The 72,089-nt window shown below is 41.5% G+C and overlaps 1 protein-coding gene and 2 pseudogenes across 2 annotated transcripts; 1 reads left to right on the top strand and 2 right to left on the bottom strand.

Annotated features, from left to right (window-relative positions):
* Nucleotides 1-13,884: 13,884 nt before the first annotated feature.
* Nucleotides 13,885-15,722, bottom strand: LOC147625948 (AAA-ATPase At4g30250-like; annotated as a pseudogene).
* Nucleotides 15,723-18,507: 2,785 nt separating this feature from the next.
* Nucleotides 18,508-20,536, top strand: LOC147625947 (uncharacterized). The gene is made up of 2 exons (XM_086817766.1): nt 18,508-19,756; nt 20,355-20,536. Exons 1-2 carry the CDS (start codon nt 18,508-18,510, stop codon nt 20,534-20,536), a joined length of 1,431 nt encoding a protein of 476 aa, XP_086673892.1.
* Nucleotides 20,537-38,203: 17,667 nt separating this feature from the next.
* Nucleotides 38,204-40,269, bottom strand: LOC147625946 (AAA-ATPase At3g50940 pseudogene; annotated as a pseudogene). The gene has a single exon (XR_015268741.1). The product of XR_015268741.1 is annotated as an AAA-ATPase At3g50940 pseudogene (transcript).
* Nucleotides 40,270-72,089: the final 31,820 nt, after the last annotated feature.

Below are 72,089 nucleotides of genomic sequence, written 5' to 3'. Positions count from 1 at the left end.
AGACATCTTTGCTGAGTCGAGGCCAATAATACCCTGTGTTAAGGATCCTCCGAGTTGTGCTGGCTGAGGCAAAGTGACCTGAACATTCATGACATAATTCCATAATCCTTTTAGATTCTTCCAGGCTCACTACCCTCCTAAGAATATTATCCTTACCTTCCTTGTAAAGAACATCCCCTAGAATTGTGTAAGGATGAGCTTTCCTGGTAAGCCTTTGCTTCTTGAGGATTTAATCCAGGAGGGAAGTATTCTGTATCTAAATAGTGTTGAACATCTTGGAGCTCAGGCCAACCTGTATCTATTAATGCAAGAGTAGCTACTTTGAAGGAAGCCAAGGTTTTAGTAGCCAATTCATGAGCCTTTTGATTATCCTTCCTGTTAACATGCACAAATTTACAAAACTCAAAAGCTTCTTTCAACTCCATTGCCCTTTTATACAATACTTGGAGATTAGGACTCCTTGCCTTATATTCTCCTTTCATTTGTCGGATGACCAATTGTGAATCCCCTTTAACCTCTACCTCTTTGATTTCATCTTTTATGTAATCTTCTAATCCCCAAATTAATGCATTGTACTCAGCCACATTATTTGATATAGCCTTTGGAAATTCCTTACCCTTGGCCCATACCTCTTTTCCTTCTAGATCAAATAAAACTATCCCCCGAGCCCCACATTGCCTGGAAGGGCTAAAGACTCTATCAAAATGCATAGTGAAAGTAGTTGGTGGTGTCTCCAAATCTTCATATACTTCTTCCTTTACTCCTGTTCCTTCTTTCTCTTCCTTCCTTGTAAGCAAATCTGCAAGAGAGGCCCTAGTGGTGTTTTCTGTAATAAAAGTGAAAGAGAATTCTTGAAGCTCACAAATCCACTTTGCAAACTTCCCTTCTGTAGGATTGGGTTTGCGGACCAAGAATTGTAAAGAAGGTTGAGATGTGAGGAAGAAAAAAGGGCGAGGTAACAAGTATGATCTGAACTTCTTTACTGCAAAAACAAGAGACAAACCATCTTTCTCCATTTCACCATACCTCTCCTCGGCATCAGTTAGTTGACGGCTTGCATAATACACTAGTTGCATACGCCCTTGCTCTCCCTTTTGCAAGAGTATAGCACCCACTGAATGTGATGAGACACGGGTTCACATAAAAGTCCTCCCCCCACCTAGGAGGCTGCACAATTGGACTTTGACTCATGCATTCCTTGAGCAAACAAAAAGATTGAATTTGATCGGGCCTCCATTGGAAAGAAACATTCTTCTTTATAGGATACATCTTCTCAGAGAACATGTTAACAAAGCGTTGGTAATACTTTGTTTTACCCAAAATCCTCCTTACCTCCCGTACATTGGTAGGTGGTGGGAGGGCTACAATTGCCTGCACCTTCTCAGGATCCATCTCTATGCCTTCTTCTGAGATAACATGTCCCAAGAGAACCACCTTCCTTCGTGCCAAGCAACATTTTCCAGGATTAAGACACCCTTTTGCATCATCAATACTTTTTGCAAGGCCAACCTCAACTTTTCCAAGTGATCCATGCGGCTTGAATAAATGCAAAAATCATCCAGAAAGACCCTTATAAACTTCCCCAAGTAAGGAGCAAATACTTGACTCATGAAGCGTTGAAAAGTTGCTAGTGCATTGGTCAAGCCAAATGGCATCACCCTATAGGCATACACTCCCCAAGGGGTGATAAATGAGGTTTTCCTTTGATCTTCTTCACAAATTCAGATTTGAAAGTATCCAGAGTATCCATCACACACTGAATACAATTCATGACCTGCAACTTGATCCAAAATCTCATCCTGAAAGGGTAGAGGATAATAATCCCTCTTTGTGCATGCATTCAAAGGACGAAAGTCCACACACACACACGCCATTTTCCACCCTTTTTGGGAGTGACTACAACTAGGGAAATCCACTCTGAATTCTCTACTGGAAAAATAAATCCAGCTTCAAGCAAATTAGTTACCTCCTTCTTAAGCACCTTCACTTGCACTACTCCCAAACGCCTTAGCCGCTGTACCACTGGCTTACTTTGGGGCTTGAGATCAATCTTGTACTCTACTAGGGTAACTTGGCGTACTTGTGAGTAGCTGTTTGCAAAAAGGTTAGGAAATCCATCCAACATTTTTACGTAATTCTCCCTTTCAGTACCTGCTACTATGGACTCATCAAGAAGAAGTTCATTCTGTTGGTGAAGACTAGTGAGGTCCACATCTCCTTTCTTGCACATGGTTGAAGAAGCTTCCCCTTCCAAGGCTCCATTGTCTTCATCATCCCCTCGATCCCATCATCCCCAGGGAAAGACCAAATGCAACTCCCTCCACCTCCCCTTCTGAGATGGAATCCTCGAAGCTACCACTTGTCTCTTCTTCATTGGATGACTCTTACTCTGAACTTTCGGAAGTTGAAGGTTCACCTCTTACCACTTTCTTGCGATGACTCTTGATGTTGTAGTGGACCTTCTTATTCTCACCTTGTAGAATAAGATCACCTGTCTCCCACTTTTGAATTGCCTTCACTTGGCGAAGCCATGGCCTACCCAATATCAATGGGTAAGCCCTAGCATCAGGCTTTATAGGAATGACATGAAAAGTTGTAGGCATAGAAATACCACATACATCCACTCCCAAATTCCTGACAATTCCTAAGGTTGTCACCCTAGTATTATCAGCAAGTTTGATGCGATAGGGAGAGTTAGTAGAAGACAACTTTAAATCAGCATCTTTCATTGTTTTTTCACTCATGACATTAATTGATGCACCTCCATCAATGTATGCATTAGAAACTGTTTGCCCCTCAATGATGACATCAATCACAAGCACATCATCTCCTACATCAATGTCCACCTTTTGAACCATAGGAGTCCCATTATCCCTCTTCTTCTTTTTCTTAGATTCCCTTGTGCTAGCCAGCTTACCCCATTCCTTTCTAAGCTTTGGAGAGAGTGCCAAAAGCTGCCTAAATGTGATTTGTGCTGTTTTCTCCCTAAGATCTGTTAAGAGGTCATAACTAAGAGATCCTTGTCCAAGAGGAAAATCAGATTGTCCAATTTTTCTCCTAGATGACTTCTTCTTCTTCTTATTTTTCTCCTCTTCTTCAGATTTATCTTCTTGTTCTTCTTCTTCCTGACTCCTAGTTTCACGACCCCTTTTTGCCATTAATGGCATCAATGTTTTCTCTTCTTCTTCTGAGCATGTTTTCTCTAAAAGTGCTAAACTTTTATCCTCACTTTTCCTCAACTTTGGACACTCAGTGCGATAGTGCCCCTTCTCTTGACATTCATAGCATGTGACACTACTTCTATCCCTAGGTTTATCCTCAGCTTGTAGAACCCTAGGTGGCCTTGCATTGACTAAGTGTAACTTCAAATCAGTAAATTCTACCATAAGTTGTTCAATGTTATGATCCAAGGATGGAGCTTATACCTGAGATGTTGAGGCTATCTCTACTCGTGGTGGGGTTGGCACATTCGGAGAAGATTGGAATGTGGACTCAATATGAAGAGTGGCCTCCTTCTTCAAAGCAATACGAAGAGCCTCTTTAAAATAAGTGGGATCTTTGCTAAGAACTTTTCCATGCAAGCGGGGATCCAAAGCCCTGATAAACTTGCTCATCTTAAGGTGCTCCATTGCTAAAGAACTCTTTGAATCTTCCATAGAAGGTGAAGAAGAAGAAGAAGTAACAACATGTAAAGCAGCTTGTTGATATTTGATGAATAAGGCTTCATACCTTACTGAAAAGGCAGAAACTGACTCTCTATCCTTTTGGAAAGTTTGATTCAATTGCAATAGGAAAGCATTTGGTGACTCCACTGTCCCAAATCTCTCCTTCATTGCTTTGGTCAACCTTTCCCAATCATTCTTGGACTCCTCTGGCAAAGCCTCATGCCAAGTTAAGGCCACACCCTCTAAGAAATCTGGAAGTATTTCTGCCCTCTCCTTCATAGACCAACCCGTCAAGCGGCATGCTCGATTAAACTCCCGGAGATAACTCCCTGGGTCTTCTCCTTCCGATCCTTGGAACACCGGAATGTTGAACATCTTGCACCAAAAGATGAGCAACAACAAGGAAAATTTACTTGTTTCAAAATAACTTTCCTTTAATCATGCGGGACCTTGAGGTTAAAATATAATAATTCTAAGTAAAACCTGCCCGCCGTCTCCACCAAAAGATGTGACACGAAGTTGGGGTTTGGACTTCGGTCACTTCTTAGAATCAAAACACTTGTATGAAACCTCACAGCCTCCTCTCCTCCCTTTCTCTCCCTAGGTTAAGATAAAGATATACACATCAAAGGTGAGATCATAATTCATGGAAGGAAATATAAAAGGCTCTGGAGAAGCAAGAATTTCTGCTAGTCTTGCATGTCCAAACAAGAGGGCGATTCTTTGTTGGAAGAAAATCTTCCGACTCAGGATTATGTGAACGGAAACATACGGGGAATATTGGTAAGGTCCATCCGTTCGAATTGGGCGATTTGGATGGAACATATTAAAGAAAATGAATATAGCAATCACGTACAAGAGGATAAGACACATGGGGTTTGCCTTTTGATAAGAGATTAGGAGGAATTAATCATGATTAAGAAGAAATAAGGGCCAAAATCTATAAAAACAGTGATACACAGAGCATTACAGTTTTAAATCCAAATAGGCTATGCAAGAGAGGATTATATAGATGCATAGAGCTTGAAGAGAGTTTCGCGTCTATATAAAGACTTTAAAAAACGAGCAACCGAGCGAAAAGTTATGAGCATTTTATTACAAGACTATAAAACTGCCAAAATTCTATAAAAATAGAGATACACAGAGAATTGCAGTTTTAAATCCATATAGGCTATGTAAGAGAGGATTAGATAGATGCGTAGACATTGAAGAGAGCTTCGCGTCCATATAAAAACTTTCAAAAAGGGACAACCGAGCAAAAAGTTATGAGCATTTTACTACAAGACTATAAAACTGCCAAAATTCGCCTACTAAAAATTAGCAATTTTGGGAGAAATTCTGATCATCAATGAAGTAAAGGATTAAGAAATTAGTTACATGAATGGAAAGATCATATAAAGAGCTTCCTAGCCATATAATCAATTTTAGAAATCAATACCCCAGTGATGAGTAATTACCAGTTGAAATTTGGATATTGGATCACAAAAACTGCACTTCCCTCTCTTTGCACGAAACCTCAATTTTCACATAGCCTCTTGTCTTTCATCTCCTTCATGATTCAAGCTAGAGGGTAAGGGTTAACATTGATTAGCAGACAATCGTAAAGATTTACCTATGGTCCCCAAAGTCTTTTCACATGCTCATTACCGCTAAAACCATTGGTACCTCCAAAGGAAGGCGAAAATAAGGCAAGGGCTACCTTGAGAAGTCACAGGTCCACCAAGATAATAACTCCTTATCCCACTTATCATGAATCATCAAAGAGGTCCAAAATTGGGTTAAGCATGAGGAGCTAATGCTAAATGAGATATTCACATGAAAAGAGAGTGTTTGAATAAGGGTTTGAAAGATAAGAGAATGGCAATGACACAAAATGCTCAATTGAGGAGGCTCATTCCTTGATTTGAAAGGGAGAGGAGGGCTCCTTTTATAGGTGGAGGATCACCCTCTCTTCCATTGTTACAAATTACAACATAAAAATCTTCAACCCTTCAGTGACATAAGGGTAGATGTCACCATCAGTTGTCCTCTTAGGCTGTCTTCTATTGATTTATTAAATTGAAGACTTTTTGACTTTGAAAGTGTGATGAGATAATAGCCAAGTCTAAGTGGCATGTGGATGGAGATCCCACTTACACATGGCGGAATTCTCCTCTTCCATGTAGGCATTCTAGAAGAATCTTTCCCAATTATGCACCTACACACACTCCTCCACATGTCTTCCACACTCCCCAACTTGTAGCCTTATGGTGAATACCATATTAATAATATAATAAAAATCCATGTGAGCATGAAGGCCCACTTTCATTTTCCACATCACTAGCCTATCTACCATACCAAAGTATTTATCAAGCATACTTGTGGCATTTACAATGTGTGCACCCTAAATCAAGTAAAATCATTATATTTGAAGGTAGAATGCTGTTATCGGGGTAGCCGCCAAGCCGCCGCATCACCACGCCGTTATTCCATTGTGGGCGCCGCAATCTTCTTGGACAAGCTTCCACCTTATTACCATTGAGAAACCATCAAAATATGCACAAAATTGAAAATGAAAGATATCAATTTTTCATGTCACAGTACATTACCATTTCATCACAGGGAGAGAGTCTTGGTAGGCGACATTGACTTGGCCTACGGATCAGGTTGCTGACATCTTTATGAAGGCCTTGGGAGCTAAGAAGCTTCGCAGATTTCGAGATATGCTTGGAGTTCATGAGCTGGAGTTGAGCTTGAGGGGGAGTGTTGAGATGTCAAGCTCAACACGAGCTGACACTCATGAGGCACTTGCACTACTGTTCGACATTTATATCACTCGCAGGTTTGGTAGCTGGCACCGACATATCTTCACTAGAGATTCTACAGCTGGACTACACCGACTAGTCTACATCTACCCACTCCTCTTAGCATGTTCATGTTATGGACTGAGAAAGTCTTCAATCAGACTAGCTTTCAATCAGTATGGCCTCTTTTCCTGATATTCCTCTGACATACGTTTTGGTAGGTGGTATTCAGGCCTAATATTCTTCTATTTTTGAGTTTTATGAAATATATTTTATTCCTCTTTTTTTAGCTCAAAATTGTGGGACCACTCAGACAAAAGATATCCATGTTACATGAATCCAAGCACTCTCATTGGTTGGCCTTATATTATTTTAATGGGCGCTAAAAGGGCCCATTTGGAGCCCGAATTTCTCCTAATGGTAAAGATTAGCGTCAAGGAGTGAACACTAAAAACCTTCAATAAGAAAGAATGCAACAATTATTTGGTACCAAACTTTGGGGGCTTGGAGGGCCTTCTTGAGGCGAAAGACTTTATGCTCTAGGTCAGGCACTATGTAACCTGATGGCTCCACCACATAAACTAATTTTTTAAGTCCCTCATTAATAAAAGCACTTTTTATGTCCATTTGGTGGATCTTCCACCCATGATGGGTAGTAAATTTTATGAGTAAAGGAATGGTCATCATGCAAGCCATGGGAGCAAAGGTTTCCTATGATAGTCTAACCCATGCTTCTGGAGTAGCTTTGTGGTACCAACCTTACATTGTAATCCAAAGTACCATTAGCCTTGTACTTGGTTTTAAAGATCCACTTGGTGTGCAAATAACCTTGTGAAGCAGAGGACTATTGACACCCATGATACCAAGTGTGATTGCGATTAATGCTATCAAACTTGACCTCCATTACCTTATGACATTGAGGATGAGAAAAGGCTTCTTTGACTATTGTGGGCTCAAAGTGATGCACATAATCTGTAGTGAAAATCATGTCATTAGCATGCAAAACAGGAGAAGGTGGATTAAGTTGGGTAGATTGGCAAGGTCCTTATGGTGGAGGACAATGAAGAAACAAGGCCGGAATCTCTCATACTTAAATTAAGCCAATTTTTTTTTAAATAAATTCATGGCAACAAGTATATTGATCCCTAGAGTTTTAGATTGAAAGATTCAATATTTGATTTTCTAGAATTAAATTACAATTGATTTAATGAGCCTCTCACAATCATAACAAATTTTCCAAAGTAAATCTACAAAAATCCAACCGTTAGATTTGTAATTTTACCTTAGATCCACATTCTACTAATCTTTCCCAATCTAATCATCAGTAGACCCATACAAATTGAGCACTTTAAATGGTAGATGTGATGGGAGGACAAAATATTATGTTTTTAAATAATTCTAATGCCTTTTAAATAATATAGAAAATAGTAGAACACCTCAAAAATTACTCCATAAATCAATATGATATTTCATTAGAAGACCTTGAAGTGAAACTCCTTGGCTAACTAGGAGAGATGATTGGCTATTCTTCTTGAAAAAATGCTTGTTTTCAAGCTAAAGCCAAGGGCACCCACTAAACAAAACTAGATAACCTCATCTTACAACCACCCTCCAAGAGGAGACACTTCAAGATGAAGGGATCATTCATCGACCACGAGCTAGAAGCCAGAGAATTCGGATTCAAGGTGGAGCCAAAGTATGGTGGTGTGTTCTCTATAGTAACGACACAAGAGGCTACACCTTCTGCCAAATTGAGGGACACTATAAGTGTGATCAGCTTGCTTGAAAAGCTCCCACTTAATAGTTCATTCCATGTTGCTTTCCTGAGTGCCACCACTATAGAGCAAGTTTCAGAGTTGCCCTGACACTATAATGGCTACATTGTGTTTGAGATTCCGCCATCTCCTCTGGGGTCTTCAATGTTTGGGATGGATCAAAAGTCTGATGGTCATGTCTGGACGTTATACTCTACAAGCCTGCAAGACTCTTTCAAATGGATTGGTTTTAATAAGTAGGTGTGCGGGCTACTTGAGGTGTTGCAATTTGGATTGTCCTTATATCGATTGGACAAAACTATGCAATGGAAAGGAAAATTGAGAAAAACATGGTATGCATTCATTGTTGTGAGATACCAATCTGTGTTGCACAATGTAAAGCTTTCATTTACTACTGCATTTTGCATGATCGTGTGAACATACTTCAAGATGTGCAGTGCATGTGGGAGTTCATGAGCATCCTGTTGATAAGGGGAGCAGTCGATGTTAAAAAAAAGAAAGTAGATAAAATGGTATCAGACCGTGCAAGAAAGAACCCTTTCATGTCTTGCAAAAATATTAAAGTTGGTGTGGCCAAAGATATTGTCATGGACATGTTGATTGTTGGTAAAGAGGAAGCAATTAAGGAGTTGGATGAGCTTGGTGTTCAGTAGGTTCTTGACACAATCACACCATTGTCACAAAGAAGGACGATTCAAAGATCCGTGCAGTTTAGCTAGATATGGATTAGAAGGAGTGGATTATGGGCTTCATTCATTGCTGGATTTGAAACGGCGGTGCAGATATCCATTTCTACAGAGTATCCTTTTTCCTGGACAGCTCTCAGATGATCAACAACCTCATGTCTTCAAGATGTCTACTGTTCATCTAGGTTCAGGGCTTGACTTAGTGAATATAATGAGGCCGGTGGTAGCTTGGGGAAACAATGGTTGCACTTTGACCATCTCCACTGGGTTAAGGGATGGTCTACCATACCCTTTCATCAAATAGATTCTCACAATTGCTACATGTGAATTTAAGCTCAAAGACACTGGTGCACATATAAAGTTCTGGCAGCTCATTAATGATCAAATATTAAAAAATGGATTCCCTTTGCCATAATTTAGAGGCTTCATGGCAGATGGAGTAGGTGCAAATTGGCTTGCAGTTAGAACAGTATATAATGGTGGACCTAATAATGTGATGTAGGGTAAAGAGAGGACATGTGGTTTTCATTGGGAAATGAGCATGATAGACCATACAAGGAAATGCATTAGGCCTCCTTTTCAAGAAGAGCATAAGAAGTTGTGTAGAAACTAGAAGAGAGCGACATCGGATGCTAGTGCAAAGATTTGTGAAGATGCTTTAAAGAAGTGGTGGACACCTATGCATGTAAAAGATGGTGAGTTGTCTACCCTTTAGACATGATGGTTGGCATGGTGGGATATACGGGTTTCACAATGGAGAGGGTCATTCATGCAACAACATAAGGACACAAGATTTGTTCCTTCTGTGAATTTATCAAAGACAAAGCATTCAAGTATGAGGGTTGCTCATGGATATGCTAAAGACATAGGCTTATATGAGGCCATTGCTTCAAACCTGGAAATGTCTGTGCTCCAAAGTGCACACTATAATGCCTACATGTCTAGCAAACATTGCCTTGCTAAAAATAGGGTACCTTATCCTGACACCTCTGACACAACGGATCCTACAAAATCTTATCCCGTGAATTTGTATAAAGTAGTTCACAACGTATATACCTTTTCAGGGCGTGAACCATTTTGATTTCACGACATGAACCACTTGCCTTTTCACGACGTGAACTATTCAATGCTTCACGACATGAGATATTCCTGGTTTCAAGGCATGAACCCTTGCTTACTACTTCACAACATGAACTGACTTCTGGCGGTTTCATGGGGTGAACTGTTAGTGTGATGGATCTAATTCATGAACTAAGGATTGTCAGGTTAAAGTTAGGAAAGTGCCTCTATTACGCAAATTGAGACCAACCAACTCAAATCAGGACAACATAGACCTTAAATTCGAAGTGACTTTTGAACACATGAAAGTGCAAGAAATAGTTCACGACGGGAATCATTCCTTGCTATCTCATGGCATGAACTGTTATCTGTAGTCTCACGGCCTAAAAATTCAGATCGACAGAATCCTATAAAAATTCATTTGTGGTAGTGATTTAGCCTATCAAATCATATTCTCATGCACTTGAAGTCTGGTAAAATCATTAGAGACGACCTTACTCCCAACAATAGTGCCTTAAGAAGAGGAAGGCCAAGGATGAATATGATCGAGTGCTTGGCGAGCTGGATGCTAAGAAGAGAGAGCAAGCTATACCAAGAGGAAGACAACTTGGAGACGTAGGAAAAATTGCTATTGGAGCAGATTTCTCTAGTCTCAATGATGCATTTCCTATATGACAGACTAAAAGGTTGTTGGGACATCTCTTTTTGTTAGCTCATTGTAGAAGGGTCTCACATGTGAAAAGAGGCTTGTGCTACTGTGTCATGTGCAAATGACTCTTGTAACAAGAAGAAGATCAATACAATTTAGTTTCTTGTTTTTTGCACTCGTTCTATCTTGGTTATGGTACTTCTTGTTTCACATATGTGCGCACACATGTAAGTTTGGCGGTTTTGCTGGGGAAGGGGCGCCCTTCCCCCTCCAGTTTCAAGCTTCTGCTGCTGTCTCTCTCTCTCTCTCTCTCTCTAGTATACTGGCACGGGGGGAGTTTATGGCCATGGCGTTTTTGTGCATTTCTTCCATTTCTCTTCCCACCACCATTGACAGCTCTCTTGCCAAAATCAACAGTAGCACGACACAAAATGTGGCTGCATCGACTCGGCCAGAAGCTCTCATCTGCAAGCAAGCAACCTGCCCGAGGAACTTCTCCTTCCTAAACTCGAGGTCTTTGTCGTCTTGTCTTCCTCTCCATTTCTTGCACATCGTAGTAGGCTACTCATGGCCACAACTTGGGTGGAGCTAACCACAGGTGAAATCGATAGCCATCCAATGCAGAAGACACTAGCGAAGAAGAAGTAGAAGAAGACGGAGGAGAAGAAGATGAAGAAGGAGCTGCTGTTGTAGGAGGGGAATCATTGCCCTCAAGCTATCCTCCCGCAACAGCTAGAGGTCGCAGAGCTCTTCCAAGAAGCCGTCACATTGGAGGTTGTAGAGGTCATTTAAGGCAGATATACTAGAAGAAGCAAGGGCCTTGGTTTTGTAACTATGAGCTCCATGGATGATGCCAATTTTGCAATGCAAAAGTTTGACGATAGGGAATGTTAAGGCTGAAAACTTAGAGTCAGCTTCCTTATCGGTCCACGTGTGAAGGCCCTTTCTCTCGCTTTGAAGACAACTTCATGAGTTATTTGTTGCCCTAGGAAACCTCTTAGAGAGTATGGAAAAGTGTTGGAGGCTTATGATTGGGAGTCAAGAAGATCATGGAGCTCTGGTTTTGTCATGCCATCATCAAAATTGATGGAGTATGGAGAAGTGTTGGAGGCTTATGATTGGGAGTCAAGAAGATCATGGAGCTCTGGTTTTGTCATGCCATCATCAAAATTGATGGAGTGGAGGTTAAAGGAAGACCTTTGCAAGTTAATCTTGCATCTGAGAGGCCTTCTGCAAGAAACTTTCTTCTAGCCAATCAAAGGACAGTCACTTCGAAGCATGAATAGATACATTCAGGGACAAGCTCACATGCCTTTCTCCTGTCAGTGAGTATGTGGTCCCACTCGGTGCGCACCACCTCCATATATGTGTAAATGAGACCATCCATGGCGGTGAGTTGATGCGACCACATTGATTTACAAGATCTGCCATGGGCTCCAACAAATAATGGATTAAATCTCTTTTTAAAGGGAAAACCTCTCAATCCTGCTCCATGACATGCTTTTGTAACCTATTCATGTTTAGGTAGGTTATGTGTCCATATTTGTATTGATCATGCATTTCCTCATAGGTCCTCTATCTTGAACAGTGTGGCCCTTTTTTCTCTCTCTCTCTCTCTCTCTCTCTCTCGGTCAATGTGGTCCTTTCCTCTCCCTCTCCCTCTCTATGTGTCCACATTTATATCCATGCATTTCCTCATAGGTCCTCTATCTTGGAGAGTCTGGCCCTTTTCCTCTCTCTCTCTTTCCCTAGATCAATGTGGTCCTTTTCTCTCTCTCTCTCTCTCTCTCTCTCTCTCTCTCTCTCTCTCTCTCTCTCTCTCTCTCTCTTCAAGATAGTGTGGTCCTTTCCTATCTCTCTTTCTCTTTATCTAGGTCAATGTGGTCCTTCCTCCTCTCTCCTCTCTCCTCTCTCCCTCTCTCCCTCTCTCTCTCTCTCTCTCTCTCTCTCTCTCTCTCTTAGTTGTACATCTCCTCTCACCTTGGTGTTGTATGGTCGATGTGGTTACCTTATGTACTTGGTATGTAACATTTAAATCTGAATGCATGAACTCTCTTGTGAATTCATGGTGGTTGAGGCAGTGAAATTTTAGGACCCGGGGTACATGTAGATGGGTCTCACATTGTGGAAAGAAGGCTTGTGCTAGTGTCATGTGTGAATGGGACCTAGGGCCATGCCATGTTGTATGGGAAGGGCCCTCACTCTTGTAAAAAGAAGACCAATATAGTTTAGTTTTTTTTCTTGTTTTCTTGCACTCATTCTATCTTGGTTCTCACTCTTGTAAAAAGAAGAAGATCAATATAGTTTAGTTTCTTCTTTTCTTGCACTCATTCTATCTTAGTTATGGCACGTTTTGTTTCTTGTGTGTGCACACACCATTTACCCCTACACTCGTGATGTGGAATAGTTTACTTGATGCAAGTTAGGCTTCTCAATAAAAAATCTATTTTGTTACAACTTTTACTTTAACTCCAACCTAATATGCTCCTTTTCAAAAAAAGCTAAGGTGGGAAGAGAAAAGGGGGCTAAACAATGAGGCCCCACTTGGAAAATCTCTATGATCCAAGCAATTCAATAAATGGGCAAAGCTCGAGTAAAGGCAAGAGGATGTAAAGGCATTGATGATGGAAGCAATGATGGAGAAGTTGGAAAATTAGTCGAATGGATGAACAAAAAGACTGATTACTTTTATTTTTGACCGATTGATAAAAGAATTGGATAGATAATAGGAATCAAGACCCCTTAAAGATGAAGATTAAACCCTGGGTATCTATATTAAGTGACATGGGAGAACCCCTACTCAACTGTAATTGGCCTTGTAAAGAAGTGTAAGAGTGTGTGGGGCGCCACCCATATATGAACCTCTTCATGTGTTGCAGCAGCTTCTCCACCAAAAATTTTTATGAAGAGCTATACTCTAGAATTAGTTATCATTGACAAGTATGGAGGCAATAAGACTAAAACAAGACACTAGTGCATGTGTTTCGACCATTTGGTGTCAAGGTTGCACCTAGCAGAAGCAAGATTATCCATGAGGTTGACCTAGGCTGCTTCTATAGGTTCAAAAGAAAATAATCTATAGTGCTTTGAGATACAAGCTCACAAGCCTAGTTAGGATGTTGTTGAAGTAGTGCTAATATGGCTAAAGCCATGATTTTAAATCTAAATATTCAGTGCCCATCGCCCAAATGTGAAAACCAAGCGCACAAACTTTTATAGAAAACTCGGCATACACATAATTTTTAAAGAAATACTTGTATATTAGCTTAAAGGTATGGAGGCTCATAACCATTACATTTTAAGTACTCAAGAGCACCCAATCACTCTATGTTATTCCAAGGAAAAGAAAGGGGAAAGAACTTCTCAACCTTTAAAGTGCTTTGTGTAAAGTAAGAAGTAGAGGAAGCACCTTTCTAGATGCTCATTTCTTCTTTTTTGGGGGAGCACAACTAGAGGCCACCCCACCAGGAAGCTAAATGTAGCTTGGATGTTCAAAGTAAATCATCTTAGTTTAGTTATGTAAGCCATCCCATCCACTTGGTGTTGCATAAGCCATTCCATCCGCTTGGTAGCTTGCCCTCATCCATAAGCCATCCCGGTAACACATTTGGCCATATAACCCTTGCAGAGATGACTTGGTGATCTTATGCTTGATTGTTGGTGTGTGCATTTGGCCAAATAACTCGCCTACTAGGAAATTAAAAAGTAGAAATCGAGAACCTTTTAAGGAGTCTTTTCACTTTACTGCTCTTCTTAATGGAAGCGGAACCAAGCGATTCTTGAGATGAAGGATTGCAGCTTCTGTTGGATGCGGACGATGCTTTCAAGGACGTGAGGACCCATTCAAGGGCTCGAGGGCCGCGGTTCTTGTTGCTGATGAGAAGCTCCACGACCTGGGCGGGTGTGACTTGGCTGTCCCGCATGTACCTCTCCACTTCCGGGAACAGCTCGTGGTCATCTTGCAGGCCAAGGTGATTGGATGCAAGCACCTTGAATGCAGGAAATCCATCCTCCCCGACCTCAGCAACGCAGGGTCCAGTTTGTCCTTGTGATTCGTGGTGAAAAACTCTTCCCCACAGCACGACCATAGCCCGTCCGTGAAGTTCAAGAGCCCCGACAGGGTCACCTTGCTAGCATTGCTTTTCTCTGCAGCAGCATTAATGGGAGGCCCGGGATCATCAGCAGCTCTCTTGGGGCTGGCTCTGTCTAGTGAGAAATCGAGAGAACAATCAATGTCCTCGATGACGATGATGGACTTTCTGGATGTGTTGATGAGAAGGGATTTGAGCTGGGAATTATTAGAAACGCTTGTGAGCTCGAGATTATAAATGTCATAGTTGAGGAAGTTGGCCATGGCGGCGATCATGCTGGACTTGCCAGTGCCGGGGGGGCCATAGAGAAGGCAGCCACGTTTCCAGGCGCGCCCAACACTGTGATAGAAGGCCTCTCCTTCAGCGAAGGCCCTCAGGTCGGCCATTATGTGGTCCTTGTGGTCAGGGGAGAGGGCGAGCGTGCGGAAGGTGGAAGTGAAATCAACCTCGTCCCAGTAGCCGCCGTCGTCGTTGGTGTAAAGCTTCCGTTGGGTGCTCGATCTCTCGGGCGACGGACGCGATGTGGGCGAAGTAGGCGGGCAAGACGCGGCGGCGGTCGGATGTGTGCATCTCCAGGACGAAGCTTTTGGCCTCGGACGACTGGCGGGCGGAGCGGTCCCAAAAGTCTCCGGCCCCGCCCGCGGGTTTGGACTCCGAGTGGTGCGTCCAAAGCACGCGCGCGCCCGCGAACGTGTCTTCGATGCTCTGGCGCGGCGAGAGCGTGAAGGTGAGGCCGTTGTGGTCGTCGCAGCGGTGCACGCGCAGCGAGTCGGTCTGCAGCATCATGTGCTTGAGTGAGCCCACGTATGCCTCAATGTCATCGTCATCGTAGAGCAAGTTGCCGCTGAAGCTACGTCCCTGTGCACCTCCACGCGCGTGCGCCTGCTGCTGCCCAAGAACCGCGTGCTCCGCCAGCATACTCCTCAGCTGCGTGGGAACGAACGCCTTCAGCACGGCAATCGTCCCCATCACCGACAATAGCAGCTCGCTGCTACCTTCCAAGAGGCGTGCCATGCTCACGTTTTGGAAGCACACGCACGTGTGCAGGCAGCCGGCACAGGCAATCTAAAGAAGGGAGCGCTCAGGTCCCTCCTCCAGCAGCTCCTCAAGACAAAGGCAAGGGTAAAGTCACTGCTACAAACCAGGATATGGAGATGTTGGAGACGCGGCAAAATGATGGCTGGCAGCAAGCCAAACAAAAGAAAACAACCACTAAGGCAGGCAGTAGCAGCACAGGCAAAGCCCTTCATGACACCTCCAATAGAATCAGGCTCAAGGGCAGCATTAAAAAGGCAGCTCGGAATAGGTCTAGGGAGTTTGCTGTACTCTTGGATAGTCAAGAGGATGAGGTTACTATCAATCTTGCTGATGGATAATATGTACTCAAGACCCTTAAAACTAATCTCCTGGAATGTAAGGGGTATGTGTAGCCCAGCCAGGCAAGGCTATGTCAGGCACTTGCTCAGTCAGGAGAAGCCTGATTTTTTGTTCCTACAGGAAACCAAGACAGGCTCCACGCTGTTTAACATGAAGCAGTTTGAATGTATGGTAAGTACCTCAGACAGAGGTACTGGGGACTGTATGACACTAGTGAACAGGAGACATAGAGTTAAGGAGGTAATCAGGCCCCCCTGTGGTAGAATGATTGCTTGTAAGGTCCATGTGGAAGGTGAAGTGATTGGTCTCATTAATGTGTATGCACCCAATTCTGAACCAGAGCGAAGACTGGTGTGGGATTTGCTTTACCAGCTGGACTGGGATGTCCCCATTTGCTTTGCAGGTGACTGGAACTTTGAACCAGCAGTTGATGCTCCATCCCCCCAGTGGGATAATTGGGCCAGGAAGTTTGACATCAGAGATGTTGCAGAATTGAAAGGTTGTGAACCATGCATGCTCCCAACATGGAACAATAGGCACACCTTGCAGAGACTCATTGCAAGAAGATTGGATAGAGTGTACCTCTCTGAGCAAGGGTCGTGGACCCATCATGAAATTAAGGGGAAGCTGCTACACTCCCACACAGTTTCTGACCACACTCCAGTATCCATAAGCCTCAAATGTAAAATAGACAGGAAAGTCAGCAAAGGACCCCCACCCTTTAAGTTCAATGTTTCATTCTTGAAGGATGTAGCCTTTTGTGAGGAGATGGAAAAAGCTTGGCTGCAAGCAGTATCTGGTGTTCCAAACCCCATTGTCAGATGGCAGAAAGGGATGGAGGCAGTAATCAACCTGGCCAAAAAGACGGGCAAGACAAGAGCCAAGAAAAGGAGAGCAGACTCAATGGGGCTAGAGTCTGCACTTGAGAAGATAAGACTTGCTTGTGGTCACAACTCAGATGATTCCATTCTCAATACGCTGCTCCACACTCTTGAGGATAAAGCTAAGGCCATTGAAATGGAAAGGGCAGATGCAGCAAGAGTACAGACAGGCTTGTATTGGCTCAAAACAGGTGACACTCCATCTAGGGTATTTTTCAAAACACTTAGAGCCAAGAAGGACAATGAGTTTATAGCTGCAGTCAGAGGCCCAGATGGGACCACAGTTACAGATGAAAAAAGTGTGAATAAACTCTTTGTCCAGACCCTCTCTAATATTGTGGGCTCACCTTTATGTATTGAGGACAGCTATATGGCCAAACTCCAGGAGTTCTTGGAGCCAGTGGAAAGCACTATCCCTGTGGCAACCCAAGCTTTACTTGGCAGACCTTTCTCTTCATATGAGGTGGAGCATGTAGTCCTCTCTATGAAAAAGGAGAAAGCTCCTGGTCCTGATGGTATCCAGGCAGAAGTCCTCCAAGAGCTTATCAAGTATGCTAAGGATGATCTGTGTGACCTGCTTAATGCATTCAGAGCTAATGGTGATATCCCGCAGGACATTAACACAGGGCTGATCAAGCTGATACCCAAGGGAGGTGACAGGTTGGAGATAAAAAACTACAGGCCCTTGACCATGCTCAACTCAGTTTACAAGGTTATGGCTAAAGCCATGGCATACAGGATTAAAGCCACTGTGGCTAGAGTAGTTCACCCTATGCAGTTTGGGTTTGTTCAGGGGAGGAGTATCCATGAAGCCATCCTAAATGTAATCACAGCCATGGAGTGGGCTTCTGATCAAGGGGTTGAACATGTAATGATCAATATGGATTTAGAGAAGGCTTATGACAGGGTAGGCTGGGAATACCTACTAGCAGTTGTGGAGAAAATGGGCTTTGGCATGCAGTTTCTTGGAATGGTCAGGACACTTTTCAGCAATGCATGTGCACAGATTCAAATCAATGGGTATGTGTCTGAGGGCTTTAAACTAGCAAGATCTGTGAGACAAGGGTGCCCATTGGCCCCCCTGCTCTTTGCCCTAGCAACTGACCCTCTGTTGAGAAATGTAGACAAACTGATCCAGAAGGGTACCTTGAAGCCTCTGATGCTGCCCCAAGGTCAACCCTTCTCCACTCAACTCTTTGCAGATGACAATTGCAACATAGTGCAGTGCAGTGAAGAATCTATCAAGGGATTGATGCAAATGTATGACAACTTCTATGCTGTGTCAGGCTCCAAAATTGCCCCTCACAAAACAGAGTGTTAAACTGAGCTTCTCTGATAGGGCTGACTGTTTGGCCTCCTTGGGGCTGAAGGACTTGGGTCCTGGGAAGATTATCAGATATTTGGGCTGCCCTATAGGGCTGGGGCTGACTCCCCACCAATGTTTTACCTGGTTTAGTGATAGAATCAGAGGGAAAATCAAAGCCAGGGCCCATTTAAGACTCAGCTTGGCTGGCAGAATCATTGCACTAAGGCACATCCTCATGGCACTTCCTGTGTATGTTGCCACACTACTGAAGTTCTCAGGTAATGACTGGAACAAGCTTGCAATGCAGTTCAGAGAATTCCTCTGGAGTTTTGCAGATAAGAGGTCATGGTCCTTTATTTCATGGGAGCAAATCTGCTCTCCTAGGGAGGAAGGGGGCTGGGGGATCCCTGATATCATAGCTAAGGCTCAAGGCCTGCTTAACAAATGGATCCCCAAACTGGACAGCCCACAACCTTGGGCACAGATCATTAAGTGGAGAATTGAGCAGGCCTCACTTAAAGGCTCCCAATGGCTCAATACAAGCTGGATTGATAAGCTAATGCACCCTGACAAGCTAAAGGGCTGGAACTCCTCCCTTACCATGAAGCTAGTAAATAGCTGGAAAGCAACAACTAAGGAGGCAGTATGGATGGGTTCCCGATTTGACTCATCCCTTGAGCAGAGCATATGGCTTTGCAAAGATGCAATGCAAAATGGTGTCCCAGCAGTGGAAGCTAACCCCAGAGTAGCAAAAAGGCTGGAAGCAAAGGGTTTGGCAAAGTTCAAGGACATCTGGTGCTCCACTACTAAACAATGGCTGATCCCTGCTGGTAGATGGAATGCACTTAACAATGTAGAGCAAAGACTGATGCTTCATGTACTGAGCAATATCAGGAGGGAATGGCCCACCTCCCCAATGGTGACCACAAGGGTTAGCTTCAAGTATTGGTCCCTCCCAAGCATAAGACCCAAGGTGTCTAGACAGAAATGGGCTATGAGAATAGCTGTTGCCTGGAAGAAGGAAAACTGCACTCTGACAGTGGATTATTGCAGGCAGAGAGCCAGGCAGACATGGGGCTCTACAGGCTCAGACAGATTGGACCTACTCCTGTGGAGAATATTGAATAGGAAACTACCAGTTAGGGGCATAACCAGCAAGTGGAGCCAGGGGAACCCTTACTGTCCCAGGTGCAAAACCCATAAGGAATCTATGAGGCATGCCTTTTGGGAGTGCAAGGAGGTGTACCCTGTGTGGGCAGCAGTCAGCAGAATCCTCAGTGACTGTGGAGTGCTTGACAAGGTCAACTGGAAGCAAGCAGTCATTGGATGCAAGGGCAGGATGAACCCTGCCATATATCAAGTGTGGCAAACACTGAGAGGCTTGATACTAAGCAGGATATGGGAATCTAGGAATGCTATACTACACAGGGGTCCCAGCTGTGACTATAGCTCCATAGGGAGAGCAAGGAATCTAGTGGTAGAAGGTCTTGTATTAGCAAGGACTAGGGAGAGAGGGAAGATTAAAGCTACTATGGATCTACTGCTTAGGAAAGTCCATAAGCTCCAGTGTTCACCTTAGGGTGTTGTATCTTTTTTGATACTTAATTTAAATTTCTTTGCATTAAAAAAAAGAATAAGTAAAATGAAGCAGTCCTCGATTTTGAAGGTTGAACTACCCTTCGGTCTAACCCTTCACAAAGGGAACATGACCTTCAAATAAAACATCAAAACTAAAAATACCCTTCAAAAAGGAAGGACAAGGTGTTTTTTTAAATTATGAATAGAAGGGTAATACATAAATTTGCCATTCTATAGAAAATTATAGTATTATTATTTATATATATATATTATAATACATTAAGGTTGGTAAATTGATTATTGTAATTTGTAATAGCCTAACTTCTAAACCTTAAGGGCCAAGGCCTTAAAAGTTAGAATTTAACCCGTTCGGCGGGGTGGGCAGCTGCAGTCCTTTGGAGTGTGGACTCTGGAGTCTGACAGAATTAGATAGCTCAGGCAGCAGTATACTTAATACTAAATTACTAATTAGAATTTTGATGAAAAAATTGGTGCTTTTTTCAGTCTATAACAGCGGCCTCCAAGTTCTAGCTAGTAGCGCAGTAATGCTCTTCCCATTCCCAGGCTCCAGCGGCCTCCAAGTTCTAGCGCAACAGCGTTCTTCCCACTCCCAGCGGCTAGCCTCTAGCCTTCTAGGGGCCAATGCCCACTTCAGTGTTTCTGACTCGGTGCTCAGTGATGCATAGTGCATAGCCCAAACCCAAAGACTAGAGTCGCGACTCGCTTGTAATGCTACATGCTTTCTCAAAATCTCAAGGCTGGCTCTGCTGACTCGTTGAGTGCTATGAAACGTGGGCTTTTGCTGGCGAGTTGCGAGCCCCGGGTGACCGGTCTAACACCTCTGTAACGGCCTCCAGGCTCTGACAACCTGTTGTGCAACCACCTCACGATGTCCGTGTTGCCCCCGAACACCTTTGGCGCCAATGGCTTCTTCCCGGTCACTAGCTCTAGTAGCACCACTCCAAAGCTAAGAAGTCTGGGTGTGGTCTCTGCATAAACAAATCGCCTTCATCCTATCATCCCCGAACACCTCAGGTGCCACCGGCTTCTTTCCCAGTCACCACCTCTAGCAGCACCACAAATCGCCTTCATCATATTTTGTGTGTGTGCGATTGTTGTTCTGAGTTCATACTCTGTCAAGTGGGAAAGATACACGGGTCACGGAGCTGTCTTGCTGAGCGAAAAGAAGTCCAGCATTGTTGAAGTCTCAACCTTGCTGGTAAATTCCTTCATTTGTAGTTCCGTTCGCACATAGGAGAATGATTATGTTACACCAACTAGCACTGCTGATCATGGCTTCCAGATTAATTGATCATGGTAATCTCTCTCACACACACATACTAATCAATTTTACTTTATTTTTATAAATTATACAGGTAATGGGGCGTCCAAAGAAGGATACAAAGCAATCAAAATTACATTCGATGCTTGGTGTGTCAATGCGACAACAAAATACACGATCACAAGGTAACTCAAGTGTATCAAGCAACAATGCTAACAATAATGGTGACAATGACAAAGTTGAGGGTAAGAAAACTTTTTTTTTTGTTTTTGGCCCACTTTGTTTTTGGCAATCATCGATAAAGTTACATGTGATTTTTGTTAGTGGGGACACTAAGAGATGTTAATAATGGGAGAGAAGAGTGAGAAGGATCCGGAAGAACATAGACTTAATCATCAGAACGAGATGGTGATTCTCTGTTGCTTATTTGATTCATTGAAGCGACATCATCATTTAAAGTAATTGGCTTGTGATGATGTCCCTTTGTGTGGCAAGATTCTTGTCAAATGTTGTTGAGTAAGACATGATCCTGTCTTCTTCTGCCCATGTGCTTTTATGTTTTTATGCATATTTAAGTGCTCTTAGAAGCATATTTCATGAAGTACAAGAATTGAGTCATATAGACTCTTATTGAACTGCTCTGTGTTGAAGTAGCCACTTGTTGGTGAGGATTGAAAGAATTACGTCGACTTGCGATGCTAATATAGATATCTTCACTAAGGATTGAAGATCATTGATTTGTGAAGATGGTGGCGTCATTTGGAGAGGTTTGTAATTTGAAGGAAAATTCCAGGTGATGGGTTGTACCATTGACCAGGCTTTCGCCCACCATGGCCCCCCCATCCAGAGATGTACCTGGAAGTTGTCGATGGTGAGGCTTTGGTGCAAATGTTCGCTAGTGCATCAGTATGGATACATACTCATGGAGCAGTTGCTACATTAATTGAGCCAAAAGAATAGTAAGCAATAAGCTTAACAAATATAAATGGCTATTGCGTGATATGGCGTATTCGTGATGAGGCTTAAATCCTGAAAGTGCAAGTTCTTTAGCCGTGAGATGGAACTCCTTGAATTGTAATTCTGTGAGATGGAATTCCGTGAATTTGTAGATTTTGACCCCTTTTTTATTTTATTTTATAGGTCATCTAGGTTATGATTTGCAAGCAACAGCTTCTTGTGCACTCATTTCTCACTTCCAGAGGGGTGACAAGAGCATTGTTATTTTGTTCTTAATGTGCTCCTAAGTCTCCGTATTTGATCTTAAATTTGTTGCTGAAATGATGTCGAGGCAACAGGGAAGACTGCTGATTGTTTGCTTGAAGATGTTATCTTCTTGGTATTTTAGTGTTTTTATTTTTATTTTTATTTTTTTTAAATTATTGGTTTCTTCTTCTTCTTCTTCTTTGCGTTTATTTTTTCACCTATACAACTGAGCTAAAGGTCACTAAAATTTGAGTGGGAGTACTTCACATATTCCATCGGCATAATTTAAGGTCAGTCATGTGGGCAAGTAAGAACAATACTAAATCTAAGAAAGAATATGGCCTTAAATTTTTCCTACATGGGACTTCGAAAGAAAATTTTACCCAATCATAAGGTCTTTTAGTTCTATGAATGCATGTAATGATATGTAAGAAAAGTTTCAAAGTTGAGAGTAAGTTAGGATACACCTGAGCAAGTGGAAAAATCCAGTCCATATTGAGGTTGCACGTCCATGTTGCAAGTTGTAAATCTGGATCTAGACTACATGACTGCACCTTAAGAACCTATAAATCAAAATCATCTAGCAAGCTCATTTTGTTAGATAACCATAGTTCATAAGCATGCTTTGATTTGACGTCACTAGGTTGATTTTTCCCCTCTTTGCTTCATATATATCTGTGACCTCTAGTATACTAGGCAATGGTATGAGGAAATCCTCACTGTGATATGGCATGGGTACTATGGGTAAGTGAGCTAAGTAGCTATTGTGAGCTAAGTTGTCTAGGAAATTACCCACCATGCTCCAGAAGTGAAAAGGAGTCGGAAACATTACTACAATATTTAAATGATGACGTAAGTTCATAATTTCTTCCCCTCTTCCCCTACTCTACAAACTGTTCCTGTGCAGTTCTATTTTGATAGGGTCCTCTCACTGGGTAATATACACTCACGTGATCATATCGTTATGGTGTATTTCCTACCATGGACTGCGATAATCCTGTCCCATAACACCTAAAATAAGTTCTATAGTGTCAACATAAGTAGGACGTTGCGTACCACATGCAATGCACACATGTAAAGCATGGTACAAGGGGATGGAATTGTAGGTAGAACAGGTCCACAAAGGTGGCTCCACAACATCTTTCCCCTAGTGGTGCATAAAAATAGCATGAGTGGTTTTGGAAAGGAAGAATACTTAGCTGGCCTTGATAGTACCATTCTTGGCAATCCGAGTCCAGTATAGGGTCACTCGTGTCAGTCCATGAAAAGTCCATGCTCACGGCCTATAGTCCCAGCATAGTCTTACTTCATTCTTTTGTTTTGACATGTGCTTTTTATCATTATCCTTTTTTTTGAAAAAAAAATGGTTGGTTGGATATTTAGTATGTGTATTGTTGTACATGTTGGTGCAAGCTATATTGTCATAGGGTAGCTTTTTCCAACAAGCTTCCTCTTGATATAGACATAAACTTTGTCGAGGAGCAAAACATAGAGGGTAAAAGTAATGATATTAGCATAAGTCACCCCTCTTGCTTTCTATCATACCTTAACCTCCTAGAAGGTATTATAGTGTTTTTGTAACCATCCCTTCCTATTGTGCTCCATCAGTGTTTGTTGGCTAGAAGCACCCTTTGTTAGTTGTTATGGCATGTCAATTTTCAAGTTTAATAGTGGTAAAGGGCTCTCATAAGACCAGATGGAGCTTATGGGTTCTTAGAGAGGTGTTAACATTGATGCAAGAAGTAGTTGAGTAGTAGGTCTTTGCTCAAGTATTGGGTTCTCTTGAAGTATTGGGTTCTCTTGAAGTACTTTTGAAAAGGGAGACTGAGTAGGCATTGAAGAAGGCCTCATGGAAACTAGGGGCTTTATCATAGTCTCCTTTTCTTTTAAGAGGCATGCCATATTTTAAATAGCTTTTGGAATCCAAATCTTGTGGGATGTTGGTAATGGAGGTATATCAATTTAATTTCCCTTATCTGCTCTAGCAATAGGGTTGGCAAAGATTGTTGATTGGCCGTGGAGGCCGCAGATTGATGTTTCTGTGACTGTTGAGGCTATAGACATGTGCATCCTTTTCGGCACCCAAATGCCTTGAGCTTTAAGAAGAAGAGTTGGAATCCATCTAGAGGTAACCTGTGGTTTGGATTGATTTTTGTTGCAACGGGGCCTCCAAGGTTTTTTACTAGTAGGTTGGCGATTGAGAACTAGTGGAGAGGATTTAGGGACCTACTGAAGGGTAGGTTACAACTTTCTATGTTGATGCCCTAGTGGTAGCTGGTTTGGTATGGAGGTAGACGCATATGTTGAGCTTGAAGATAAAGAATCATGTGGTGGTGAAGTGTGACACTCCTTATAGCCCAATCGATTTTGCATTGAGCCGCTATCATCTAGGTCTGTCTAAGAATGACATGTTCTTTTAAAGTTCATCTAGGCAGGACCAAAAAGCTAACAACAACCAAGTGCTCGCTATCACCATGAATGATAGTTCTAAGCAAACTAAGTGCTTTGGTATTTTTGGCACTTATAGGCTCTATTCTCATGTTTGACTTTTCAAGTTGAGGTTTATCCAATTGATTCCATGTAGCAAAGGAGAGTAGATTGTCACTAGCACCCATGTCAAGCATATCATTATAGAACACTTTACCGCATAGGGGCTAGGAAACTCAATGAGTGTTCTGAGAGTTGGGATGTGATCCTCCATGTTGTCGATTACCTCTCCTGCATAAGTTTATGCAGTAGGTCTGAGGTTTTCTTCTCGACGTTGTTGAAGTTTGGAGCCTTTACCTTGCCTCCTCTTGTGCTTGGGTCTTCTTTTGAGCGGCCCTTTCCTTGGTGGCTTTCTTGTCATGAGAAGCACGTAAGGATTCTTAGATAAGAGGTCCATAGTATTTTTTAAACTTACTACCATTAGGGAAACCAACAATTTCAACGTCGTCAAGAGTCAACACACGTATAGTACCTTCTGGAGTAACTTCACAAATCCTAAATGGTCTCTTTCCAGTATATTTAAGCTTTTTCTTTTCATGGGATGGACCCCATATATAAGTACAAGATCTTCTACCTCGATCTCCTTGTCCTTGAGATTTTGGGTCAGACTAGTTTTTGTTTGGTCCTTTTTTGTTAAGCATGTTTTGCACTGCAATTTGTCTTTCCTACATAAGTTATTCTAAAACAAATAACCGATCAACCAATTCATTACCATCAAGCTTTTCACTTACAGCTATCCTTAAGCTAGGGATCATGAACTCCCGCCTCAATTCCATACACCATCTTAAATGGCATATTGCAACTTTGTATGATGTGCGATAGAGGCCCATAAAGCGGCTATGAGCTTAGACTCCCAGTTAGTGTGTCGAGCCTCAATAGTCTTTGTTAATATCAAAATACTTACGGTGAGCAATCATGAATGTGTTAGTGAGATTTTTGATTACAACGTTGATGAAATGCTTACCTTGATCACTCACTAGTTCAAATGGATATCCAAAGTGGGTAATGATATTCTCATAGAGAAACTTAGCAGCCGCCATGGCATCTGCTTTTCGTGAAGCTCTTGCTTCATCCCATTTGGTTACATAATATGTGCCACGTGTAGCAAGACTAATAGGACCAATGAAATCTAAGCCCCATTTTTCAAAAGGTTAGTTAAATTTGATAGGATGGAGTGCCATCATGTCCTTCTTATATGTGGCTTTATACAACGTTGGCACTCGTCACATCCCTTGACAAATAGTGCACAATCTTTGAAGAGCGTGGGCTACCAATATCCCGATTGGAGTATTTTTGCTGCTGTAACATTGCCTACAAAGTGTCCACCAGCTACCCCTTGCTGTGCTTATTCGATAATGTATAAGTATTCATCCTCCTTGGGGTAGTGTCTTAATATGTCATCCTTACCTTGTTTATAAAGAGTTTCGAAAATAAGTTGGTAAGGTGCACTCTCTTTTAGCAACTTTCTTACTAATTCTTTTCTCAGTTCCTTTCCTTCTAGAAAACCATTAGCTAAAAAGTTAACGATTCTCTCACTCCATTTTGAAATATCCTCAACCTTGAATAGTGTGGTATCCGATAACTCATCATCAACCCCGATTGGTGCTTCGCCATCAGGTATGTGGGATAGATGATCTGCCATGATATGTTTCTTGGCATGCCTTTCAACCACTTTAAAATCAAACTCAAAAGAAGAATCAACAACTACCTTGTGATCTGTCCCGTGGAGCATGGTTTGTTTACTAGATATGCAACAAGGCTTGATAGTCAACATAGAAAATATTTGTTAGCAAGAAGGTAATGCCAAAATTTATTTATAGCATAAACCATTGCTAACCCTTCACGCTCTTGTGGTGTAATTGATTTCAACTTCATCCAGTTGGTTTCCAACTTGCAAAAGTCCAATTCATGCTCCCTGGCTGTACTAGGACACATCTAATTACAACATTAAAGGCATCAATGTGTACATGAAAGATGAGATCTCAGTTAGGTGTTCGCAAGATTCGAGCACTGGTATAGGCTTGCTTCAGCGCATCATAAGCTTATTAATACTCCTCGGTTCATATAAATACAATCAATAGCTTGTACAAACGATGCGCTATTTCTGCATAATAGAAAAGAATAAACCGACAATAGTAGCTAACATGTCCCATGAATCTATGGACTCCCTTAGTAGTTTGTTGGTGGGGTAAATTCCAAGATGACCTTGATTTTTTTCTCATCCATGGAAATCCCATTTTTGGACACTATATGCCCAAGAATAACTCCGTGTTTCACCCGCAAAATGGCATTGGTAAGGGTTTAAAGATATGTGATCAAATTGACACCTTTCAAACACCTTTTTTAGGCATGCTAGGTGCTCTTTCCACAATAAGGGTTTAAAGATATGTGATCAAATTGACACCTTTCAAACACCCTTTTTAGGCATGCTAGGTGCTCTTTCCACAATAAATGAATGCACAAATCATCCAAGAAAGCTTCGATAAGCTTTCTTACCTTAGCGCGCACACACAGTGTGTGATGGAGCCAAGCCATCGAATATATACATGTGGGTCAAACCTAGCTTTGAAGTACCCATCTCTCTCTCTCTCTCTCTCTCTCTCTCTCTCTCTCTATTATGGAAACCCTTGGCTGTATTGATTAAGATTACTCCCATTAGGGTGCTTAAGTGGGGAATGGACTTACCCATTTTATGATGATAGCATTTATCTACATCTACTTTGTGCTTTTTATCGGTACATACCTTTCTTAGGGCAAACCCATTTTATGATGATAGCATTTATCTACATCTACTTTGTGTTTTTTATCGGTACATACCTTTCTTAGGGCAAACCCAAGTTATGATTAAAATGCTCGCAAAAGTGCTATATATCCGTCAATATAAACATGATAAAAGGGGAACCTTCCCTATTCCAAAATTTGGGGTGGCTCTTATACCTTGTGGAGTTATATACCTTTCTTGAGGTGAGCCCACCTTAGGAAAAAATTACCCTATTAGTGCTTTAACTGTCAAGGTTTACACAATTTGGGGGGACCCACTATATACCAACATTTGGGGTGGCTCCTTGCTTTGCCCTTGTATTAATATATACCCAAAGGAGTTATTCCTACTTGCTTTGTCAAAATTATAACAGCAATTTTTATTACCCTAAAGGTAACTAATGGCGAGCTACTGCTATTTACCTATCTTATAATTCCCCTCCATAATTTGGCGTGCAGACATCAATGGGGTTTGTAGCTAGCAAATGGTGGGCCTGTTTCTTTTATGGGTGTGCAACAAGAATCCTATAATTATCCTACCTACTATTGGGTTTTATGGCAACACGGCTGTTGGCCATTTAAGAACACTAGAGGGGATGCTTACCTCCCTCTCAAATCTTATGGGTAGCCCTTCCATCATCATAGCCAACCCTTCCCCATAATGAACACTCTACATCTTAGCATTAGCCATTGCCTTTATATGCTTGGGATACCTATGATATCATGACATGCTGATAAGTTTGAGACTTACATACCAAGGTCATGGAGCTAAATCTAGAGGAGGTGTATGGTACTTAGGACCACACACAATAGGTTTAGTGGTTTTTGCATGTGCATTAGATTTCGAGGCATGTGTTCTCAACCCATGGACACATGGATAAAAACTATGGCATTTCATTGTTGACACCTATAGTTCCAGATTTCTAACATGATAATCTCTCACCTTGTTTGTTGTGGATGGATGCAGGTACCAGGATGCCACTTGTGGTGTTTAGTTCCATACTATAGATGCGTGATGTTGTGTAAAGAACTTTAATCTGGATAGTGTGGTCATGCTTGATTTATGTTGGTGTATCAGATTGCAACATGCACTCTCTCTCCACTTCCCCACACACAATGTTGCAAGATTTCCGTGCATCATTCATGGTGCGATAACATGGAGAACTCACATAAACATCTATCCATTAGGAAAAGTTTGTCATTTTGGGAGCCTCGAAGGATTTCACATGAGAATATTCCTTTAAAAATGGGAGAATGGAAAATTTTCAGCAAATCAGCTCCAAATCTGTCGGAGTTTGCATTTTCAGAACCTACTACCATGATGGGGGTTGGACATAGGAAGGAAAAGATACCGAGAAGATTCCTTTCTTTTGAATCTTTTGGGAGAAGAAAGGAATCTTTCCCTTCCCATGTCCAATCCCAATCATGCTATATATATCATCGGAAAGCTCTCAGACAATAGGTTCTGAAAATGCAAGATTTGGAGTTGATTTGCTGAAAATTTTTCATGCCCCCATTTTTAAAGGAATATTCTCATGTGAAATTCCTAGAGGCTCCCAAAATGAGCTCAAACTTGCTCTAATGGATAATAGGGGCCTCCTTGAAAGGGATGTGCATGCGAGACTCAACAGATGCACTAGTCGACCAACAATAAGGGAGGGATCACATGCACTCCTCTCATCACCCGATCGCTCTATGAATGTGTGTTCCACACATAGAGAGATGATTGGATTGCTATCTTGGCAGCGAGACAAAGATGCATGCACTGTTGTGAGAGAGATGCATTAGTTTCTATGTCTGTGAGAGATCAGATCCGAGAGATGCATGCACCATTTTGTAAGAGAGAGAAAAGCTATTTCCATGAAGTAGGAACTGCGTTTAGGTGCACTGGGGTGTGGAGGAGGTCATAGAGTTCACGCAAACGTCAGGTAAAGAGATCGACCGACCCCTTCACTGCTCATTCTCAACATGGGTGGGAAAGGAGCATATGTCCCTTTGGCATTGTGTTGAACGGCACACACGATGACATTTGTCCCAAATAGCACCCTGCGTGAGAACCTACTCTGTGTGGTGCTAATGTGCACTACCCAACACTAGTGCTCCCACACACCGCACTAGTGCGGGTGTGAAAATAGCTCCAAAGAGATGCATTTAAATTTTATACCGCTGTGTGTGGATGATTGTGTATGTGAGAGAGGAAAGCACAAATTTGAATGCAAGAGAGAGGGGGCAACGTGTCGTCCTAAAGGCATACGAGGGCTATATGTTAAGGAGCTCGCCTGTAGGCTATAACTATAGTACCTGTTAAGATAGGATTTATGTCAACCTCTATAATTATTTTAATTCTTGGTACATCAATAATTATTACCGCATGAAAGATTGAAAGGAGTGTGACTTGTTAGGAATTCAAGACAAGGATGAGAGGAGGAGACCATGTGTGAGGCGAGTGGGTTAGTGGGGTAGTACAACTTTCACTCCGCTCGTGCTGATCGCATACAACCATACGTCAATGGGAGGTCGACGAGAGACAGTGGCTGCATGGCTGGGATGGCCAGTTTGTGGCATCAAGGGGTAGTAGATTCACTAAACAGATGGGGATATTGGGAGGTCGATAGCGAAGGAGAGATGAAGCGGCATCTAGGTGTGGTTGATGGCGAGAGCGTGGTGAGGAAGAAGAATGTGCCTGATTGGATGAATGAGAGATTGTGTGCTCAGACGAAAGAAAAGAAGGTATGTTTGAGGATTAACTCGGAGCTGGTCAGGAATCAAGTGGGGCTCTTCTCCATGTGTACTTGTTAAAACCCTAAAGATCTCTCTAGCTAATAACCATGCGTGAACCAGGCATATTCTCATCCACCCAACCATCCCTGAGCCCAAGGGTACACACATAAATACAATGAAGTATCACATATCTTACCTTAGTATCCCATACCACCAAGAGATATGACTTCACTCCAGCAGCACTTGGCTCTAGCTTGAAATGGCAAGAGAGTAGACATAATGCTCTACACAAGAGAACCTCCCTTGAGAATGCCCCATGCCGCTATTATATACATTAGGAACTCAATGGAGTCTTTTTGGGCCCTTTAATTTGCCATTGCCTAATGGAGGTGATTAAGAAATAGATAAATAGGGAGATTACATGTGGACTGAAACCAATGGTTTGTAAGAGCCTAGAAGGTAGTGGTCAAACTTAGAATAATAGGCTAAATAGGCTCTTTTTAAATTTTCAAAATCAACTAAAACTCAAAAATTTAAAACGTATATGAATTTTTCCCCTATTTTTTTTTAGAAAAGGATAGCTGCAGCCTGCAGCCATCATTAAGTAAGGTCTCTAAAGTGATAGAGGCCCAAAAACGAGTTCCCATGCATTCAATGCACATTCTCCTTCACTTTCCACTATCCCTCTCTCCCACGTTCCCTCCAAAACGCTCTCTCTTCCCCCTTTCTCATAGCAGGGCATTTTTCACTCTCTAGACTACTTCTTTTAGCTATCTACCTCTTGATCTACCTCTCTCTTCACTCAGAAACCTAGATCTATAGCTATGGAAGCTTGATCTGCAACCTCCTCTTAGAAGCTATGGAAGTTTGATCCTCACTTACATTTCCTTCCTTCATCCTTCTTCCTTGTCCAACCTTCTTTTACAGAGTGTAACAGCAGAGCTTAGCTATGGAAGCTTGATCTGCAACCTCCTCTCAGAAGCTATGGAAGTTTGATCCTCACTTACATTTCCTTACTTCATCCTTCTTCCTTGTCCAAACTCCTTTTACAGAGTGTAATAGCAGAGCTTAGCTATGGAAGCTTGATCTGCAACCTCCTCTCAGAAGCTATGGAAGTTTGATCCTCACTTACATTTCCTTACTTCATCCTTCTACCTTGTCCAACCTCCTTTTACAGAGTGTAACAGTGGAGCCAAGCTATGGAAGCTTGAGTTGCAAATGCTTTGGCTCTCATAATCTTACTCATTGTCTCCTCTCACCCCCTCCAATATCCTCTTTCAAAGTGCAGTAATAGCACAGCCAAGCCCTTGGAACTTGCTCTACAACTCCTTCTCTTTTGTACATCTCCCTAGTCTAAGTTTTTTTCTCACCATTCTATTTTCCTTTGCCATCAAGGTTTATAATCTCTCTAATATATACATCTGATGTCTTCTTCTAGAGCTCGAAGGCCTCCGATCAGTATTCAATCTCTCTCTTGTAGCAGTGGTCAAGATGAGGATGGGCACTGGAACATCAAACAGTATGAGAAGTGGAATTGGATTACGATGCAGCCTAGTACAAGAGGAACCCACAAGGTGTCCAAGCGATACGTTGATATACAAAGTCACCATTGGAAAGGGCGGATAATGGAGCTCAAACAAGATCGTGATGGAAAAAAGCTAGCCAAGGTCCAACATGTTTACAAGGCAACAGAGCTAAAACTAGCAGACCATGACCAACGTCAACGATTTCCTGCAAATTGTAAGTTATTTCACCACTTTATATTCTTGTTTTTAAATCAATTGTGTGCTAATAATGGTATACTGAGCACTGCTTTGATTGTTCTTGGGTTCCTGTGCGTAGATATTTTTCCCTCAAACTATAGTGAGTGGGAGCCTATGGAGGCAATTTCAGGAACCTTTGAAGCATACCATGTGGAGCTTGGTAGTTTAATCTTTGGAGAGTGTCCAGCTGCACAACTTCTTGCACGAAACATCTTCTTCTATAAGGATACATATGTGGTTCCCATGACAGCAAATGGTATTGGAAAATTAGTTCCAAAACCTACGCCAACTCTCACATCTATTGAATGGCCAATTCCAGACAATGCTTCAGTGGCCATGGCTTGTTTGCAGATCGCACATATGGATCTCACAAAGCAACCATAACCTGCTTCATACCTCTACACCTCTTTGTGTACCTGTTCCGTACAAGTGACACACATCGTACCCCAACTTTATGGATTGCAAAGGGGGGGAGAGCTCTGACTTGTTTCTTATCACCTGCATGGGATAAAAAAGTTGTTCAACACAATGGAGACACCATCAGATGCGGAGTAATAGTTGAGAAGGTTGTGATGCGCTATCATATTGCCAAACAACAGTTGTCCATTGCGTTTCCTTACAGGCGATGGAAGCTTACAAATGGAGAATGGGAGGCGTTAGACTCCGACACAACCTCTACAGAACAGGGTGTGCTACATATATCCATGCAAGGTGGGGATGTAGAAGATGTTACTGTGAATGATGACTGGTCCCTTGCCAACTTACGTGACTACTTAGTTCTTCGATTCTCACTGAGTGGTGATTTTGCTTTGATAATCAATGGTAGAGTAGTGCGCAAAAGGCAGGAACGATCTTTTCTTTGTAGAGAAATTACTTTCCCTGGCTGTGTAGCTATCAGATAACCACTGGATATGTAATCTTGAATTGAAGTAAATACAATTTCAATTTTTTTGCCTCATTGTCTTATTAAGGTTTTTCAATTGTCTTGTGCAAGTTTTATTTTTTTGTGATAGTGTAAGGTTGGTCACACAAGCATCTGTGGCTTTACTCTTGACTTTGCCACCACCATGGCGAGTGCCCTTACGGCCTTTGCTTGGTAATGTGATTTCTCCATTCCTTGATTGCTCCAAAGTGCTAAAGAGCCATATCTATCGAGAAAGTATGGCCCATGTGCATACAATATATGCTGCATAGAAAATTACAAAAAGTCAACAAACAGTATGAAGAACATACTACAAGGACACAAGAAATACAACATTACCATGTAGTGAGTAATGTGTGTTTCTCCCCATGCCTCGACCATTTCTTCTGTAAATCTACAAGTGGCTTGTTTAAGTGCCTCAATACCATGGTCATTCAGGTGAGGTCGCTCTAGAAGATCGACCATTTTATTACACACCTCCCATACATTTTATTACACACCTCCCATACATGTGCACGTTTTAGGCCAAGCCTGGCATCATTTCCTCGATATGTTGTGACATCACATATCTTCTTCCAAATTTCAAAGTCAGTGTGGCTATGAGAACCCAAGTGGTTTGATAGCAAGTGTCTTGCCTTTGATCCACCCATGCAAATTTTATTAGGGTTGTCTTGTGTAGGGTTTGATTTTCTGTCCTTTGTCAAGACCACTGCTCCAGCATGTAATCCCATAGACTAAAGTACACCCTCTAGTGCACGTATTGACTCTTCTCGTCGATCTTCGAGCTCCATGTTCTAGACATAGTTTATGTGGAGCATCAATAGCTTATCCAAAATCCTGAGTCTTGCATGTAATGTGCACACATGCACTTGACATAGTGGAATTTCCAAGATTGGGTTCCAAGCATTGTCCTCCTGGTCACGACTAGGTGGCTTGCTCTAGTCACAACTTAATATGCCATTATGCCATACCTTTGATCCTTTCCTCTGTTTAGCATAAAAAACGATTGCTTTTTTTGCACCCACCTGTTTTTGACTTTTGCCTTTGCTAGGTTGTTTCCCTTTTACTCTTGAGTCTACTGCTGTCTTGGAATGACAACAGTAAACACATGAGAATATAGTATTCGCACCTATTTTACAACCCAACATACACTTTAAGGTTTTTAGATCGCCACCCAAGTGCCATTCAACGTTAAAGCAGCCTGTTCCGGGAACATCAAGCTTTTGACCATTGACCTGACAAGAGACGACATGTTGAATGCCAGACCGTTCAAAATACCACCTCAAGGTATCATGGTTCTCTTTTGGGAGGACCCATGCTGCTTGCCACCAAATGTTCTTCTCTGATTGAATGCCATAGTAGTCTTGCTTATGCTCTTGACCCCTATTGTTGCTGTCTTCAGTTGCATCCAACTCTTGGGTCTCTAAAGGCTTTCCTCTAAGTGCTCGGCTCATCAAGGTTAAACTAACACGCTCCAGTCTTTGACCTTTAACCACTTGACATTCATCCAGCTTCAAGACAAACACGGCATTTCCACCTGTCTCTTCAAGTGTGAGGCCATAGTACTGAATCATTGCTTTTTGTAGCACTTCCATGTCAATGTAGACATTGTTATATGCATTGTATTCAAAGGGTTTGATTGTTGGCATTGGCATAATATCCTCCACCCACTTGTACCCACCCTCGAACATGGATGCAATATCACCATTAGCACACTTCTTTGCCATCTGTAAGCTATAAAGTGTTGGAAGCAAGGATTGCATAACTCCCTTTGCTCGCAACCCTAAAGTGATTGACCTGTACATTGCTCTGTATCCTTTCTGGCTAATACCTGCTGAGTCACATATATCAAGCATCTCTTTGGGTGTGACAATTTCTTTGATTTCCTTCAAGAAATGTTGACGAAGGGTCTCCCGCAGCTTATCATTACCAGAACCTGTTATCATTTCCATGATATCCTTCTCCTGAAGGACATGCTGAAGAAGGGAGGCATTAACATTGTCCTCAGCGTTGTTACATCCTAGTATAGCTGTTGCACAAGCCCTACAATCGCAAGAGTCACCCATGAGAGATGCTTTATTCATTAATTGCTTCTCAAAGCTGCTATAATTCGTACAAAAATTTTTACCTGGTTGTTTGTTTACGCCTCTTGCATGCGCCTGCTGTCTTAGAAAGTAACCCAACAACTTTACGTTTTCTTTGCCTTGCGTGATATCCAATGGGAAGGTGAGTGAAATGGTGAACACGACGCCGAAGATTACGAGTGGAGTGTTGAAGACGAACATAATTATCGATAAATTGATTTATTGTGCGCACACGATCCGCTAGATTATTCTTCTGCACCTCAAGCTCCTCTGCTGAGAGCTCTTTAATCCTCTGCATCAAACTATTGATCTGCTTAGTCGATGCCGCTTGAAGCTGGTCGAAGGCAAATTGTGTTTGCCTCTTTTCAGCTGCCTCATCTAGCCACAACATGTGTAATCTCCTACAATAGCCAAGAAGCCCATTGAAACCATCACCAACAAACTTAAGAAAACTTGTAATGCTTTTGAATGGTGGAGGGGCACCAGATATTGGATCTGGTGGATAAAGATTTCCATCAATCCAAAGATCAATGGCCTTTGCTCCTTGCATTCGAAGCTGATCGTATGAAATATTGGGTGCAACATGCCTACTGCGTAGGGTTGCGTATTCTGTCTCCAAATCAACCTGAAGGCGGATCTTAGAAGGCTTATTGGTGATGTCTTGTAGTGCCATCTACAAGAAAGTAGGCTTGTAAGCTTGGGTTGAATAGGAGTGGAAGGAGCAGGATATGGTATCAAAAAATAATGGGAAGAATGGAGATGAGGGTTGCTTCTCTAGAGCTGCATTGTGGATAGAGAAAGAAGCTAGAAAGGGAGCCAATGAAACATAGAGAGGGTTGGCAATGGTGAGACAAAAATGCAAAGGAGACAATGCATCATGGGAAGCTTCTTTAGTGCAGGCTATGGCTGCTAAGCAATATAGAGAGAGAATACATCATGAAAAGGTTCTTATGTGCAAGTCATGGCTACTACTGTGGGTTTGGAGAGAGAACCAAGTATTGTAGAAAGAATGCTCCTGGTAAGCTTCTTCCTTGCAAGCCATGGCTACTACTGTGGGTTTGGAGAGAGAAGGCTCATTTAGGAGTACAGACCTGCTAGCTATGGAGAGAGGACCAAGTACTGTAGAGAGAATGCTCATGGTAAGCTTCTTCCGTGCAAGCCATGGCTACTACTGTGGGTTTGGAGAGAGAAGGCTCATTTAGGAGTACAAATCTGCTAGCTATGGCTTCTGGAGTAGGGAAAGACGCTTTTTTCCATGGAGAAGGAGTGCAGGGCGTTTTAGAGAGAAGATTTAGAGAGAGAAAGAGATCTGGTGTACACACAAAAAAGGGGGGAAGAAAGTGACGAATTTTTGGAATGTTTGGAGTTCGAAAAGGTTGCTGCAGGCTATGATAACTGACTGACAGCCCATTACAAAGCTTTAAAGTCACCTAGGTGGCCAGATCTAAGAATATCTCCTTTTTTTTATTTTTTTTATTTTTGTGAAAAATCAAATATATGCTTTTAGGACTAGGCCTCTAGGCTTGGTCAAAGATGGATTAGCATTTTAAGCATTTCACTAAACGTCCAAATTAAAGGGCCCAAGAAGACTCCATTGAGTTCCTAATGGGAGGGCCCTCAAGTGACTCTTGACTCTCCATTCCCATGTGTGACCCTTGGTTGCCTGACCCTAACCTCAACCCAAGGTTAGACCTAACCCTTGCCCCACTAGAGCATGTTCCCATGCTCCCATGTTCACATGCCTAGGATGGGTTAGCCTCCTAGTATATGCACATATAATGTGCACATAACATACTTTCCCTCTCTTAAAACATTGCACTCTTGCAATGAAAAGAAGGAAAACTGCGCTCAATGTTCTCAACTGACTCCCAAGTCGAATCCTCAATTTCCCAGTCTTTTCACTTAATTTTAACCTTAGGGATTAGGTAACTATGAAGTTTCCTTTCCCTGAATTCAAGTACCTTTTCAAGTTCATATGGGGAACATAAGACAAATCTTCGACTTCAATGAGTTCTTAAGGAGTAACTGTGTTATCCTCACCTCCCAGCTTCTCTTTCAATCTACTGACATGAAAGACTGGATGAACTCTTACATGTGGAGGTAGTTTTAATTCATACGCAACCTGCCAATCCGACGTATAACTCGGAATGGACCACAAAATCTAGGAGATAATTTTGAGCACTTTCCTGTTAATAAAGTCTAAGAATCTTTAGGAACTTTCAAATAAACCAACGCCCCTTGCGGCTCAAAAGACCGAGATGAGCGTCTCCTATCAACATAAAATCGTGCTCTATCCTCATGATAGAATCCTGAGCTTGGGTCAAAATTTCCTGCATATCTTGCAAGAAATCCCTCGATGTATCAAGCTCAATGTCCTTAAAACTGACATCAACAGGTGTCCTGAGTTGATACTCATACATAAGCATGAACGGACTATAACCAGTCGTGCATATGTATGTGAGATTGTGTGCATGTACACGTGCAAATGTGTGTATACATGTGCATCTATGTATGCATGTGTGCCTATCGATCTGTGTGCACGTGTATTTGTGTATTTCAGTGTGTGTGTGTGTATGCGTGTATATATATGTAAGTTTATATGCATGTATGTGTATGTGTGAGGTTAAGTAAGTGTGTGCATATTTGTGTATGTGTACGTGCATACGGGTATGTGTGCATGTGTTTTTTTTTGTGTGCGTGTGTGTTTTTTATGTGCATGTGTGTGTGTGGTGTGTGTTGTGTGCATGCACATGCATGTGTTTATGTTGGCATATACATATGTGTGTGTGTGTGTGTGTGTGTGTGCTAGGGAAAACAAATGAGAAAATGAGAAACTCCCTAGTATACGTGTGTGTGTGTGTGTGCGTGTTTATATAGATGAAACTCATTCAATGAGCAAATGACTTGATGGTGACAACTAATTGTGAGCCTCAATGCATCTAGGCTTGTGGAAAAGAACCGTTCCTTTTTAAAAGTTCAAAAATGTGACTCTCCTATACACACACACAAACATATATATGTACTTATTCAATGCGCAAATGACTTGATGGTGATAACTAATTGTGAGCCCCAATGCATTTAGGCATGTGTAAAAAATAAGTATAAAAATTTTAAAAAAATCTCCTTTCTCCTTTATGTTAAAGATCTCTCTCTCTTGCCAAGTGGGGCTCTCCTTTGCTTGCCACATGGAACGTTACAAGTAATATATTTATAGATTATAAAAAGGGAGCACAAAATGAAGGCCAACCCACCATGAAGCTAAATGTAGCTTGGATCCTCAAAGTAAATCGTCTTAGTTTAGTTAGGAAGCCATCCCATCCACTTGGTGTAGCATAAGCCACTTCATCCGCTTCATGGGTTAGCATGCCCTAATCCATAAGCCATCCCGATAACTCATTTGACTTGGTGTATCTAATGCTTGAGAATGCCTTCATAAGATCATTTGGTTGAAGCTACTCGGAAATTAAAAAGTAGAAATCGAGAACCTTTTAAGGAGTCTTTTCAGTTTGCTGCGCTTCTTACTGGAAGGGGGGCCGCCGACCTGCGGTGTGCGGGGAGGGGAATTAAGCGATTCTTGAGATGAAGGATTGCAGCTTCTGTTGGATGCGGACGATGCTTCCAAGGACGTGAGGACGCATTCAAGGGCTCGAGGGCCGCGGTTCTTGTTGCTGATGAGAAGCTCCACGACCTGGGCGGGTGTGACTTGGCTGTCCCGCATGTACCTCTCCACTTCCGGGTACAGCTCGTGGTCGTCTTGCAGGCCAAGGTAATTGGATGCAAGCACCTTGAACGCAGGAAAGGTGCAATAAGACAAGAGTATGTGGAAATCCATCCTCCCCGACCTCAGCAACGCAGGGTCCAGTTTGTCCTTGTGATTCGTGGTGAAAACGAAGATCCTCTCTTCCCCACAGCACGACCATAGCCCGTCCGTGAAGTTCAAGAGCCCCGACAAGGTCACCTTGCTAGCATTGCTTTTCTCTGCAGCAGCATTAATGGGAGGCCCGGGATGATCAGCAGCTCTCTTGGGGCTGGCTCTGTCTAGTGAGAAATTGAGAGAGCAATCGATGTCCTCGATGACGATGATGGACTTTCTGGATGTGTTGATGAGAAGGGATTTGAGCTGGGAATTATTAGAAACGCTTGTGAGCTCGAGATCATAAATGTCATAGTTGAGGAAGTTGGCCATGGCGGCGATCATGCTGGACTTGCCAGTGCCGGGGGGGCCATAGAGAAGGTAGCCACGTTTCCAGGCGCGCCCAACACTGTGATAGAAGGCCTCTCCTTCAGCGAAGGCCCTCAGGTCGGCCATTATGTGGTCCTTGAGGTCAGGGGAGACGGCGAGGGTGCGGAAGGTGGAAGGGTGCTTGAAATCAACCTCGTCCCAGCCGCCGCCGTCGTCGTCGTTGGTGTAAAGCTTCCGTTGGCTGTTCCGACGCTCGATCTCTCGGGCGACGGACGCGATGTGGTCGAAGTAGGCGGGCAAGACGCGGCGGCGGTCGGATGTGCGCATCTCCAGGACGAAGCTTTTGGCCTCGGACGACTGGCGGGCGGAGCGGTCCCAGAAGTCTCCGGCCCCGCCCGCGGGTTTGGGCTCAGAGTGGTGCGTCCAAAGCACGCGCGCGCCCGCGAACCTGTCTTCGATGCGCTGGCCAGGCGAGAGCGTGAAGGTGAGGCCGCTGTGGTCGTTGCAGCGGTGCAAGCGCAGCGAGTCCGTCTGCAGCATCATGTGCTCGAGTGAGCCCACGTATGCCTCAATGTCATCGTAAAGCAAGTTGCCGCTGAAGCTGCCTTCCACGTCCCTGTGCACCTCCACGCGCGTGCGCGTGCTGCCGCCCAAGAACCGCTTGCACAGCCAGCTCCACCACGCCTCCAAGTGCTCCGCCAGCATACTCCTCAGTTGCGGGGGAACGAATGCCTGCAGCACGGCAATCGTCCCCATCACCGACAATAGCAGCTCGCTGCTACCTTCCAAGAGGCGTGCCATGCTCACGTTTTGGAAGCACGCGCACGTGTGCAGGCAGCCGGCTCAAGAATAAGTAAAATGAAGTTTCAAGAAGAGAGTTTGCAACTTTTGCAAGGTTGCAGCTGCAGCCTGCTCCTCTTTAATCCCTGCGTCGGCGTGCCTTCCAAGCTAATAAGCCGCTCGTGGCTGGTCAAAAGCCCCCCAAACCGCGTACACCCGCAGACCCACGTGCGACAAGATGAAAAACTTCAAGCCTAGTACAAGTCTATTAGAACAAACGTTTCTTTGCGTGCATATTAATTAATTAATTTGTGAGTTGAAAGGTTTTGTAATACGGCACCAAAATCTGTGGGGACTGAATCAATTAGAGTATCTTCTTTAAAAAGCATGTTTTGACAATTCTTCTCATCTACATTTTTTAAGGGCACACCCAACAGAAATATCATCATTGGGACACCCTCTCTCTGCCTCTAGTACACATGCAAGTCTCTCTCGTATTGAACTTGCAAACATGGAGCCATCACTGAGTACCCATGCCATCAAGGTGTCGTTGAGGGTGTATATTACTGTCGTTCAATTACGATTTTGCTTTTGTAGGTTAGGTTCTAGGGTTTGTGAGAATCAGTGTAGGATACTCTCTCTCTGTCGAGGAGGAGAATGGTGAGGAGCAGGAGTGGAGGGGAGAGGAAGAGGACGGGAATAGGGATAAGGCAGAGCGACACGGAAAGGGGAGTGGGTAGGTAGGTATAAATAGATTATTCTGAATATACAACCTAAATAGACTGTTGTGAACCTAAAGGGGAGTGGGTAGGTAGGTATAAATAGATTATTCTGAATATACAACCTAAATAGACTGTTGTGAACCTAGAGGGGTGTGGGTAGGTAGGTATAAATAGATTATTCTGAATATACAACCTAAATAGACTGTTGTGAACAGTGTCAACCGGTTTTGATTGAAAAATTGCATAGCTTAATCGGTTTTATAACTAAAATTTATGTACGAGTCACTCAGGCCGTATGTGAGTGCTCTTGTTGGAAGAGACTTAGCGAGTCCTTGGGCCATCCCCCTTCCTAGACTAGTCCAGTATGTCCAAGGTGTGGGCATCCAGGAAAGGGTTGGTACTTATAGGATTTGCGGGAATGTTAGGCAAGGGGCCAAAGCCTGGTGGAATCGAAGTGATAGGGGGTGTAAAACCTGATGACACGCTTGTTATAAGCATGGCCAATGGTATTGGGAGGTGAATTTGTGGCATAGATCTCAATGGCTCGAAGATGCCAGCCACCACTGGGTTCAGTCCTTGTGTGATCCCTGGTAATCCCTCTATCGTGGCCATGTCAGAGTGCCTAAATGCTCCTTAATGAGCAATCATATTTTTTTGGGGGCTTTTTATACTTTCCCATAGCCCGTTTTATAGCCTCAAGAGGCTTGGCGTACTCTTCACTGGATCAAACGAGTGTCCGTTTGTTCTAATTAGCTTAGGTGCTATATGCACGTGAACGACCTTAGAGATATCTTTTCGAAAAAAGCATATACTAGGAACTTCCCAGATGGAAGAGAAGGTCCTAAAACCTATTTTCCATCACTGTCTCGAGACAAAAAAAAATTATGAGAATTTTTTCCTTGTTTCGCAGCACGTTTTTTAGGGTGTTCCAAAAGGAATTTTGAAAAACTATGTATGAGGGAGTTTAGTATTTTTGGAGTACTACAACTTTGTTTCCCTACTGAGTCATCCGTGATTTTATCGTTGACCCTCAAAAGTAGCTCGAATATGGCTCGTCGTTGTTTTCGTGCTGTTTTTAAACGATTTTTCGTGGTTTTTGGGCTGTTATTTTTGTCTCGATTTTCGGGTCGAATTTTACGGCTGCTGGTCGGAGGCCAAAATGGTCGATTTTGACTTCGGACGACCGCATCCAAATTCAAAGAGCTCGATGTCAGCTTTCCAATGAGCCCTAGAGCGCCTTCATCAGATATACAATTTAGGAGATACGGCCCTCCAAACAAGGGTGTTTTCTAGAGTCGACTAACGGACTTCACGAGTTTTATAAATTTTATTTATTTATTTTTGGCCGGCGGACCCCTTTTCACATTGACCGACGGACTTCACGAGTTTTATAAATTTTGATTTTTTTTTTCACGTGAAACCTTAGGTTTTCACGTCGTGAAATCGGACTCCACGGAATATTAAATTCAAAAATTTTTCTTTTTTTTTTTGCATGAAACGAGACTCCACACGGAATATTAAATTCAAATTTTTTTATTTTTTTAAACGTCTAACTTTTCATGGCCTGCCTTTTCATGGCCTGAATTTTCACAGCCTGAATTTTCACGGGGCTAAAATTCCTTCCACGGTCGGAATTTCGTTCACGGCGTGAACTTTCATTATTAGAATTCTGTTCTCATGGCTTGAACTTTCATGATTGGAGTTCCGTTCACGGCGGCCGGGGTTTTTTTTTTAAGAGTCTAGTGGGAAATATGAATTTTTCTTTTTGGGGGGGGGATATTTTTTGAATTTAAAATGAAAGGGGTATGGGTATTTTCCAAAAAAGGTAAGTGGGAATCAAAAAAGTCAACCTTTTAATGACACCCCTTACACCCCTCATAAATGACACCCCTTACACCCCTCATAAATGATACCCAAAATGGACAATTTTGACAACTCATGAGCATCTACTCATTGAATGCTCATTAGCCTTAATGAGTTATGTAAAAAAGTGATTAAAAATTAATCCAAGATTAATCCTTTCACTAATCTTTTTCTCTTTTATACTAATTAATCACTAATCCCTAATTATTAATTCACACAATTGAGCACATCATTGGATAGAGCAAGGGAATGCTAATCTTTGTGCATCAATAATTGTGTAAAATTAATCTAAAATAGGGGATTAATTAGACTCTTAATTATGGTCTCCTCTTTTAAAGTAAAATTAATCAAAGAGAGTTAAATTTCTCCAATTGATGAAAAATTGATGTGATTAGGTGTTTTGATGCATCTAGATGCTCTCAAAATACTAAAAAATCCCAATTTTGACTACTCATATGATCAATTTAGACCCCAATTAACACATTTTCTATTTTTTTGGCCTTTTGAACAAGACTAATCACTCTTAATGACAAAAACCAATCCATTCAAAGAAATTAGTCAAATTCAAGGATTTTTTAATGGTTTTAAGAGATTTTTTGAAAGATTAAGCTACTCTAAATGCTTGCTAACACTCTACTCCAAACAATTTCAACAAAAAATACACAATTAAACTAAAATTAATGATCTTAGTTCTATGTTTAATCTAAAGAGAGCTAACATTCACTAAGAATTGCATTCTATTGCATTGTTTGATGCAATGGAAGCAAACTAAGCCTAATACAAACAATGTGCAAGCCCTAAGAACATGAAAAACCACCAAAACAATAACAAAAATAATAAATTAATCTAAAAATTAAGTAAAAAGCATTCTTTTCATCAAAAAATAAAAAAGAGAGCTATTCTACACCAAATCTCACACAAACCACCATTAAATCCACATCTTTTTCATGGGGAACCATTAATCAAGATAATGGGCAATGGGTTATGCATAGATTAGAGACAAAACGATGAAAAAAGCCAAGGGATGGCTCCCTGGCAGCGGTGCCAAAAATGTTATGGCTCACCCTAACCCTCCTTGAAACACATCCAAAAAGAGACTACCTAGTGAACCGCAACTGTCGTGAGGATCGTTCCAATGGACGAGCTCGTAACCCTTAAGTTCTCCAAGCTCTATAACTCCTTGAGAAGCAATTTCACCATGTCTCCCACGAGTGTTGTCACACCGCCACATTGCACTATGGATACTCGTCCCTCCTCTCACCTTACTTCACTCACACACACACTCACTAGCATGCATTAGAGGGAGAGAGATTAGCAAGAGCAAGACTCAATTGCACAATGGGAGAGTATGTTGTATTATGAGAGAAATTCACTTATATACATGGCCATAAGTGTTCACACTCACTGAAACTGTGGCTGACTGGGCACTTTAGGCTCATAAGAGGCCTAATGCTATTACAATAACTACTCTCATAATATATCCATGAAGTAAATCACTTAGGACTTCATCCTATCTTGCTACCACACGCTCTTGAAGCGGGAATCGTCATAAATACTCCGTCACACCATTACGAGCGCCCGTCCAAGTTATAGCTTTGGACACCATTGCTTCATATCTTGAATGTATGACCCTTTGGTGTATCTACCGTGACTCCTTGATGTAAGATAATGGAGGCAGCTCTTGTTAATCCTAGAATTAGATTAACAGGGAGCCCTTCATCCGTCCATGATGGAATTCTTGATGTTGCAGTAGATTAGCAATCTGGCTATGGCTCTCCATGCTCCTCTCCTTGTATGCTGATTCAATCCATACGGACAGATTATGAAGAGGATTAGTATTGAGGAAGGTGGTTTTATGGTTTTGGAAAACCCACTAATGGTTTTTCACCTAGTTTTACCCTTTGGGAAATAGATTGATAGAGATTGATTATCTTATGTAGTTAAAATCAAGCCTTCTTTCAACCATGCATAAACATAAATCAATAAACGTGTTCTTCTTCAATTTAAATTCAAAAAAATTACCAAAATCACCTCTGTTTTTGTCTCTTTCACCTCTTTGTCTACAAATTTTTGATTGCCTTCAAGAAGATTAAATTAAACCAAAGCTCTGATACCACTGTCTCACGGGACCCTTTAATCTTCTTGAAGAAATAATTAAAAACTCATAAAATATATCAAAAAATTAAAACAAACACTTGAATTTAATTGAAATTGATTAACCTAGCATAACACAAAAGCAAAGGAAAGAAAATAACATCACCATCAAGACAAGATTGGGTGCAATTCCCCCTCCCATGTCGTGTAGCTCCACTTCCACGATGTGAGTATTTTGAGAATTTTATTCATAAAAATAGCCCAAGGAGCTAAGGATAGATGAGTGTACATACTGGGCTTCCTTTTCCCACTTTTGGGGTATTGCTTTACACATTTTTAACCATATGAAGTCTCCTAAGGTTTATACATATAAAAACCTTTGCCCAAATAAAATTGCTAGTGGGCCTTGTTATACATAAAATGACTGTGCATATTTACACCTATACATTAATCTTGTGACCAATTGCATATTCCATTAAACTAAATCTTGCACAAATTAAATTAAACATATTTTTGTAAGATTATTAATTCATCAAAAATATGATAAAACATATACCTGTAACAAGAACAAACATCCTTTCGTGCTTTTGTATGATGTGTCACTCAGATGTGGGTTGAGGGTTAGCCTTTGAGATGGATTCATTCGCATCATGTGTAGCTTTTGGATCTTTTGGAGTTAGGTCCTCCACAAGCTTCTTTTCTTTGTCCTTTATTTCAACCTTGGTTTCAACAGTTGGTTGGTCCTAATTTTTCTTGGGTTTAGAAGGTTTTGCTTCCTCTTTTGGTTTTGGTTTTAAAATATGCTCCTCTACCCATTTCGAAGTGTGTTCTTTTGCATTATTTATGACTGTTTCTCATGCCTTGGCTTGCAAGTGTGTAAGCACATTCAAGGGTACCATGGACAATTGCCCATTTTGCACACTCAAGATGTTAAGAGTTGTATTTTGTGAGGCAGGTTTGCATTGAAGCAACTCACCTTGGGCACTCTTGGAACATGTGATCGATGTCACATCATTCACATATAGGTTGCAAAGTGTCAGTAGTGAGATGAATAGAAGTATTCTAAACTATGTACTCTGCCACTTTGTGCGGTCCACGACAATAGAAACACTGAATGTTTACTTAACTACTTCTTGAGTAGTTTCTACCATTTAAATTATGCTCATTTGGGGCATGGGAGATTGAGGTTTTGAGGTAGGTGTAGGTGAATTAGGACATTGTGGTGTGTCATGACCAAAGGTTTTGCAATATATGCAGTACAGAAAAATAGGCCTATAGTACGCACATTGGGGATTGGGATGGACGTAGTGATGGCAATGAACACAAGGCATTTCACTTCGAGAGGCATTAAGGATGTTTGGTTTTGAGAGAGCTCATCCTCTCTTGGAGATTCTGGTTCAAAGCTTTTAAGCAAGGCTGTGTAGAATTCAGGGAATGACAATTCCAAGATTAATTTTTCCTTCCCCATTGCTTCACTTGGTTCAGAGGAGGAGCATCTCGTATCGTGATCTTCCTCCATCATGTTGTCATCTAAACGTACAACATTGATCGAATGTTTCTGGATTGGATACAATGATCAAGTTGTGTAAGTTGTTTTACTTTATGCCCATCATAAAACATCTTTTCAATTGAGCATTGTTTAGTTCCTCCCATGGCTCACACTGTGAGTTCAAGATCACTCCTTAATGATCGTTTAGTGTCCATTTGCCTTGATTTTCTTAGGCGCTATGCACACGTGAATGACCTCTTAGATATATTTTTTTCAAAAAAAGTGTGCTACTATTGTCCCAAATGGAAGCCAAGGTCTCAAAAGCACAAATGAACGCCCTCTTAGGATGAGCTTTTTCGAAAAAAGTGCATGCTACTAGCATCCCAAATGGAAAAGGAGGTCTCAAAACCTATTTAAGATTAAATTTATTTTTCAAAAATATTTTTCCTATTTCCCAGCCCATTTTTTAATGTGTTCCAAAATGAATTTGGAAAAACTATGTATGAGAGTTGTAGTATTTTTGGAGTACTACAACTTTGTCTTTGTGATTTTTTGATGCTTTTGTCATTTAAACACTCAAAAGTAGCCCGAATATGGTTCACAATCTTTTTCAGGCTATTTTTGGCAGTTTTTAGTGCTTTTAAGGCTTGTTTTTTACCTCAATTTTTGGGTCAAATTTTGAGGCTGCTGGTCGGAGGCCGAAATGATGGATTTTGCCGTTGGACACTCAAGACCAATTTCAAAGAGTTTGATGCTGGCTTTCCGATGAGCACTAGAACTTGTTCATCGTATTCATGATTTAGGAGATATGAGTCCCCAAACACGGCTGTTTTCTAGACTTGGGGTCTGTTTCACGCCATGAAATGGAGTTTCATGAGATTTTATTTTATTTATTTTATTTTTTTACCACGAGAGTATTTCACGTCGTGAAATGGAGTTTTATGGATTTGTTTTTTAATCGTGGGAGTTTGTTTCACACCGTGAAACAGGTGTGTTTCACGCCATGAAATGGAGTTTCATGGAAATTTATTTTTTGCCATAGGGGTATGTTTCACGACATGAAACGAAGTTTCACAGAAATTTTATTTTATTTTATTTTTTAACATGGAGATCTTGTTTACGTCGTAAAATAGATGTGTTTCACATCATGAATGTAAGATTCCTCCCCAGCCTCTCAAGATGTCCAGCATCTTCCCCTGTAATCAAATCCCTCTTCAGAAATATAAAAGATCTTGTTTCTACCAGTTTTGGCTTAGAGAGAGAAAATCTTCTAGAGTGGTAATTCAGTTTTAAATATTTTTAGATAGAAAAATATCTTATCTTATTAAAATAAGTTTTCCTGAAATAGAAGTTCAAAAAGATTTTCAGAAGGTGCATTAGAAATTAAGTATAATCTGTTCCAAGAGGCATTATCCTAGGGGTCAAGATTTTTTTAAAATTTTAAATTAAGGTTCCTATGGACCAATAAGATTCATCCAAATGTAGGAAGGAGATAAATAGAAGAATAAAAGAAAAATCTCCCAAAAATGAGTAAATACTCACATAAGATGAAGAGTTGACTAAGGACAAGGTTAATAGTTAAAAAAAGAGAGATATTTAGATGAAAAGATGCATTTTGACACCTCAGTATGGGGAAATTTTCCTCATGAAGGAGGCGCCTATTTCACATGTGTGGGAGAGTTTTAAACTCCCAAATAATGAGATATTTTTATCTCTCCTCTCTCCTATTTCAAATAAATCCAAAAAGTGGACTAAACTGACCCAAAAATGGTCAAAAATTGACCAAGCTGATCTGGAAAATTCTAGAATCAGTTGGCTTGGTTAGAAGCTCACTTTTTCCTATAAATAAAAGCCTTCCCCTTTGTTGAAGCTCAATAGTGTTTTTGCACTGTTACCCTGCTTCTCCCAATATGTATTCTTAAAGTGTTACTTTTCATCCTAGGTATAGAAAAATGCTTACTAAAAATATTTTATAAAAAGAAAGTGTTACTTTCTTAAGGATTAAATTCTATGTATAGAAGGAAGCTTATTTAAATTTTATTGTGATCATAAAAGAATGATTTTCATCATAAATGATTTTTATGCATAAACATATGCATAAAAGATATTTTTTTAAATATTAAAAGTGTGATTTTCATCATAAATGATTTTTATGCATAAACATATGCATAAAAGATTTTTTTATTAAAAGTGTGATTTTCATCATAAATGATTTTTATGCATAAAATGGATGCATAAAAGATATTTTTTATATTACAATTGTGATTTTCATCATAAATGATTTTTATGCATAAACATATGCATAAAAGATATTTTTTATATTAAAAGTGTGATTTTCATCATAAATGATTTTTATGCATAAACATATGCATAAAAGATAAATTTTTTATATTAAAAGTGTGATTTTTATCATAAAGATTTTTATGCATAAAAGATATTTTTTTATATTAAAAGTGTGATTCTCATTATAAATGATTTTTATGCATAAACAGATGCATAAGAGATATTTTTTTAATTAAAAGTGTGATTTGCATCATAAATGATTTTTATGCATAAAAGATATTTTTTAATATAAAAGTGAGATTTTCATCATAAATGATTTTTATACATAAATGGGTGCATACAAGATATTTTTTATATTAAAAGTGTGATTTTCACCATAATTGATTTTTATGCATAAACATATGCATAAAAGATATTTTTTTATATTAAAAGTGTGATTTTCATCATAAATGATTTTGATGCATAAACATATGCATAAAAGATATTTTTTTATATAAAAAGTGTGATTTTCATCATAAATGATTTTTATGCATAAACATATGCATAAAAGATATTTTTTATATTTAAAGTGTGATTTTCATCATAAATGATTTTTATGCATAAATGGGTGCATAAAAGATATTTTTTTAATATTAAAAGTGTGATTTTCATCATAAATGATTTTTATGCATAAATGGGTGCATACAAGATATTTTTTATATTAAAAGTGTGATTTTTACCATAAATGATTTTTATGCATAAAAGATATTTTTTTAAAATTAAAAGTTTGATTTTCATCATAAATAAATTTTATGCATAAACATATACATAAAAGATATTTTTTTGATTTTTATCATAAATGATTTTTATGCATAAACATATGCATAAAAGATATTTTTAAAATATTAAAAGTATGATTTTTATCATAAATAATTTTTATGCATAAATGGGTGCATAAAAGATATTTTTTTATATTAAAAGTGTGATTTTCATCATAAATGATTTTTCTGCATAAATGGGTGCAAAAAAGATATTTTTTATATTAAAAGTGTTATTTTTATCATAAATGATTTTTATGCATAAATGAGATACTATTTTTATATTAAAAGTGTGATTTTCACATAAATGATTTTTATGGATAAACAGATGCATAAAAGATATTGTTTTTTATATTAAAAGTGTCATTTTTATCATAAATGATTTTTATGCATAAACATATGCATAAAAGATATTTTTTAATATTAAAAGTGTGATTTTCATCATAAATGATTTTTATGTATAAACATATGCTTAAAAGATATTTTTTTATATTAAAAGAGTGATTTTCATCATAAATGATTTGTATCCATAAACATATGCATAAAAGAAATTCTTTTATATTAAAAGAGTGATTTTCATCATAAATGATTTGTATACATAAACATATGCATAAAAGAAATTCTTTTATATTAAAAGAGTGATTTTCATCATAAATGATTTGTATACATAAACATATGCATAAAAGAAATTCTTTTAGATTAAAAGAGTGATTTTCATCATAAATGATTTGTATGCATAAAAGAAATTCTTTCATGTTAAAAGAGTGATTTTCATCTTTCATCATAAATGATTTTTATGATGATAAAAGTGTGACTTTCATCAGAATTAGATTTTATGCATAAATAGATGCATATAGAATGATTATATTTAAATAAGGGTTCTCTTAATCCTCTGTTTAATTTTTGCAGAAATTAGAAAAATGATTAAGTAGATAATCTGTGAGAAGAAATGCTACCATTTCATATTCACTAAGATGGTAATGAGAAAATTCAATTAAACTATCGAAGTCAGAGATCGAGACAAATGATTATTTTATTCCTCATAAGAAATTCATGTTTTAGAAATCTGTAAGCAAATATTCGTCGAACGAAATTTAGAAAAAGTGAAATTGAAATAGTACCTTTCGAGAAAGATAGTTTAGGAAGAACCTTTCCAGACCCAAACTCTGATTCAAACCATTGACCAAGACCTAATTCCTTCGTCAATTTCAATCAATGACGATGTGCCCAGTTCAGGAAAAATGCACTCAAAACACCCACCAAATCCGAAACTAAGTTAAGACTTTTGATTTTGATCTGAGGATCAAGTTAACAGAATTTGAGGAATTCTGTCTGGAATTCAGACCTGGATCTAGAAGTATTGGAATACAGATTTAAGATTTATTCATGGTATTCAAACAAAATCAAAACTGAAAACTTGCATAGAAAGCCTGTTTCTTAAAGGACTGTCTTACGCCAGAATGCTGGAGGAAGCATTTGGCATATGTGTTTAACTAAGGGAAGTTCGGTTGCAACAGCTAGCCAAGAGTGTTCGAGGGACAGCTCACGCGCAGCAAAAACTTGCCCAGGTCTTGACCAGCCTGGGTATGGTGAAAAATGGTGTGCTTCCGATACGATGGGTGAGGGCCGACGAAGCGGTCCCTGAGTGAAGTACCAGGACACATAAGGAGGATCCTGGAGGGTTCTGACTAGGCGATGCACAGGCTCGCGGTGCTTAGGACACCCATACGTATGTCGAGGAAGATATATATATGTATGTTGTTATTGTAATCTGTCTCACTGGATCTCACTGGATCTCGTTGCTAACCAGGTGGTCCCAACGGAGAGTCCAGAGTGGTACTGTTTTTGTGAAACAGTACCACTCTGTATATGTATGTTGACTAAATGATTATTGTAATCTATCTCACTGGATCTCGTTGCTAACCAGCTGGTCCCAACGGAGAGTCCAGAGTGGTACTGTTTTTGTGAAACAAGGGATTGAATGGAAATTTTGAGTTACTGTTTTGTCAATGGATTATTTTTTTTATATTAAACTTTTAAAGAGGAGTGTGTGCGTATCTGTTTTCTAAAGCTAAAGTTAAGAAAGGCATTTCAATTATGGGTGGGTGAGTACTTGTTTGGTTCTACCATTTCGAGTGGTAGGGTGGTGGCTAACCCATAGGCCGGATAGGCTGGAATCAGTGGAGTTTTAATAATCAAACTGAAAAATCTTAGGATTACGCTAGGATTCGAGTAGCTAGTTAATTCCCTGATAAATTTCTCAATTGAGTGGATCAACGGCTATGCCTGATCTTGATTAGGAAAAAAGTGTTGAAATTACTCAGATGATCAAATTATATCAGTGATAGTTTCCTTCTATCTGGTTTATTCAAGTGAAGGATTGTTTAGAATTGATCTCGTTAGACGTTAAGAAAATTCAAAAAGGTGGAATCGTCCCCACTTTTCGGGCATGGAAAATTTTCTCGGTTTCGGTTTTCGGAGTGACCACCAGCCTAGTCTCGTCCCCGGACATTCGTGGGCGAGGCCCCGAGTGAGAAACCCTGCCCTACGCATGACGGGGCTGCTTCCGCCTGCTGTCAGCTACCGAGAGTCGCGGAGGGGATAGAGGGATCTCACAAAGAAATGGAGTTTCATGATTTTTTTAAGTCTAGTGGGAAATTAGAGTTTCCTTGTGTGGAGGGAATATTTTTTGAATTTTAAATTGGGGAGACATGGGCTTTTTTCCAAAAAGGTAAGTGGGAATAAAAGACCCAACACTTTTATGACAACCCCTTACACCTTTCATAATAAATGACTCCCAAATTGGACAAATTGACAACTCATTGACATCTTTTCATTCAATGCTCATTAGCCTTATTGAGTTATAGAAAAAAGTGCTTAATAATTAATCAAAAAATAATCCTTCCACTAATCTTTTCCCATTTTAGACTAATTAAGGGCTCTAATTAACCACTAATCACTAATTAATTCACACCATCGAGCACATCATAGGATAGGACATGGAATTGCTAAGCCATGTGCATTAACTAATGTGTAAATTAATTGATAATTAGCTCTTCTCTTTATGTAAAATTAAGCAAAAGAGAGAAAAATTCCTCCGATTGTGATGAAGAAATTGATGTAAAATTCCTTCGATTGATGAAGAAATTGATGTAATTAGGTGTTTTGATGCATCTAGATGCTCTCAAAACACTCAAAAACACTAATTTCAATCTCTTACATGATCACATTTGACCCTCTCGAAAAACACATTTTCTAGTTTTTTTGCCTCTTAAACTCGATTAATCACCCTTAATGACAAAACCTATAAATTAAGGAAGATTAGTCGATTTCAAGGGTTTTAAAATTTTGTAAAGAATTAAGCTACTCCTAATACTTGCTAACACTCTAATGCATACAAATCAAACAAAAAACACATAAATCAAACAAAAAATAATGATTCTAGCTGTATGTTTAACTTTAAAGAGAGCTAAAAATCACTAAAAATTACATTCTATTATATTTTTTGATGCAATGGAAGTAAACAAAGCCTAATACACTTTAGGTGCAAGCCCTGGGGGAATATTAATAACCAGATTTAGGTGCAAGCCCTGGAAGTAAACAAAGCCTAATACACTTTAGGTGCAAGCCCTGGGGGAATATTAATAACCAGATTAACAACAACAAAAATAACGATTTAAGCTAAAAATTAAGCAAAAAAGCATTCTTTATAAAACAAAAAAGAGGGCTATTTGTCACAAAATCACACACAAATCTCCATCAAAACCACATCTTTTTAATGGGAAACCACTAATCAAGACAATGGGCAATGGGTAATGCGTAGATTAGAGAAAAATGATGGAAAAAGCAACCACCAAGGGATGATTCCCCAGCAATAGCGCCAAAAATGTTATGGCTCGCCCAAACCCCCTTCGAAACACATCCAACAAAAAAGATTACCTGAAGAACCGCAAACTATCGTGAGGATCTTTCCATTGGCCAAGCTCGTAACCCTTGAGGTCTCCAAGCTCTACAACTTCTTGAGAAGTAATTCCATCGTGTCTCTCGCGAGCGTTGTCACACCATCGCGTTGTACTACATGTACTCGTCCCTCCTCTCACCTCACTTCACTCACACACACACACACTAGCATGGATTAGAGAGATATTAGCAAGAGAACTTGCAAGATCAAGAGTATATTGCATAATGTGAGTCTTTTTTATTATGGGAGATATTCACTTATATACATGGCCATAAGTGTTCATACTCACTTAAATTGTGGCCGGCCAAGCACTTTAGGCTCATAAGAGGCTTAATGCTATTACAATGAATACTCTCATAATATATCCATGAAATATATCACTTGGGACTTCATCCTAGCTTACTACCACACGCTCTTGAAGTAGAAATCGCCATAAGTATTCCATCATACCATTACCAGCACCCGTCCAAGTTATAGATTTGGACACTGTTGCTTCATATCTTCAATGTATGACCTTTTTGGTATATCTATCTTGACTTCTTGATGTAAGATAATGGCAATAGCTCTTATTAACCCTAGGAATGGGTTAACATTTACGCAAGCATGGCCGATATAGATATTTGGCACAGACATATTGGTCATGTAAATGAGCAATGATTGAAGTCCGTGCAAAATTCTGAAATTGTTACAGGTTTGCCAAAGTTTAAGGTGAATGGAATGCATAAGATTTGCGAAGCATATCAATTTAAGGAAGCAAACAAATAATGTATATCCACATGACATAAATGTAAGCAAGAGGGCACTTGATGTAGTGCACTCAGATGTATGGGGGCCGGCAAAGATGACATTATTTAGAGGATGTCACTATTATGTATCTTTCATTGATGATCACACAAAGAAGGTGTGGGTGTACTTCATGAAAGAGAAAAGTGAGTTAAAATTTTATAATATTGGCTGGAAAACAAGTAAGTTTGTAGATTAATGCTTGAGGTCAAATGGAGGGGGATAATATTTCTCCAGTGAGTTATTGATGTATGATGGTTATGTAGCTCACCATTATGCATACATGGCAAAGGTTGTGCAGGATGTTGAACCCACATGTTTTGAGGATGTTGTTGGGCATGCAAATTGGGATACAACCATGGATGAAGAAATTGTTGCATTGGATGTGAATAAGACATGGGGATTAGTGGCTTTGCTTGAGGGTAAAAAGGCCATTGGATGTAAGTGGGTGTACAAAAAAGTGATGTATAGCTCAGATGGAAGAATTAGTAGGTAGAAAGTTAGATTGGTTGCTAAAGATTATGCTCAGACCTCCTACGAAATTGATTATGAGAAGACATTTAGCCTCAAGATGGCAGCCATGAGAGCTATAATTGCAATGGCTACATCAAAAGGTTGGGTCTTATATCAAATGGATGTAAAAAATGCATTCTTGCATGGTGAGTTGCAAGAAGAAGTGTATTTGGACCAGCCACCTGGTTATGAGAATTTGAGTCACCCAGATTACACGTGTAGGTTGGGTAAAGCCTTGTATGGTCCAAAGAAACAGACGCCGAGAACATGGCATGACAAAATCGTAGAGTATCTTATCACCATTGGCTTTCATATGCAAATGCAGATCATTCACTCTATATGGGAAAGAGTGATAAGGGGATTGTCATCACTCATTACCATTTATGTGGATGACTTATTGTTGGGGTGACAAAGAGCAGAAAGTTGAGCATGTGAAGGGTCTCCTCAAGAAGAAGTTTGACAGGAAGGATTTAGGTGAGTTGAGATACTTTCTTGGTGTTAGGGTCATTAGAATAGACTATGTTATCTTGAGGCTAGGTTATGATATTATGTTCTCTTGTATAGAGGATTATATCTACTCACCTACCATTTCACACTATAGCTACATGCTATTGTCTCCATTTCCCATGTGTGACCCTTGGATGCCTGACCCTAACCTTAACCCTTAAGGTTAGTCCTAACCCATGCTCCACTAGAGCTTGTTCCCATGCTCACAAGCCTAATGTGGGTTAGCCTCCTAGTATATGCACACATAATGTGCATATAACATACTTCCCCTCTCTCAATACATTGCACTCTTGCAATGAAAAGACGAAGAACTACGCTGAACAATCTCAACCGACTCCTAAGTCGAATCCTCTATTTTCCTATCTTTCCACCTAATTTTAACCTCAGGGATTAGTCAACTATAAAGTTTCCTTTCCCTGAATTCAAGTACCTTATCAGGTTCATGTGGTGGAACATAGGATAATTCTTCAACTTCAACAAGTTCTTGAGGAGTAACTATGTTATCCTCTCCTCCCAGTTTCCCTTTCAATCTATTGATATGAAAGACTGGATGAACTCTAACATGTGGAGGTAGTTTAAGTTCATACATAACCGTGCCAATCCGATGTATAAATCGAAATGGACTACAATATCTAGGAGATAAATTCGAGCATTTTCCTTTTGACAAAGTCTAAAAATCTTTAGAAACTTTTAAATAAACTAACGCTCCTAGTTCAAAAGACCAAGTTGAGCGTTCTCTATCAGCATAGAACCGTGCCCTATCCTAAGCACTTTTGATAGAATCTCAAGCTTCGGTCAGCATTTCTTGCATATCACACAAGAAATCCCTCGAGGCATCAAGCTCGATGTCCTTATGACCGACTGAAAGGTCAAAAGATTTTCTGGAATGCGGAAAGCCAAAAGGTTTCATGGGAATGCGAAAAGCTAAAGGGTTTCAAGAAAATAATTTCAAAATTTTCAAAGAAATTTTTTTCTCAAATTTCATATTTTCTCCCCCCCTTTTTTTAAAGCTTTGATTTTTTTTTGGATGGGATTTTTGTGTGGGTGATTATGTAGATGTTGGTTGAGGTGTCGTCGTATAAAAAAGAACTATTTCTTTTGTGTTTTTGCCTCCGCCTCCCAATGGGTTAGTTACTTGAGGTTGAGATCATAGATGTATGGTGGTTTAGGGGGACTACGTTGAAATTGGGAGGGATTTCTCTCTAGGTCTCAAGAACCTAATCTACATAGAGATCCATAAACATGTTCTAGAGCATGTTGGTGCAGGTGTACAGGCAGAGAAAAAAGATAGACCTGTCTCTTGGGCAGTGGATTTGGTTTTTCTTCATCTTCCATTCAGTGGTGTACATGTTGGTGGTGCACACACTCCTCCTTAAGATATGTTGACAGAGGACCATGTTAGGTATGGCTGTGCATTGGCTTCTTCTTCACTATTAGACTCCGGATGGCTCTTGATTGTTGAATCTTCTTTGGGTATTTCTATTGAGAAACTATTCTTAAATTATCTTTTCTTGACTATTGCTTGAATTGCAAATAGAGTTTGGTAGTGTTTCTTTGTTTGGTAGGTTTGGGGATTGGACTGAGATTGATAGTTATTGTCGAGTTTCCGGATTGGAAATTTGGCATCAAGTAATCGTGGTTCATCACTCACCTTACGATTATGTAGATATTGCCGGCATGAGGACCGAGGTTTATTACTTTGCCTATTTTAATGATTCTTTGAAATGATAGTTATTGTCGAGTTTCCGGATTGGAAATTTGGCATCAAGTAATCGTGTTCATCACTCACCTTACGATTATGTAGATATTGCCGGAATGAGGACCGAGGTTTATTACTTTGCCTATTTTAATGATTCTTTGAAATGATAGGGATCAAACAACCTTATGACGTGAATGACTCTTCTTTCAGTGCTCGACATATATGCTCCTCTTTGTGCATCAACTTGGCATGGATCCCCCCCTGTATGTCCCCGATAGCACACCGCTTTTTCAGAGTCTCCACATCAGGCCCTTGGATACTTTGGCATATCATCACATGCATGTTGGTAGTCGAGAGCTATGAGCGCCGAGCTATGAGCGCATACGGTTGAGATTTGCGTGGTGCCTTGGAGATGAGTTCCACTTTTGTGGGGTGCTACTTGGAGCTTCTATGTCAGCCTCGAGGCATAGTCTTGAAGTTGGGATGTGGGACTGCACCCATGCTTAGAGCATGCCTTGCTACTACTGGGTGGATGTGCATGACGCTTGACAATGATGAGAGGGTCCTAAGAGACTATGCTTGTGCATCAAGAGAGGGTGATTGGTGTTGGCCCTAGTTGATAGCAGCAGTAGGGTGATGATATGGTTAATCCTCTAGCTGGGGAGAGCCGTTTACGACTAGTGAGCACCTTCCCTTTTTGACTTTGCACTGATGAATTTAGATGCACTATGCTTCTATGACTGTACTTAACCATTTGGGCCGTCTATTTTGATTTTGAGTGCTTTTTTTTATTTTGGCATTTGTGATTGATTCTAGATATGTATTTTTGGCATTTTTTGGGCCTTGCCTTGCTATGTGATGTGGCCTTGGTTTTTAAAATCTTCTCTATCTCTTTTTTGCCTTCCCAATGTGGTGTGCATATTAGTTAAGTTAGTGCATCTTCCATGCATTGTTGATGACTTGTTTCATTTTTTTCCAAAGTACTTTGCCAGTGTATGCTGAGGCTATGGCTAGACAAATGATGGGGGATGCAAGATATGAGCAGCAAAGTCGAGAACGTCACTAAAAATGGTCCATTTTTGTGGATGATGAGTGTAGCTTTGAGGAGCACTATGTGGCAATGTAGCTTTTATGTTTGAGAGTGTTCTTTTTCCTCTGTTGTTTTGCACCTTGTAACCTATATAAACTAAATTTCTCTCTTGATCTCTTGATCTCTCTCTCTCTCTCTCTTTCTATCTCTATCTCTATCTCTGTCTCTATCGCTCTCTCTCTCTCTCTCTCTCTCTCTCTCTCTCTCTCTCTCTCTCTCTCACACACACACACACACACACACACACGCGCGCGCGCGCGCGCGCATGCGTGCACGCACGCACACACACACACACACACATGCGTGCACGCGCATAAACACACATATAAAAGTCCCATAAACCTTTAGGCACTATGGAATAGGACTATTGCAGTTCACGGTAGGAGAGGCACCACAATGACATGATCCCATGAGTGTACATTACCTAGTGGGAGGACCCTATCAAGATAGAACTACACAAGAATATCTTGTAGAGCAGGGGAGCAGAGCAAGAACTTATGGACTTACACCATCATTTATTAAAGTAATGTTTCCGACTCCTTGTCTCTTTTGGAACACGGTAGGTGATTTCCTAGACAAATTAGCTCACGATAGCTACTTAGCTCACTTACCTATAATACCCATGCCATATCACAGTGAGGATGCAATCATATCATTGCCTAGTATACTAGAGGACACATATATATATGAAGCAAACCCAAGTGAGGGAGAAAATCAACCTAGTGATGTCGAATCAGATCATGCTTATGAACTATGGTGTTAATCCTCATTAGCACCTCTTCAGCATCTATGCCATCCATTGGCAAACCGTCTCTTCATTTGGTCGTTGACATAAAAAATATTGACATTGTATATCTTAAGTGCACGCGATCGTTGCTTGCCTATAAAAGGCATGCCACGGGATTAATTTTGGAGATTGCATGCTTAGATTAAGTGTTTCCACAAGCCTAGGTGGCCCTGGATAGCTATGGACCTATATTTAAAGTATGGCCAGCCAAGGTATGGAGGCTGGGGGGGCCAAGATAAGGATCAATTTGTATTTTCACCATTTATTCTCTTATATGCAAATAACAGAGTTCTCTTATTCTCTACTCGCTTGCTCTCTTGTGTGTCGGGAGGTTGCAAGATGAGGGTACTCACTTTCGTTCACTCTCTCTAAAATTGGGACATCCATGCATCTCGGGCGGAGTACCTCGATCGTGATAGTGCCGTGAATTAAAACACGACACGTGCCTCCCGAGCCTAAATCGACATATCTCGATCGAGATGCCAACTAATGCCACGCTAGCAGGTCCGAGTTTCCAAGCGTCATCCATGTCACCATTACATGTCACCGCCACCACAATATCTCGATCGAGATATCTATGCCACTCGGATCCACATCACGGCCACACTGTATCCCCCTAGGCGTATTTGACTAGCACATCTCCATCGTCCACGTATCTCGAACGAGAAATTAACAGCAAATCGCGACCATTCATTGTTCGAGGTAATGGGATACAATCTTCATCGTCCCCATATCTCGATCGAGATACTGAGATCAAATCTCCACCGTCCAAATAATTCGTTCGAGATACAGAGATACAATCTCCACCGTCTAAATATCTTGATCGAGATATATAGATGCAATATCCACCGTCCAAATATCTCGTTCGAGATACGCAAACGCAATCTCTACCGTCCATTCAGGTACGTTGGAAGATGCGATCTCAGCCGTTTAAATATCTCGATCGAGGTATATAATGAATCTTGACCATCGACATACCTTGGTCGTGGTAACAACTTTAAATCGTAGCCGTCCATGTACCTCGAACGAGATAGTAATACCAAATCTCAACCGTCGATCCTTCACCAACCCTAAAATTAAGAGTGTATCTTGGTCGTACGTTGCACTAACCCTAATATCCAGAGCGTTAATCTTGCAAACCCTAAATTGCATGATTTTACCGAACCTCGATCGAGGTTATAAAATCGAAAAACTTTTTTTTTGTCTCATTGTCACAAGTCGTTTTCACTCTCCTTGCTCTCTTGATTTGGATTAGCATTAGTGAGCCCATTAGCATTGTTTTATAGCTTCATTAGTGCTACTTAGCACTAAGCATTAGACCCTTCACATTGGACCCTTCACATTTGGCTTAGGTTTTAGCATGGAGGGCCACGAGGAGGGCCGCTCATCTATTGCGGACCTCATCGCGGAGATAGACGGCGAGTTAGCGGCTATCCGTAGGAGTGCTAGAGACACACCGTCTACATTACATATCGTGGCAGACTTGGAGGCGATGCTTTCGTCCCTTCGTAGCCTTCACGATATTGTTTATGTAGATGAGTGGATAGCCCACCATCGCACTGCTCCTGTGTCACATGGCCTGACATATCGTCAGGTCTGTGATCTTGCTCCGATTAGGGATGGAGCGTACTTAGATCTTTTCCTAGATAGTCGTGGGATGAGGCCTAGGGCGGGCAAGCCCCTTACTATTTCGCGGTGTTCGCATCCTCGTATGGCGGCACATATCTATAGTCGATATGTTGCCGCATATGGGAGGATGCCGAACAACCGCCAGATTCCCATATACTTCGCAAAGCAATTATATGCGGAGTTTGTCTTAGGGGAGGAGGTGGATTACACCAGCCACCATCGACCGGGTGGTGGTGCTGGCCGAGGCCGTCTCCAGGACCAGTGTAGGCAGCCTCCACCCGCCCTTCGTGTAGCACCTACTACAGATTCTTCATTTGTGCCATTGTCGACAGTAGAGGCACTTGGCACCTAGGTCGGCATCGACGTACGGAGTACCACGGAGAGCATCCAGCACGTGGTGCTCCTGTTCTCACGATCTATACCGACGACCACAGATGTTGAGGTATTTACATATATATTACTTCTTAAATTTTTTTAGTCATTTATTTACATGTTTATATGTACTTTTCTATATTTTTACATGAGCGGCATGATTGTGTCACATAGGGTCCCACACCTACCACTGAGAGACTCACTCAGGAGTTAGTAGAGGCGAGAGCGGCATGGTTGATTGTGTCACATAGGGTCCCACACCTACCACTGAGAGACTCACTCAGGAGTTGGTAGAGGCGAGAGCGGAGATTGACCGCCTCAGAGCTGCATTACAGACGGCAGAGGCAGCTACTGCAGAGGCACAGCATCTGAGAGAGTCCGACATCCAGCAGGTAGGTTTCTCTTGCACGTAAAAGAGTTATAATTAAGGTCCTAAGTTATAAATTTCTTTAAGTAATACCTAATGAGAGACTAATGAATTATTTTAATGCTTTACTTTTTTGCTTAGGCTCGGACTGAGGTAGAGAGCTCTAGAGCTGAGGCACAGCATCATCAGATTATGGAGCGGATTGCCCAGCATAGGACAGAGCAGTTGATGATGCATGTTCGAGAGTTTCGCAGATCCTCAGACGTGACAGTGCCATACCTACCTTTATATCCACGGCGGCCTATCCACAGAGGTTTTTCGACGACCTCTCCTGCAGGATGCACCACCCTTCCTACGTGATGCGTGCTGCGCTTTATGTATCGAGGACATTGATAGTACTGGCGGATATGCCCTGGGATGTGGACATTTTTTCCATTTGTCTTGTATCACCGAGGATCTAGTACGTTTCTCAGCATGCCCCTCCTGCCGTGCACGCGTCGACCTAGCGACATACAGAGTTCTGGGCATCGATGATCTTCACCCAGGCCTCGTTTGAGTAGATGCTAGGACAGGCATGTTTATTGATTTTACATCAGCTATTGACTTGGGATTCGACGCCTTCGACGATAGAGATCAGGAGCCTGAGGTGCCTCCAGAGATTGAGTGGAGCTCACATGAGTTTGATGCACACCAGAGAGTCCTACATGAGAGCCAGATCACTGCATATGAGCGCGTGGGTGGTGCTGGTCCTAGTGGCACCTCGGGTGATGGTGCTAGCAGCAACGCTGCTTCTCATGAGCAGCGTGTCCTTACAGCAGAGGAGCTTACACGAGCAGAGTGGCAGACACGTACTCTTGCAGATTATAGATTTTGGGTTTACAGACAGAGACGTCTTGCATTAGCACGACGTAGAGAGAGAGAGAGAGAGGGCTATAGCAGCTTTTGGGACTCGTGAGCTCCCGAGTACACCGGCACCAGCTCTCACGATCCTGCCTTTGAGGCAAACCTCCCCTGCCGCAGACATTCGACGACCCCCGCAGCCGGCACAGCCTCCTCGACGTGCACAGCAGCCTCAACGCACACGTCGACCGGCAGTTAGAGATGACGATTTTGATTGGGTTGCCGTTGATAGTGACTAAACTCAGACTAGCTGGGTTAGCTCACTTACATTGTACTTAGATTTTTGGACAGTGACTAACCTCATAGTAGTTGGGGTAGCTCATTTTCATTCTGATGTACTTATTTGATGTTTATATCATTATGAGTTTTTTCATTATTGAGTATCATTACATTTTAGTTGATGTTCTTGATTTTATTATATTTTTTAACACTTTGGCTATCATATTGTTTGTTGAAAATCTCCATGCCATCGTACCTAAACATGCTCCGATGGGGACCAAACTTTGCAAGCATGGGGGGGGACCCACCCCCACATGCTTGCAAACTTTGGTCACAATCAGAGCATGTTTGGATTGGTAATTAGCGCCCAGTGTGGGTTTTTGAAGTCTCTTGGTGCTTAAGAGGTTAAGGAAAATCCGGGCCTTCCCCATACCATCGTACCCAAACATGCTCCGATGGGGACCAAACTTTGCAAGCATGGGGGGGGGGGACCCACCCCCACCCCCCCCATGCTTGCAAAGTTTGGTCCCCATCGGAGCATGTTTGGATTGGAAATTAGCGCCCAGTCCGGATTTTTGAAGTCTCTTGGTGCTTAAGAGGCCATGGAGAATCCGGGCCTTCCCCATACCATCGTACCCAAACATGCTCCGATGGGGACCAAACTTTGCAAGCATGGGGGGGGGACCCACCCCCACATGCTTGCAAACTTTGGTCACAATCAGAGCATGTTTGGATTGGTAATTAGCGCCCAGTGTGGGTTTTTGAAGTCTCTTGGTGCTTAAGAGGTTAAGGAAAATCCGGGCCTTCCCCATACCATCGTACCCAAACATGCTCCGATGGGGACCAAACTTTGCAAGCATGGGGGGGGGACCCACCCCCACATGCTTGCAAAGTTTGGTCCCCATCAGAGCATGTTTGGATTGGAAATTAGCGCCCAGTCCGGATTTTTGAAGTCTCTTGGTGCTTAAGAGGCCATGGAGAATCCGGGCCTTCCCCATACCATCGTACCCAAACATGCTCCGATGATGGGGACCAAACTTTGCAAGCATGGGGGGGGGGACTGACCCCCACATGCTTGCAAAGTTTGGTTCCTATCGGAGCATGTTTGGATTGGTAATTAGCACCCAGTCTAGATTTTTGAAGTCTCTTGGTGCTTAAGAGGCCATGGAGAATCCGGGCCTTCCCCATACCATCGTACCCAAACATACTCCGATGGGGACCAAACTTTGCAAGCATGTGGGGGTGGGACCCCCCCACATGCTTGCAAAGTTTGGTCCCCATCAGAGCATGTTTGGATTGGTAATTAGCACCCAGTGCGGGTTTTTGAAGTCTCTTGGTGCTTAAGAGGCCATGGAAAATTCGGGCCTTCCCCATACCATTGTACCCAAACATGCTCCGATGGGGACCAACTTTGCAAGCATGTGGGGGTGGGACCCCCCCACATGCTTGCAAAGTTTGGTCCCCATCGGAGCATGTTTGGATTGGTAATTAGCGCCCAGTCCGGGTTTTTGAAGTCTCTTGGTGCTTAAGAGGCCATGGAAAATCCGGGCCTTCCCCATACCATCATACCCAAACATGCTCCGATGGGGACCAAACTTTGCAAGCATGGGGGGGGGGACCCATTGACATATGCTTGCAAAGTTTGGTCCCCATCGGAGCATGTTTGGGTATGATGGTATGGGGAAGGCCCAAATTTTCCATGGCCTCTTAAGCACCAAGAGACTTGAGAAATCTGGACTGGACGCTAATTACCAATCCAAACATGCTCCGATGGGGACCAAACTTTGCAAGCATATGGGGGGGACCCATCCCCATATGCTTGCAAAGTTTGGTTCCCATCGGAGCATGTTTGGGTATGATGGTATGGGGAAGTCCCGAATTTTCCATGGCCTCTTAAGCACCAAGAGACTTGAGAAATCTGGACTGGATGCTAATTACCAATCCAAACATGATCCGATGCGGACCAAACTTTGCAAGCATGTGGGGGGGACCCATCCCCATATGCTTGCAAAGTTTGGTCCCCATCGGAGCATGTTTGGGTATGATGGTATGGGGAAGGCCCGAATTTTCCATGGCCTCTTAAGCACCAAGAGACTTGAGAAATCTGGACTGGACGCTAATTACCAATCCAAACATGCTCCGATGGGGACCAAACTTTGCAAGAATGTGGGGGGGACCCATCCCCATATGCTTGCAAAGTTTGGTCCCCATCGGAGCATGTTTGGGTATGATGGTATGGGGAAGGCCCGAATTTTCCATGGCCTCTTAAGCACCAAGAGACCTTAAAAACCCGCACTGGGCGCTAATTTCCAATCCAAACATGATCCGATGGGGACCAAACTTTGCAAGCATGTGGGGGGGACCATCCCCATATGATTGCAAAGTTTGGTCCCCATCGGAGCATGTTTGGGTATGATGGTATGGGGAAGGCCCGAATTTTCCATGGCCTCTTAAGCACCAAGAGACTTGAGAAATCTAGACTGGACATTAATTACCAATCCAAACATGCTCTGATGGGGACCAAACTTTGCAAGCATGTGACCCCCACATGCTTGCAAAGTTTGGTCCCCATCGGAGCATGTTTGGGTACGATGGTATGGGGAAGGCCCGGATTCTCCATGGCCTCTTAAGCACCAAGAGACCTTAAAAACCCGCACTGGGCGCTAATTTCCAATCCAAACATGCTCCGATGGGGACCAAACTTTGCAAGCATGTGGGGGGGACCCATCCCCATATGCTTGCAAAGTTTGGTCCCCATCGGAGCATGTTTGGGTACGATGGCATGGAGATTTTCAACAAACAATATGATAGCCAAAGTGTTAAAAAATATAATAAAATCAAGAACATCAACTAAAATGTAATGATACTCAATAATGAAAAAACTCATAATGATATAAACATCAAATAAGTACATCAGAATGAAAATGAGCTACCCCAGCTAGTCTGAGGTTAGTCACTGCCCAAAAATCTAAGTACAATGTAAGTGAGCTAACCCAGCTAGTCTGAGTTTAGTCACTATCAAGAGTGAGATCTAGTCAGTAGCACCCTCTCTAGCTCTCAACTGCTCTAGAATTCTCTCATGGTCATCCACTCGAAGCCGAAAACGAGGGTGAGAATTGTGTTTTCGGCTCTGTACTCGAACAAGAGTGAGCCTGGTAGCAACCACTAGATGAGAGAACTGAAATGCCTCTAACTCCCACTTCCACTACTGGAACTCAAGACACCCCCGATGAAGTCGAATCTGCTGGTAGAACCGGCCTGCCACAATCATGCTATGGGCGTCATAAGAAAACCCATGATCATCCACTGTATCCTAGTCAAGGATGCACTTTGGCCTAGTGCAACTCATCAGATAGTAGTCTACTCCCTCGCTATTTCCCTCACTGTCAATAACAGCAAATACATCACCCTCCTGTAGCAAATCTGTGAGGTCATCATAACTGACCATGAACGTAGGACCTGTGTGCTCATCAGACAACACTGGATGTGAAGGATGCTCGGGGAAGAGGAATGTCTGTATCCATGCATCTGCCCATCCTCTCGAGGCACAATGTGACCAATCGCCATCCATACATGCTCCACAGAAGCATGCAAACCGTCGTGTGTAAATCGTGGGGGCTGCCATGCACGTGCTCCTAATGGAATGTAAGCCCAAGGTGCCAGGTACTGTGTCACAATCATGGGAGGCTCTACGGTCAATCATGCCACCATCCACATGCCAAAAAAATCTCCTGACAATCCGAGCATCACGTTTGGGGTACGATGATGCTGCACTCCCACACAAATGTTGGGAGCACCACTCGACTACGTGGCCCGCATCTCTGAACCACTGAGCATCCTGCCGTAACTGATGACGCCTCAAGGCACGTTTCACACACGCGCCCGCACCATCATGCTCTCCCTTCCCGTGACCAGTCTCAAAGAATGACCAAATCACTGGGATACTAGACTGCACATGCCACCTATAAATCCATAAAAGATAGTCTTAGTTATTGTTTTCTTTAAGATGTTCTAGTGAATTTATTTTAATTGTAAATGTAAGAAAACCATAAGTACTACCTGTAGAGCCAATAGAATTGTCGTGATGACTTGAACTATGCGCCACAACCATCCGACCAAACCCATCGCTGGACATGTCTGATTCCACAATCTCCTAAAAAATCGTCATGGAGACGAAAACAGTGTTGCACAAAATGTGCATCATGTGAACGATCATCACTGATATAGAAATGATACTCTCGAATAATGACACGTGTCTCGGGGGTACTCGCTATCCCATCTACATGAGCCTCTGCATGTCGATAGCTAATGTGGACCATAATAGCAACCTGGTGAGGTAAGCAATACATACGTTTAGGATACAAAAAATCAAATAAGTAATGTAGCTCAAACATAAAACAAATATTACAAAATATAACCATTACCTGCTCTGAGAAGTAATACTCAGATTGTATCTCCTGAAAAGGTGTGAAAGTGTAGTTCTCTGCAAAATCAATCACAGAGACGACCACACCAATAGGAAACTCTGCTAGGCATGCTCGGAACTGACGATCCTGCCACTTGGCACAATGACTGTGCCGTATGTAGGGGTAGATCTGCTCCCTAAATGTGGCTGTGAAGTGACAACGTGGTGTATGTTTGTCCACGAGCTGCAACTTCCTGGACTGTCCACCACTCTGGAGCTGGTGTGTCACATACTCATAACATTGCCATGCCACTATCTCTTGGTCACTTGCATCAAGATCTACCATCTGTAGATGTGCAAGTGAACCACATGATGTACAATTGCTCTCCACACAAGGCATCCTATGGAACTGGGCATCCTCCGTGCGTGCACACAAAAGAGAGTGGATGAAATCACGTGGACTACGAGGCAACTCTCTATGCCCACTAAGAGAACGGAACACATCATAAAAAAGTTTGAACTCAACATGGTAGCGACAACAACATGTGTCACGCTGACGTGAGTACCTCACAAACCAAGGCTTACACCCCTCAAATGACCTTTGCTCAATTTTAAGCTCTGAATACGAAGCCACAAACTGAGAATACAACTCAGTTTGGGTCATTTCAAGAAAGCAAGCACCGTGCTCAATGAACACTCCTCTTGTCACTCTCTTACGCAAAGCTTTCTTGAAAACTGGCGAGGCACGACAATTCTCCTCCCAAAAACTTTCTATCAAGGTTCTAGTGGTTTCATCTAGTAGGCGATCATGCCTAGCTACACGACCACTACTCGCCCACAAAGCACCAACCTCATTGGCATCTAAACTTTGTCGTCTAATAGACCCAACTCTAAGTGCATGTGGTGCTATGGAAAGGATGCGAGATGTGGCACTAACCTTACCCTTCATTTGGGAGCTACTTATGGCTGCCACAATAGCCCGTCGTCGAGCAGCCAAAGCGTCCGCAGAGTTCCTCTTCTTGTTAACTATATAGGAATGACGAACACTTTGTAGCACCGCCATGCCAGCTCTCCTCTCTCTTCTTCGACCTCCAATGTCGGAAAGCGCCCTGCAGTTGCCCATGTTGGGCAGATCAATCAAAGCATCAAGCACACATGCCTGTGATGATGAAGGCGTGAGGTCTTTGAAATAGGAATGGAAGATTGCATGGGCACGACGATGTGCCCCTGACTTTGATAGTTCTTTCCTATCCACACGAAGGGCGCCCAAAGGAGGGGGGGTGGGTTCTTGTAGAAGAGAGGACTCAAGAAGGGCGGATTCATGTGGATTATCTAAACTAAGGGGTAGTGGGGGGGAAGAGGGCGAAGGGAGAGGAAGTGGAAGAGGAGGAGCAAGGCTTGGATCATCGCCAACGGAAGGTGTTACTCGTTGACGTGCTCTCCACTCTCTCTTTCTCTCATGAGCTACCCTTCTCCTCTCCTCCTCTTGAACTTGGTGGGATGGGGGGGAGTCTAGTCCTATCACGTTTCCGACTCCTACGACTTTGAGAACCCATTCTCAAGGAAGCTAAGAGAGAAAATATTATAAAGGCTCAATGATGGGATAGTACTAGAGATAAGTGTGGGATAGTACTAGAGATGTGTGATTATATAGAAAAAATAGGTTATCCATTTCAAATCTCATTGGATTTCCTATCTAAGATTGATTGGATAACTAAGATAAACATAAAGATAATTAAAGAAAAACTATTATCCACTTAAAAATCAATATTATTAATAATATTTATTAACAACTCTAAATATTTATCATTACTAGATATATAAATATATCTTTAAAGATATCTTTTATTTTATAATTATATAACTGCTTTTTTTAATAAAGTATTTTTTTTAAATTTTATTCAAAGGTTTATTCTACTTTAAAATTTTTCAAGAAGAAAAACTTTCCTTGCCCGGAAAGCACGGGCGATTCCTCCAGGATAACTTTTCTCTAATGTAGTCAAAAGCCTTAACTACCTGAACTGATCTAACCGAACCCTGACACAGCCATTGATTCTTTTCCATAGAACAATTTTTATCCGGGATTTACTTCATCTATCGTACCAATAGAATTTTAGTCTCATTTTAGGGATCCATCAGCTAACCCTAGTCCCAACTGCCCAACCACTGTAGTGATGGGATCCAATTAGGAATTTGGTTAGGTTTTGTCCCGGGTACCAGGGAAAAGAGTTCCCAGGCCCCCTAGCCAGATATTCATGCAAACTTAAACTAGTCACACCACTTACACACCCAATATGAAATTGCCTTTTTCACAGAATGAGCTATCTTTAAAAACAATCATTTAATGAAACCATGGTGTCCCTTATTATAATCCTCAAAATCTCTGGTTAAATCCTTATTTCCAATCATTCCTTCATCGGTGTACCTATGGCACTAGAACACTCACCACCTGTCCACTCACCTGTCCACTCAGGGGCCTTTTTGATAGTTCCTAGCTCATAGTAACCGGCAATATATTCACATATCAAAATGGAATCTCCATTGAAGATCAGCAACTCCGTTGAAGATCGGCAAGATCAACAAACGAATCCATATAAAAGAGCCATGGGCTGTTGAGGACCAGCAAAGTCAATCAACCAGATCCATGCCTGAATTCAGAAAACAACTCTTACTCCTTATTCCAATATCTTCCCCGACGTACTTGTGGGTATCTTTGGCGACCCAGAGCCCGAGCACCGTATGGTCAGCACCCTCTAGGATCCTTCGGAGGTCACCTAGCGCTTCACTCATAGGCCGCTTCCTTGGTCCCTCATCCACTATACCGGAAGCTTACCATTTAAATCAAACTGAGGTTGGTCAAGACCCGACCTTGCTACACGAGACGTCCTCCGTTGACTCTTCAGACCTCATTCACAAGACGGTCAAAATGCTTCCCCAGCATTCCTGACATAAAACAGTCATTTAAAAACAGATTTTACATACAAATACAGTTCCAACAATATTTCCATCTTTTCTCATCTTCCCACAATTTTATTTTCTTCATCGATCCCTATCACATCACATCATTCCCACATCAAATCACATCCAATCGCATCATCCACACATCAACAATCCACATCATCCATACATCCATCCACATCAATCCACATCGTCCATACATCCATCTACATCAATCCACATTATCCACAAATCAATCCACATCATCCATACATCCATCTACATCAATCCATAATTTTTTTATTGTAACATGGCTCAAAATACACCAGTTGTGGAAAAGAAAGTAGAAAACCAAGCTACTTCAGCAGTAGCATGATCCAAAAAGAAGAGGGGCCAGAGAAAAAAGAAATCTATAAAAGGGGGAAAAACAAAGAAAACGATGCAAGTGAACTTGGGAACACCTAACAAACCAGTCTACATGAATGATATTTATGAGGATTCCGATTCAATAGACACACATGGTGGTTCTGAGCAAACTAGAGACACTCAAATAAAAACTGAGACCAAAAAGGAAGGTATTCAAGCCCCCAAGAAACCAAACAAAGAAACAACTTCGTGAGCTCAAGGATATCATCACACATACTCACGAGGAGTTAGAACCAATACCAAAATAAGTAAACATCTCTGACATTGTGCATCCAAATAATCTAAAGCTGATTGTAACCCATAAACGCTTGGATATACCTAGTGTCATCCTTGATGTCAGTGAGAACTCACATGCTCTAAGAATGGATTCTCAACTCTTTAGGAGAATGTTTGAGTATAAAACCCTAAACCCGTTCAAGAGGTGGAAATTCCAATATCACTAGCACCCTCATACGGTAGAGAGGCGACATGTACTCCCTTAAACATCCCCAAATTGTTGGAGTTCATGGCTTCTGAAACAAAGACTATGTGCTTGTGTGGAGATCTTGAACTCTTCAGAACATTAAAAGCTCTTTTAAATGGAGAACTCAACATAGGACTGTACCACCATTTGTAGAAACCCACAAGACTCAAACCCACTATGGAATCTCACCGACTCAAGTCATAGAAGATCCAAGAACCCAAGTAGAGGATGAGTACACCAAATCAAGGTCAAAATTCCATTGAATAAAATGGGTCAATACTCTGAAGGTGATGAATCTAATGCATTACTACTTCACCACCAAGGGCATCACAATAATGGTGGTGCAGGAGTCAATATAATCACCAAAAAATGCTAGGAAAAATTTGGCAAACCCAAGCTTAAAGTCTCAGACATTGTGGTTAAAATGGATGATGGTACTATTACCAAACCAATGGGGATGTTACGCAATCTTAAGATCAAGGTGTTAAAACATCGGGTGAGACATATGTTCATTGTTGTGATGGACTTCTCCAAACAACCCGATTCTTATGAAGTGATCTTAGGAAGACCATTCATGCGTGAAGCTAAAATGGTCCATGATTGGTCCAAAAACCATGTCTACCTACTATTTGATGAATCAATTCTTAGAGTAGACCTGATGACTGATCACTTACATCCAATGGGTAGTGATAGACTATTTGACTAGGGATCTGATACTACCATCCATTCAACCCCTTTGTAATACTGCTATACTTGCAGATAAGAGACCGATATAGGGAAGGACCCACCCTATAGAGGTGCTAGAAAACAAGATATTGAGCCTGAAGATGATCTAAACTAAATACATATGATGGAGAGCTAGAGGATATACATGGGTGGGGTACACCTGATGGGAGGAGCTCCCTAAGGTCATGCCCCTACGAATGATTTATGCTCTACCTTCTCATATCGAGGGGATTGGTTATAGTAAACTTGATTCCACATAGGATGACTCAAGCTCAAGCATCAATAGTGGTGAGCGGTCTGAAACAGAGACTAAAAGCGACACAAACTCCTCAGTCACCACACAAGAAAATAGATCCCACAACATCCAAAGAAACTATAGGGAGTAGCTCTGAATCTGATACAGATTCACAATTGGAAGAAAGGGGTGAAGAATCATCAAGATGCCAAGAAGAATCTCTAAAGATGGTAGAGACATAAACGCTATACAATGAATCATCATAAAAGACTGCAAGAAAAAAACTACAACCCAATGGCTCTAGTGCATGGGTGTAGTTGACTTATATCAAAAGTTTATAGATGATTGGGGAGAGGAGTTACAAAAGGTCAAGTATTGTAGACCACCAATTGATATATCTAAGGTGGAAGTCTCTGATGAACCAAAACCCAGTCTCCTAGCTAGAAGGAAACAAAATCGTGAACTCGCATAGAAGGAAAGAGGCACTATGACTGCACGTTAGCGCTAAAAGCAGCTCTGACAAAGGTAGGGAAAATGATTTGCACCTAGCACCTAAGTATTACAAGTCATACACCATAGGGGAACACAAGTTAGTGTTTGATGATGCCAAATGTAACCCCACAAGTGAGAGTGGAGGAGTCTAAGATGGGCTTATGCCGCAGAGGTCAAGGAAGTAGACTTGGCTGAACTTAGAGACGATCCTAAGCTTGTCTACATAGCCAAGGACTTAAATAAGGCCGAGGAGGCTGAACTTGTATCTCTCCTCAAGGAGTATAGGATTTTTTTT

This window comes from Cibotium barometz, chromosome 23, assembly GCF_041138505.1.
Source record: "Cibotium barometz isolate CiBa-2024 chromosome 23, ASM4113850v1, whole genome shotgun sequence".
NCBI lineage: Eukaryota > Viridiplantae > Streptophyta > Polypodiopsida > Cyatheales > Cibotiaceae > Cibotium > Cibotium barometz.
Note: the sequence above shows the minus strand (reverse complement) of the source record. Positions and strands in the feature narration are given on the sequence as shown.

What these genes read in the sequence shown, in the direction of transcription:
- LOC147625947 (XM_086817766.1), top strand. Translation starts at nt 18,508, where the DNA reads ATGGCACTTCCTGTGTATGTTGCCACACTACTGAAGTTCTCAGGTAAT. An exon ending in AAGGAATCTAGTGGTAGAAG is followed by an intron (nt 19,757 to 20,354) that starts GTCTTGTATTAG and finishes TGCTTTTTTCAG; the next exon opens with TCTATAACAGCGGCCTCCAA.